This window comes from Microcebus murinus, chromosome 6 (assembly GCF_040939455.1).
Source record: "Microcebus murinus isolate Inina chromosome 6, M.murinus_Inina_mat1.0, whole genome shotgun sequence".
Lineage (NCBI taxonomy): Eukaryota > Metazoa > Chordata > Mammalia > Primates > Cheirogaleidae > Microcebus > Microcebus murinus.
The window spans coordinates 22,385,028-22,457,116 of NC_134109.1; the positions used below are offsets into that span (position 1 = coordinate 22,385,028).

Genomic DNA, 72,089 nt, shown 5'->3' on the forward strand with positions numbered 1-72,089 from the left:
CGCAAATAAATTGTGTTATAATGGCCTACAGTGTTCAGTACCATAGCTTAGGAGCATTAGGTTAGCCCGTATAGCCTAGGTGTGCAGTAGAATATATCATCTAGGTTTTTGTAAGTATGCTCTATATGTTCACACAACAGTGAAAACACCTAACAATGCATTTCTCAAAACATATCTGCTTCATTAAGTGATGCATGACTGTATATATAAGTGGAGTCTCAGAAAGAAAGCAGAAAGAGTATTAGACTTAAACAACAATTGAAGAGATAATAGGCAAGAATTTTCCAAAACAGATGAAAGATATTACCCCTGAGATGTAAAAAGTTCAGCAAACTCCAAGCAACATAAAGAAAAATGATGAAAAGCTGTCATTGAGAAGATCCTAAATGAAACGTAGGGAAAACAAAGAAAAACCACATTACATTCTGTCTCTTCTACTTAGTGAGATCAGGCTCTATTTTTCCTCCTTTGTATACTATGGCTTTGAAATTGCCTCTGAACACAAACTAGTACATGTGTGGGGCTTACCTTGTTTGTTTATTTTCTCTATATAGCCTTACATTGTCTGTTATTCAATATCTGAAAATCAATGTTCATATGTTTTGTTTGGCTTTCTATTTGTTTATTCTGCAATGAAAAATCTGGGTCTTCTTTCTCTATCTTGGGTAGAAACAGATTTGTTAGTTTCCTTTTGAAATATGCTGCTTGAGTTCATAAGCTATGATATTTACTTTAGTTTTGGAATGTTATTAGCTATTTATTTTTCTCGTTATTCTTGGAGTCTAGGAGATATGCTAGGCCTTCTTAATGTCTTTTCCAAGTCTCTTACTCTTTTTATTTTTCATGTTTTTAAAAATATGTGCTTTATTTTGAACATTCTTCTCCTACTCAGTTGTCTTCCAATTCACTAATTCTCTCTTCAACTGCTCTGGTATATAGGAAGAACAAAACTTTTTTATTTTGTTTTTAACTTTCACATACCACTTAACACAACATAATTCTGTGGCCTCTGGTCACCAAAATGTGTGAGGATTTCTCACCACCAGCAACAAATCTGCATCAGATTCTCCAGCAGACACTAGCTGGCTGTCCTCAATTCAATTCTGACACTATCTACCTGGAGATAGTGCCATATCCCGCAGGTTGAGGACTCAGTCCCTCAAGACCTCCTCCAGTGCAGATGCCAGTTGCAATAGTAGGTTGTGACCTAAGCATCTCACAACTGCCTGTAAATTGGGGGTTCCCATGATCCCTTCCTCAGGGAATCACTTCATTTACCTTTACTGGCTTATTGTAGAGATATTGCAAAGGATACAGATGAAGATCCCAATGGAAGAGATGCATAGGGCAAGGCATGTGGGAAGGGCTGTGGAACTTTGTACCCTTTCTGGTGCCCCACCCTTCTAGGAACTTCCATATGTTCAGCTATCTGGAAGCTTATCTAAACCCAGTCCTTTTAAATTTTTTATGAAGGGTTCATTATGTAGGCATGATTGCTTATATCTTTGGCCATTGGTGATCAGCTTAACCTTCAGACCCTCTTTTCTCCCTGGAGGTTTGGGGGTGGGACTGAAACTTTCAACTCTCAAAGTGGTTGTCTCCTGTGGCAACCAGCTGCCATTCCTGAGGCCATCCAAAAGCCCACCAACAGTTGCTCCATTAGAACAAAAGATGCTCGTATCACCCAGGAAATTCCAAGCCATTTAGGAACTCTGTGTCAGGAACCTAGGGTCAAAGACCAAATGTTAGAACAAAAGATTCTCTCAGCACCCCTGTCTACAAGGGTATTAGGAGCTCTTCTTGTGTAGGAATGAGGCAAAGACCAAACATTAGAAGAAAAGATTCTCCTAGGACTCCTATTGCTCAGGAAATTACAAGGGTTTTAGCAGCCAGGGATTTGGGGCAAAAACTAATATGTATATGTATTATTACACTGCTGTAACTTATCTGTTCTTAAATTTATCCATTGAATTCTTAATTTTGATAATAATATTTTTGCCTTTTGGAATTTTGATGTGATTCACTTCTTTTACAATTTCTAGTGGGTTTTTAAAAAAAATATTTCCAATCTTGAAGTTTATTTCATTGCACATATTTAGTATAGTTTTCAATAAGTCTGTTGTCTAGTTATTTGATTCAACAGTTATTTTTGATAACTTTATTATCTAGATATTTGATTGCTTTGTTTCTATTAACTATTTTCTCTCTTTCTCTCTTCCCCCCTTCTGCCTTTTCTCTCTCTCTCTCTCATCACAGGTTTTTTTGTCTCTGTTTTGTGGTGTCTACTTATTTTTGGTTGAGCACAAGGTATTGTATATAAACAATTATAGAAAAAATTTGTAAGCTAAGATAAATCTGTTTAAGTGGCTGGGGCACAAACAATCTGGGGTAAACTTAATCTAAATTCAGGGTTTGAGACTATTAGAAATGTTATCTTCATTCCCTTTTCCCTTTGGGGGTTGATATATTACTGATTTGTCCTTGCTCTTATAGTATAGCTTTTTGGGGTCCTAATATAAAGCATTGGAATCTTAGATTTTAAATTTTGTCCCTCTATCCTAAAAGTTATTCAAAAGCTCCACTTAGGTTCTTAACCTCTTGGTTGCACTTCCAGAATCTACAAATACAATTTAAGGGGCTCCAAATACTAGGCTTATCTTTCTAGATCCTTTTTTCCTAAATATTTACTTTATAATTTTCTCCTGCCTCCTTATTTCTGATAGCTTCAAGTAATCTTTTCAAAATTATTTTGTCTAAATTTTCTATTCATTATCAGTGGGAGGATTTGGTTGAATTAACCTATTTTGCCAATATCACCAAAAGATTTTTAAAATAACTATGTGTTGAGTTGAAGTTTGGATGCTTATAACAGAAAACGCAAATCAGGGATTTAAATGAGAGAGAGAGACAGAGAGACAGAGAGACAGAGAGACAGAGAGAGAGATTGAATTTTTTATCTACCTCACATTAAAAACGTCCAGAAAACTCTTCCAATGCATGTTTGGCATTTCTATGGTTATTAGAGACCCAGGACATTTTTGTATTCCTGGTCTACCATGCTTAGCACATGGTTTCCATCCTCAAGGTTGTCACAGGGTCTGAGATCAGAAACATAAATAGAAGAATAAAAAAAAAAAAGAAAATCTATCAGTTATCTGTCCTTTAATGGAATATTCTCAGAAGTTCTGTTCCATTAAATAAATACTGCTTATGTCTCATTGACCAGAATATAGTTTCTTGATCACCTAATTGTAATAGAAAATTGGTAAATGTAGTATTTTATCTGGGAAGTAGCTTCCAATAGAATTGGGGTTATATTGTTAAGGAAGAACAATATAATATATATTGATAAGGTAGGATGGATATTGGGCAAGTAACCTATAATCCCTGGTGTAGCTTCACAATATCTAATCTTATGATGGATTAGAAATTATTTATTTTTGCACATTCGTGTTTTTCCCTATGTTTTCCCATTATTGTAAGCATACTGTGATGAACCTTATGGTGTAACAATATGTATATATTCTTATGTCCTATTTATTTTAAAATATCTTTATTTATATTTATATATTTATTATACCTTAGGTATAGTTTTGTGACATTAAATATTCTTCAATAAATCCATGACTGCAAATTATTTCCTCACATATATGGACTATAATTTACCTTATTATTCCCAATTATTGGACATGTAGTTTTTATGTGTTATTTTGCCACTAGAAATAATGCTACTATGAATAGCATTCCGCTTACATTTTTTTACATCTCTAATTATTTCTTAGGATAATTTTTAAAGTAGAAGTATTTGTTCATATATATTAATACTTTTGACCTGGTTATTTTGGGGGGGCATGATATTTATACCAATTGACATTCCCATTAATGATATGTTAAAATTGCTCTTATAACATGTCCTCACAGGGACTAATTTGTCTTTAAAACAAAAGATAGTTATAATTGTATAAGTGAAAAATAATACCTCATTGGTTTAGTTTATATTTTCAATTACTATTTGTTTTAAATATGTATTCGTATATTTGTTTTGGTCATCATCTGTCTTTGGTGAATTATCTATTCATGTCTCTTGCCTATTTTTCTATTGGATTGATTGATCATTTCTTGACTAATTTAAATAGTTCTTTATATAGATATTATATTTACCTTCTATTTGTAAGAAATATATTGGACATTTTTCCCAGCTTATTTTTTGCCTTTCTATTTGGTTGATAATAATTTCTATGTAGTGTTGTACTTAATTGTGGTATATTTAAATCTATAGATATTCCTTTGTTGTTTCCTCTATTATGTGCTATAATTAACCTTCCTCAAAAAGAAGATCAGTTAAATATTCACAATCTTTTATAGCATTTTTCCTGATTTCATGCATTTTTATGTAAGAATATATTTCTTTTCTCATGTGTGAATTTGATTTCAAGATGAAGACCCCTCAAAGGGCAAAGTCCAGATTTCATATCTATAACACTGTATATAGTGGCTGGACCAACCAGGATATTTATTAGGTTATTAAGTATGAAATGTCTGATTTCTTTAATAAGTTTGACAATTGATATCTCTGGCATCACTTTGACACTTCTTGTTTTATTTATTTATTTATTTATTTATTTAGAGACAGAGTCTCACTTTGTTGCCCAGGCTAGAGTGAGTGCCGTGGCGTCAGCCTGGCTCACAGCAACATCAAACTCCTGGGCTCAAGCAATCCTCCTGCCTCAGCCTCCTGAGTAGCTGGGACTACAGGCATGCACCACCATGTCGGCTAATTTTTTCTATATATATTAGTTGGCCAATTAATTTCTTTCTATTTATAGTAGAGACGGGGTCTCGCTCTTGCTCAGGTTGGTTTCGAACTCCTGAGCTCAAACGATCCACCCACCTCAGCCTCCCAGAGAGCTAGGATTACAGGCGTGAGCCACCGCTCCTGGCCTTCTTGTTTTATTTTTATTGTGAAGGTACACCCTCAGTCTTGCAAATATACATTCTGGCTTGTGATTATCTTTTAAATTTTTTAGAGCATTTTCTGTGAAACCATGGATAAGTATAAAATTTGTGTTATTTTTGAATATGAGTTCCATCGTGGAACCAATGTGGCACAGACAGCTCGAAACATCAAGGAAGTGTTTGGGAAGGATGTGGCTAATGAACACATAGTATGTCAGTGGTTTGAAAAGTTTCATTCTGGTGATTTTCATCTTGAAAATGAGCCACATTGGCAACCTCAGACCAAGGTGGATAATAATGAGCTGAAAGCTATAATAGAAGCAAATCCATCTCAACCCAGACATGAATTAGCAACAAGGTTTGATGTTACTGTTCCAACAATATTGGACCATTTGAAACAAATCAGCAAGGTAAAGATTATAATTATCTTTTGTTTTAAAGAAAAAGTCCTGGTGAGGACATGTTACAAGAGCAATTTTAACATATCATTAATGGGAATTTCAATGGGTATAAATATCATGGCCCCCCAAAATAAAGAAGCTGGATAGATGGGTTCGGCATGCATTAAATGAGCATCAACAGAGAAATAGTCTCGATATTTTTTTGCTGTCATGATATAAAGGCAAATGATTTCTACACCGTATTGTTACATGTGATGAAGAACAGATTCTTTTTGACAATCGCAAGCATTCGGCAAATTGGTTGGATAAATATGAAGTGTCAAAACACAGTCCAAAACAGAATATTCATCAAAAAAAGCTAATGGTATCTTTTGGTAGTCCAGCGCTGGTATTATCCACTACAGCTTCATGAAAACTGGTCAATTACAGCAGATGTGTAATGCAACCAGCTAGACAAAATGATGAGGATGCTTGCAATGAAGCAGCTGAGATTGGTCAATAGAGATAGGCTAATCCTCTTGCAAGACAACGCTTGACCACATGTCACATAACCCTGCTCAGACTGCAGAAGCTGGACTTGGCAACTCTCTGTCATCTACCGTGTTCACCAGACCTTGCACCAACTGACTACCACTTCTTCCGGGCTTTGGACCACTTCTTGCAAGGAAAACTACTCAATTCTCAACAAGCTGTGGAAACTTCCTTTCTCAACTTCATTGCCACTTGCTCTCCAGGCTTCTTCGCTGTTGGCATTGTTAAGATGGCTATCGTTAACCATGCTATTGTTAAGATGGCAAAACTGTGTCGATAGTTTAGGTGCATACTTTGATTAATTATACTGCTTCAAGTTTGAGGTTAATAAAACTACACTTTTGTGTAGAAATCATACATTTCATATTTAATGCTCTATTACTATCTGTAGTTAAATCAATATGTACACAATTGAGTTGTCTTTGTGTACTTATTTCTCCAACTGTTCTTTATATGTCTTTGCTTTCCCCAAGATCCTGCGTGTTTGATGACCGCTTAGGTCCTCATAGTGTCTTCCTTTGACAATATAATCATTCTAGTATTAAAAATTTTCCTTGTAGAATCTATATAACTACCTTTCTTGCCAGTCACTTTATGGTAGAAGGACTTGGTAAGTATGGCAACAAATAACAGAGGGATGTGAGTGTTTGGACAGGGTGTACCGCCTTTGCCATCTTCCCTAATGCAGAGTTGCAATGATAACAAAGCTAATGTTCAGGTCTTTCACTGTGATATGTTCACCTATGTCATACATTTTTGCAAAATTCACAAAAGTGAGTTTTTTAAAACACAATTGATTGAAACATCTGTCTCTTTTCATCCTGACTTTTGCTTCTTCATACTTTTTGTGTTCAGTGTTGTGGGAGACCAGGAGATAGTAGAAAGGCATTTAGTTTAGACTTAATGGTATATATGGGATTTAGAATCACTATGCGCAGCTAACACAATGCTAACCATCCTGGCATAGTGATGCTTCTAGGAATACTGCCTTTCATGACAAATTGCCTGGTAAGTGACAGGAAGGTACAGAATCAGAAGACCAGGAAATGTGGGTGTGGAGGAGAAATATGATAGAAATGATTAAATCAGAATCTCATCATTGGAAAATCTAGACTTATGACTCTCATATGAAAGAAAATTTGACATCCATTCTAAAATCTTGCATTGCCTTTAATGGGTTGTAAAGCTGAAAGAAAATCTTCTAAATGACCAAGAGTAAGAAGAAATTTTATTCCTATTTGTAGATTTGCAGGAACTATCATCTTTTTATTGTTTCTCTAGAAAATTATATGACACTATTATTGTATTATGAAGAAGAATATACAGTGTTATTTTTCTGGATTTTGCGATGTTTGGATACTTCTTAAAATTTGTAATTTGTCATGATTTCTTTTCACATTCTGAATAATTATACAATTTTATACCTAATGTTTACATTTATAACTACGTATTCTTTTTCTTAAAGAGGGCTCCTCAAATTACAGAAGCTTTAGGCCTCATAAAACCTGGATTCACCCCTGCGTTCTTCTGTATACTACATTATTCACTAAGAGGAACTGGTGGAGGAATCTCCCAATTTGCAAGTCAAAGTCTTTGGATCTGCAAATTCAACAAAACTCAAAGCTCATGAAACTTCTATTTGCAGTAGCAGCAGTGCTACTCACTCCCTTTCTAGCCAGGGTGGGAGGAGGAGGAGGGATACCAGAGTTTGGGCAGGTGAAACTGCTTGCCTGATCCTTGCAATGACAAAGATTTCCAGCCTCTTAGGCTGGGACAGTCTCATCAATCAACCTGTGCTTGAACTATTAGCATTGTCAGCTTCCACTTAAGAGATGACAGTTCAAGGGTAGCTTTCCTCATCCACTGAAACTCTCTCAGTCAAAAGAACAAAACACTTCATCAGAAGGAGAGGCAAGAATGCATATCTCTGACAGAAGGAGCTGGCCCCATCTATGTTCAGTTCACACAACTGCTCAGGAAGTCAGTTTTGCTTGACTGTGGAGAAGATCCTCAGCAGAAACCCTTGACTTGCTGGTACAGGATTTGGGGCAGGGCTTGCGTCCTTTGCTTTAGATGGGAGTGGTTGCTATGCCAGGAATAGGAAGGTTACATCTTTGCCTGTATGATGATGTCTGATTAAAAGTAATAATAAACACATGCCCATATGTGTCTGCACAGGCATTATCTTTGTGGATGGGCAGCAATGAATTGCTGGCTGAGTGTATCAGAAAGGAAAGCCAGCCGTTAAGCTTTGCCCTCACTTGGCAACAGGAGGAAGGCTGTAACAGGCTATTGTTAGGGGTTGTTAGATCATTTAGATCTGAAATCAGGGTTGTAATTTTTTGACCCTAAAATAAATAGAATAGACATCTAGAGAATATTTTGTAGCCCCGGGTATTATTAAAAATATCAAGTATTTACATGATTTGAAGATAAATCACAGTACAAGTAGAAACTTCATTGAGTTCTAGTGAGCAAAAATCCATTCTATTGATAGATTTTTTTTTTTAAATTGTGTGCTTACATAGTTTTTACATTATTTTGAATATAAAAGACTGAAAATCTGTTTCCCAAGTTTCTATTTCTATGAAAGTTCATGATATCTTATCACAACTGGGAACCCCATGACCAATATCACTTAGTTTTATCTGCTGTTGAAAGAGTAGAGATCTATTTTGGGGGTGAAGACGGGGCAAAAGTTTCTGAGCTTGCCTTTTCCTAAGTCCTTTTCTCTTTACCTCCACTCCTAAATCATGCAGGGAATTAAAAATGTGCTTATTGGCCACTTAAATTAGTGAAACTGGTCATGTCTAATGCAAGAGTGTCGCTCTAGATACATATATGAATAGAACTGCTGTGTGTGCACAGCTGCCCTGAGTTTCAGGGTAATCCATGTAAATCAAGGATTGGCTTTAAAATTTTCATTTCCAGAAACCCAAGGTGAGAGCTGTTGAAGAGATAAGGAACATGGAACAAGCTGTCCTCTGGCCTAGAGATCAGTTTCAAAATTGGTCGATCAAAAATAAACTCTTAATTACTCTCAAAAACAAAGTCTGTCTGTTAAAAGGGGCCCTTGTTGGTGTACCTGATGACTTTATTATTTTTTTTAAAGCAAGACCAATGTAAAAGAGACCTTGGTTCCATGCTTTTTTTTTTTGTCTTATCCCCTTTTAGCTAATTTTTTGTTATACTACTTAGTATTAGTGAGTGCTCTAAAACAGTGGTTTTCAATTGGGGGGTAATTTTGTTCCCCAGGGGACATTTGACACTATTGGAGATATTTTTGATTGTTGTGTCTGGGTGTGGGGTGAGGTGGGGTGGTGCTCCTGGCATCTAGTGAATATAGACCAGGGACAGTGCTAGACATTCTATAGTGTACAGGACAGCCTCCCCCAGCAAAGAATTATCCAGCCCCAAATATCAACAGTGCTTAGTTTGAGAAACCCTAGCCTAAAATGGTGCACACAAAGTAGAAAGGGTGAAATCTTTTTGATGACGATGTGTTGAAAAGTTTTACAGGCAATTGAAAATATAGGCTTTCTACGATGGGCTCCCAGAGCTCTTGTTTCTGTCACTGTTAATTATGACAACATCAACTGGCTTGAGTAGAACACGTTCTGATTGCTGAACTCTACTTTCATGTTCACTTAGAGAAATGGGTTGGGGTGGACATACTCACCTCTGTTGGCCAACCTGTGATGGAGTAATCTAGTTACTCTTTCAGAGTAATCAGTCAGGTTGGTATAAAATCTGCCAGAGGTCAGAGAGAGTGAGTGTATTTGTCATTTTATAATTGTCATAAGTAGACTAGAGGTCATGGTGTCCCCTTATTTGTTGTTATGCAAAAGTCTTGTTTATGTTCAGTTAAGAAATATTTGTTATTCTAATACATTATATAACCATATAGGTTAAATTCTAAATATAGAAGTCATAGATGATATTATTTAACAATTTCTTGATAGGCTGTTTGGATGACTAAAAGCAACTTCATGAGCTTGCTAAGAATACACCTGGAATATGTAATGAGTGCTAATGTTAGAGGGATTTTGTCTGAATTAATCTAAGTATTTTTAATTTAAAGATCCAATATTTCAAAAATTACATAACCACACCCACCTCATTCAGTATGCATCTTAGTCTCTCCATTATATTATACTTAGATCTTTGGGGGAAAAAAATCTAGCTTATTTGAATCCTGGGACCATTTCTGAATTTCACAACTATAATGAGATATTAGAGGAAAACTAGAAAGATGATAGTAACACCAGAAATTGGTCCTCTAATAGAATGAGCATCATTCAGCCTATGAAATGTAACTGTGATATGAAATCACTTGGAATATGGAGACCTATCATAAGGGACAAAAAAATAAAGCTGATGTCTGTTTCTGAAGAAGGCAGGGCAAAAGGAAATAAATGATTTATTAATTAGAAGGGATATTTCCCAAGAGTGTAATGGTTAAATGTAGCGCATTACTAAGGGAAAAATCTAAACTCTCTTTTTTAGAGTTTTTACAAATAGGAACATTTATCTCTTGTCCAACAGTTTAAATATTCTTCTAATTGCTGCCCGGTATTAGTTTCCTGTGGTTGCTGTAACAGATTCCCGCAACCTTGTTGGTTTGAAACAATAAAAATGTATTCTTTCCCAGTTCTTGGGGGCCAGAGTCTGAATTCAGTATCACTGGGCCAAAATCAAGGTGTCTGTAGGGTCATGCTCCCTCCAGAGGCTGTAGCATAGAATGTGTCGCTGGCCTTTTTCAGCTTCTGGTGGCTGTTGGTATTCCTTGGCTTGTGACCATCTCACCTCATCACCTAAATTTTCAAAACCAGTATTTCAAATCTCATTCTGCTCCATCTTCTCATTGCTGTCTTGTGTGTGTGTGTGTGTGTGTGTGTGAGAGAGAGAGAGAGAGAGAGAGAGAGAGAGCACGCGCGAGAGAGATTGAAATATACCTCTCCCTCCATTTTATAAGGACTCATGAGATGGCATTTAGGGACCTCCAAATAATCCAGGATAATCTCCCCATCTCAAGATATTTAACGTAATCACATCTGCAAAGACCCTATTTTCAAATAAGGTAACATTTATGGGTTTCAGGAATTAGAACTCAATATCTTTTGTAGGGAGGGAGTAGAACTTTTTAGTCTGCCATACAAATTGAGGGATAAACCATTTGATTGCTTCATGGGCATTTTCAGCATTAGAATTCTATGATTCACCTTTTGCAATATGATTAACCCTTCCCTGAGTCTTGTTTTTATCTTTTATAAAATGGGCCTAATGATGGTATTTAGGCCATAAGATTGTTATAAAGGATTAGAGGACTCAATACTATTAAAGCATTTAGAAAAGTAATTGGTATATAATAAGTTCTCAGCAATCATTACTTGTTGGTGCTGTCCATGTTAATATCATTACTATAAAAGGAAGATTATGTGAGAAGGTAATTGAGTGCTTTCTTGGCTGCCTGTGATATAATCCATATTTCTTTACTATTACTTTATTTTGTTTTGATAAATGTAATTAAGGTGGGCTACAGAAGTAGTTAAAGTAGTGCCTTTGTATCGAAAGAATTTGTTTAATATGCTTTGTGAAGTTTATTTAATTTTATCTGTAATGGGGACAGACTAACCTAACCCTCGAATTAAACAGGCAACTTAGAAACCAAGTCTCACAAAAGATTCCCTGAATAACAATAGCTTTAGGAGTAGCAAGGATCTACAATTCACTCAGAGAAGAAATGAGAACTCTAAAAATTTTGATTCACCTTTCCAACTTTTTATAGATATAAGTAAAATATCAAACTTTTAGATTATAACAGAAGTCCTTTTCTGCTGAATTGAGTGCCATACCTGATATAACTGTAGTTGAGTCAGTCTCCATTTCAAGTCACTTTTCTATCTCTAAAATGTTAAATTGCTCCTCCCCCCCCCCATGCTATAGTATAAGCACATCTTATTTGTTAATAACAAAACAAAATATTGGCTACAAAAGCTTTTCCAGCCAAGGTTTTTACTAGATTTTATGGATATTGACATTCTATATTCTAACAAAATGATACAGTCCTTTTGAAGACACTATTGTGCCTTTCATACACACGGATTGGTAGGGTATGTAATTTCTTCCAGGGACTATGTCAGGCCTATTGTGATTGCGAAGTCATTGACGGGCCAGACTAAACATCGTGTTAATTGGTTTTTCATTATTGATATGATACAATTTTTAAAAATACAATTTTAAATAACAATGTCAAGGGCATACTTCCATTTTTCTCTGTGCATTTTACCAAGACATAACCATACATAGCTCAAGTCCGATGGCAATCTGTAGACCTTTTGTAATTTGAGACAGCAAATAGTTAAAACTTATGAAACTGCTGTTTTTGTAGTTAGAAGAGGTTGAATGCGGTGGTTTCATATGGTACAAGGTAAACAGACAGTACCCCTGTGAAGGAGCTCAATTTTTCAGAGCTATTAAATGCAAGTAGCTAGATGAAACATTCAAGGATATAGTATTTTTTTTTTGCATTTTCCACTTACTTATATTTCTTTCAATAAATATAAACTGAGTCTTGTTTCATATACTTTAATGTCAGTGATTATGGGAACATACATTATTAAAAGAAGGGAAATGAGAAAAAGAAATTCATAGTAGGGAAAGCTAGGTAAACAGAAAACAATGAAAAATGCAGATTGTTACAAACTTTGTAATCATTTCTGTTTGACAGTGTTTATCTCTTTAAATGCTTATTTTCTTACCCATTTTTATTTCATTTTTATGTGTCTCATAAAGTTGGATATCACTCAATGCTTAGTTCTTTGGTGTCTGATCATAGAAAGCAGATTGTCCTGACATTTTTATATATTGTATGGAAAGAAAGTCATTTCCATGTATTGAGATTTATTATTTGAATTTTTTCAATATAGCAAAGCACACCTAAAAAATTTAATGTACATGCATATGCAAGCGTGCTATACTACTATAGCATCAGGTAAACTTTTACACCTTCTGTTGGAGAAAAGGCAGAGAATCACATACATGCACACACTTCTCCCCTCCCACCCTCCACTTCTCCCTTAATGATTGGTGATATGGGGAAGGGTATAACATTTTCCATGAAAACCTCCATAACATCCATTCATTGTTCTTTGGGCTCAGTTCTTCTTGAGTGGTAAGTAGCTGAGAAGATGCCAGATCTCTAACAGAAGAGGTTATTTATTACCTGTGGGAAAAGTTCAATGACTCAAGGAAGGGAATGACTTTGGAGAATAAGGCACACAGGCCTATTAGTATGGGTCTCATTAAAAAGTTAAGTTTTATGTTGATAGGATATTTGTTTTATGGTAAATTACATGGCTTTCTTGTATCAATGAAGTTTTGCTATGAGAAATTTCACGTTAAGAAACACAGTAGCTTGATATTGATAACTTCTGTGGATTCTTATCATCTGCTTCTGTTTTATCAGACTTGTCAAAGTCTTCTGACCTAGTTGGCAGTTTCATGTCATACCTTCAGGGTGGGTGTAAATGAGTAAACTGAGACCACCTCATAATTTAAAAAGAAATCTTATCTGAGTCAGCATGTGTACTGCATACCATTAAAAATGAATGGGGGGAAAAAGAAAATGTCTGTGGTTCAATAATTTATGAAAAATGTTACAGTTTTATTATCTGTCTGTGCCTTTTTAAAAAACACCTATCACTGTAGCATGAAAGTACTCAGACGAAAGATTGGTCTCTAGCTCAGAAATGATGGAAAGGAATTTCTATTTTCTATTTATTTCTTAGCAGCTTGACAAATGACTGCCAGAGAGTGAGCAAAAAGGTAGATATAAGGGAATAAATCAATTAGCTAGCTAATTGATATGATGCTTTCTGTAGACCAAAAAAATTATAGATGTTTGGGAAAATCAAAAACTTCACTGGAACTTCCTTTAAAATTACATGGGAAGTGGGGAAGCATATGGGGTTAGTAGTGATGACACAAGATTGGTTATGAGCTAATATTTGTTGAAGCTGAGTGGCTCTCTATATACTTCCCACTGCTTTTGTACGGTTTGAATTTTTCCATAATACAAAGTTTTTTATAAGTCTCAGGATTTAACTGTTTCCCAGCAGGAATATATACTCTAAATACGGAAATAAGAATGTTTATTGTGCACATACACTACAGGCTCTGTGTTTTATAAATTTTTTCTGTTTTCATAAAATCATGACTTCTACATCTTTCTTAAGATGGTCCATACAGTTCCCCAACAAGTAACCATCCTCAACATTTCTAACCCAGCTTCCTATGCATTTGTGAGGTGATGCCATCAGGAGAGGACAATGGTAATAAGCATCACAATTAAAGAAGCAAGAGGGATACCCTGAGGCAGAGATCCTCAAACTTTTTAAACAGGGGGCCAGTTCACTGTCCCTTAGACTGTTAGAGGGCTGGACTATCGTTTAAAAAAAACTATGAACAAATTCCTTTGCACACTGCACATATCTTATTTTGAAGTGAAAAAACAAATGGGCAAAAACACCGGCATGTGGCCCGTGGGCCATAGTTTGAGGACGCCTGCCTGAGGTATAGACTGAGGAGTACTGGAAGAATGGAAATTTGAATTAAAGTCATTCTGAGTTAGTAGGCCCACCTTTTCCCTCATGGCAGCATAAATGTTCCAAAGACTACAATATTATCTAGTCACCAATTTTGATTCTCAATGTGGTTTATGAGCATGCCTTGGTGAGGTACCTGGACAATCCAAAAATGAAAAGAATGGCTCAAAATTATACAAATGTGCTTGTGGAGAACTAGAACTTGATCTGCTGCTATCGTTACTGCTGATGTAGTCTTTAACTAGAAGCAAACAGCATTGCCAGGAACTGCTTCCTCGTTTCCATGCCCATAACATTCAGATGCTGATACTGATTGAACTTGTATCTACTAATTTTCTGTCAATTCAGCAGGAAAGAAAGGTACCCAGGTCTCTGTTCCTTGCTGTTACTCACAGAGTCTGTCAAAAACAAAACTTGAAACAAGCATCTGTCATTTTGTTTATCTGTGACAACTTTATCCAGAGAAGGTTATCCATTCATAAATAACTTATGTTCTAAGGTCAAAAAATACTATGTAAGTTCCTCTAAGGAGATTTATGATAAAATGTTATAAACACGGATGTATACAAAACCTTTGCTTTAAACGTGTTCCATTATCAAATGACACATTAATGAATTTGACTTTGCAGTACTATATTTGGTTGGGCCTGTGAATTTTCTTCATTAACTCTTTCTTGATTGTTACTCCATACAAAATTGGCAGATTCTTTCTTTATACCATATTGTGTGCTGCAATTCTATTATAGCACCTTTAACAGCATGTTGCCTTTCTGAGTTTTTATGTCTGTTTCCCTCTCCTGGACTCTAAATTTTTTTTTGAGACCAGGGATCATTTCAATACCCAACACAATGACTGGCTCTTAGTAGGTTTCAATTAGTGTTTGTTGTAAGTGGATGGCTAACTGAATAAATGACTTATACTGGCTAATGCTTTGAGTGATTTTGAGCTGATTTTATAATGTAAGCAGATGTCTTTTGGCCTTTTCCTATTCCTTTTCTCACATATCCCATATCCTTTCACTGGGGCTACATATAGAAAAGAAAAATATTTTGCCTACTGACGTCCAATTTCATATCCTTTCATTGAACTAACCTCTGCATTCTTAAAGACTCTAAATCTGCCTTCTCAAAATGAAACCAATACACTTTATAATTTTTGCATCAGTTATGAGCTAAATGATACAGAAATCTAAGACCGACAGCTCCTCAGAGCAAATATCTCTATTGCTTTGAGTTGTTTCTCTACTTTTCTAAAATTTAGAATCTATTGTAATTGAGGCAACCAAATGCTGTTTATTATTGAACTGCCCTCCAAAATCCTTATTACATCCACTCTTCTAAATGCAGCCTTAACTTCCATCTTTATGCTTTGCCACTTCCCTTTCCACCAACCCACCCTCAGTTCCTGCTAACTCCTTCTAGAAGAATCATTCTTTCACATAAGGAGACGATCTTTGTAACTCTTTTGAGAATTACATAGATTTGAGGTCCCAGGATGGTAGGGAAACATTTCTATGTAGGATGATTTAAACTATTTTTTAAAGAGGATGCAGATTAATACCAAAAGTATTGGCAGGCATTAAATTTTGTCAAGGCTTTAATTTGTCATTATCCATTAAAACATCAGTGGTTTTCCTCCTTTGTTTTTTAAAAGTTTTTCTACTCCTTTCTTAGAAGAGCAATTATTTTCTAGAGTCAGGGATATTTGGGCAGCTTTTCTTTTTATTTCTCCCTAGAATTGTGGAAGATGGAGGGACTGTTAGGTGGTGAGTAATTTCAAGGCAAGAAACATGCCTTTCTGGAGGGCTCCCAATCAGGTTCAGTTCAGGGTTGAGTTTGAACAAACATTCAGGTTTATTATTATTACTCTTTAGGCAAAGAACCCGTTCCTAATATTTCCAATTCCAGGTAATCTTTCCTGTTTTCTACTACATTCAAAGTTTCCATCAAGTTAGGTAGAACAGGTTGGTAATTCATAATAAAAGTCATATCTGGCTTGTCTGCCAGGAACTTGCTTTGTTTTGCTTTTTGGTTTTTCTTTTTTCTTTTTTTTTGGACAAAGAAAGTTTTATTAGAAAGAATTTGTTGACTTAGGTAAGTCTGAATAAACTTTTCAGTCAAGATGGCTTTTTATATTGAGTATTTTTAGAACAAGGCTAAGTTACTTATAAACCTGAATGTAGTACTCATCAACATGGGATAAATATGAGAAAACATTTTTAGCTCCATTTAACAGGAAGAAAAATAAAGTCAGAGATTTGTTTCCAGTCATATGGGCCTATGTGGCCGTAGAAATAGATTTTGTGACTTATGACTGAAGTCTGCCAGAATGTGACATCTCTCGATAAAAGGTGAATATCAAATTGCTGAGTGGGTTGGTGGGTTGGTATTATTTAACATTTATCTGGAAGCAATAGAGATATTTGCTCTGAGGAGTTTGAGGTCTTAGATTTGTGTATCATTTAGCTCATTACTGATGCAAAAGTCATAAAGTGTGTCAGTTTTATTTTGGGAAGGCAGATTTAGAGTCTTTATAACATGATAGAGAATTCCCCTGAGAAAGCAGAGCATGACTATTCAGGAATTTGTTTATACATCTATTTTGAAAATAATCATTCGGCTAAGTGGTTGCATCTTGATAAAAGACTCCCAGTGTCCATCTAATAAATGAGACTGGATATAAAAATAGACTCGAATTTCATGCCTTATATATTTTGTCCTTGGAAGACACACTAATGCTTTGCTGTGTACCACCTCTTAGAAAAGCATAAGGACTCACTTAATCTGACAAAAAAATTGGTCTTCGAAATTGAAATGGAAACAAAACAATAATTTATGAACACTGTATTCTGCCCGTTGCCCAGTTGCCTGGTTTTACGTGCGTGTGTTATATAGTAACTTATTCTCAACCATTATCTTAATGGCACCACAGGTTTAAAAAGGTTTTGAGAGATTATCTTATTAGCCTTCCTCCCTACCTTGAGAACCAGTCTCTGATAACATTTTCATAATCTCTCTTGGTAACATACCTCATTGTACAATCATCCTCATTGCAGGTATTTTATCCTCACATCAGACATGAATTTTTCATGCTACAGTTAATTCTATTAGCCTCACCATTTCCACTGAGGTTGGAATAGAATATCTCCTTTATTTCCTCTGGGCATTCGTGTCTACTGATTCTTGAGAGAGGAGGCGTGGCATCCTTTGCTCTCAGTGGGAACAAACTACACCATTACCTCCGGAATGGCATGAGCCAGCATGCATCTTAATATATTTTGTCATACGCTGTGTTCGTGTACTGAGTTCCTGACTGAGGTGATGTATAAGTGTTTTTTTTTTTTTCAAAAGCTGCTGTAAAGCCATTTATAAAGAATGACCTATTTTATTTTAAAACTTAATATCATCTGGTGGTTTCCTATGAGGGGTGGAATGAAAGTCAAGGAAAAGTTGTTCCAAAGATGATGACTATTTTTGACCATTTTCCTTTGTTTCTTTTGGTCTATTGCATTGGGTCAAGGATTTAGGGAGAATGACAAGATTGAGTCATGGTTTTAGAAAAGAAAGGGTGAGTTCAGTTTCCTCCTTCTGAGGGTGTTTTTTTTCCTGAAGGAATCTACCACACATAACTTTACAGAATCTTCTTTTCCTCTATTCCCCTACCGCCTCTCTCCCCGCCACTGTCCTCAACGTTGGGTGTCTCTAGAGATTAATAAACTACTCTCAAAACTAAATAACACTCAGAGAGACTGAGGCACCTGGAGAGGTTTGGGCAGCTGCGGGTGGGGATTGGCTATCAAAGTAGATGGAGGCCAGGCCAATAGCAACAGCGGGCTGCAGCCCTGACAGCTGTTTTGTGGCCTCTGTGAAATGAGGGGATGGTGTTCAGTTCATCCAGTTTCTGGACAGCTGTCTTCCTCACAAAAAGCACTGCCACAGTTGGCATTCATTGGCTCCCTGGATGGGAGCCTCCACAGGCAATTCACGGAATCTTTTTTTTTCCCCCTTCCTTTTTCTCCTTTCTGCCATCTTATCTCCCTTTTCCTCTTCTTGTTGGCTTTTCCTTTCCTTCTTTTTCCCTTTTTCTCCTCTGTCTTACCAGTAGGTGGCCTGGGGGAAAAAAAAAAAGAGCAGCAACAGTTCCTGAGGGAAGATTGCATTAACACCTCAGAGTGTGTCCCTCCAGGGCCTGCAGGGGACCCAGGGAGGGCCCCTTGGGATAGAAAGCACACACCTTCCCTGCCTGGAGGCCTGAAGTTGTTTTGCTTAAGGTGCCTCAGAGTTTACCCTGGGATTGTGTATTTTATCCACTGAGCTTCTCCTTTCATCACAAGGCAGAGAGCACGGCTGCAGTTTGTAAAATGAATGGGCCCACAGGGAATTTTGAGTGATTCAGTAGTCCTGGTGTAAATCCTTCATCCTAACTCCCTCTCCAGCACCAGGAGCAAGAAGCAGAAGGCTGTATAGTTTGTGACTCCTTTCTCTGATAAAAGCTGCACTACTTTGGGGGGATTATGCATGTTAACCGTATTCCCAAATCCAAAATCAGCACATCTTTCCTTTCCAGACGTTTTTGGATTTATAATGGTATTCATTTGACACATTGTTAATAAAATAAAAATGAACCCCCTTTTTCTATTATGCATCTGACAAATCACTTAAATTAGAAAAGGTAAAATTCTGTGAAAACAAGGATAGCCTGAAAGTCTACAGTATGAACTGTTAACGTCATAGAGTGATCTGGATGCTCTTTTGCTCTTTTGGATATGAATAAGGAAATAGGAGTGGTAGCTGCCATGCTCCAGATTTCCAAGTCTGCTATCAGGTTATGCAACTTGGTTTTCTCAGTCTCAATTTAAGAGTCAAGAAGTGAACTAAAGGAAGACTTGTCACTCATATACTTGTCATTTTTCAAACCAGAAGGAGGCAATGATAGGACATGATGCTCTCTTACTATAGAAAGAGGAAAAAAAAGTTCAATAATTTTTCAGTGGTTCTGCACTAATTAAAAAACCCAATGTGTTTTGTCTAGACTGCCTCTCTTTGGAATTTAAAACCTGTTTGCAACATTGTACAGGGAATTTCAACCAACATGCCACACATTGGTTTGCATTTAACTCATTACATTGTTGATTGCTGAGAACACTTACATGACCTAGAAGTTGTCCAAACCTTTTAAAAGATCATACAGACTCTAAATCAGGAGCTCGAGTTGGGGTTAAATATTAAACAGATGTGAAATCCCAGCTATCCTTTGCAATTTAGAAGACAAAATTACAAATAAAACCACTTTTGACAAAAATTTTATTCTTAGAGTAATGACTAGGACTCATAAAATAGTTATTAAGGAAAAAAGTGAAATTTAGAGTTAGGGAAAATATCCCAACACTAGCTCTGACTCTACAACCTTGGTGATCCGCTTTCTCTCATCTGTATGTTGGGGAAAATCATACTCTGTCACCTTATGGTTATTTTGTTACTTACTGAGTATAAATTAATTGAAGATCAATGTGTTCTAACATATAATAACATAACATATATATTATTAATAATTAGAACAAGCAACTGTGAACCATACATAAAAAGAGAAAATAGTTTTGGAGAAATGTAATTTCTAGGATGGACACACAGATAGTCTATCTACTAGAGGAATGGTTTTCAGTTTTATGATTCATTTATCCGTTCATTTAGAAAAATGATAGAAGAAATCTGAACAATGACATGACTAAATTGGGGATGTGCCTATTTGTAATCTTTTTTTTTTTTTAATTAATTCTCCTCAAAGGCTTCTGACAAAAAAAAAAAAAGTAAAAACAAACAAAAAGCCCCCAACAGAGTCATAATTCCGATTTCTAACCATTTATAGTCTGGATGTGCTTTGAACTTTGCATTTAAAAAGACAGCATTGTCTGATGTTCTACCATTCCCTCTCCTTAGCTTGTCATTTCCAAACATACTTCCCTGCTTGAGAGCAAATGGCAAACAAGAGAGAATTGGTTTATAGCTGCCAAAGTCTCTACCTCATAGGAGTGCTGGTTTCATTCAAACAGGGTGAAATGAATGTCTGAGAAGGGGTGAGATTTTAAGGCTTGGGCAGTGAGTGGAAGCGTCATTTCCTGAGTCCACAGCTTCTTCTGTCATTGTTGGCGGAGACTTTGTCTGGTACTTTAGCTTTCCCATCTACACTAGTTAAAATACTATGTTGTCACCTCCCTCTCTTCGTCTGTTCTTTTCTCCCATAAGGACATGGAGAAGTATGAGAAGGTGAATGGAGTAAATTTACATTATATAATATATATATATATATATGAATAATACTATTTTGCTAACAATGAATACTAGTCATAGGGAAAATAGGATTTTTCTATCTGGTTTATATTCATTTTTCTAAGCTCTGAAGTCTTCTCTAAATATTTAGTCCATGGGATACAAATTCAAAACTCATCATGGGCCAAACTGATGATAAAAATGAAGGAATTAGGTTGTAGAGAGTGCTGAGGGCTGTGTCATTGGGGAGGGCAAAGGCACAAGGCCACCACACTTTACAATTCCACAGCAGCCCCCCATCCCATTCGCATTGTATTGTATGTGAATGGTGCCCCCTAGCGTGGAGCAGTGCAGAAGCCCTCTACATGCTCCATCCATTCATTCATTCAGAACATCCTCATTGAGCTCACTGTGTGCCAAGCATGGCTCCAAGTGCTGGGGATAGAGTAGTAAACAAAGTGGATAAGAATCCCTAGCCTTACAGATCCTACAGGCATTCTCCTTTGATTACTTTTTTTTTTTTAAGGCAAAAAAGCCCCCTGCCAACAAAACAAAAGCATTCATATGTAGAATTTAGTCCATGGGCCCACCAATTAATGACCCCTGCTCTAGGCTTTCAAATTATTTCTGTAATCATGCAGGTTTTAGCCACATGGACAAAATACAGCAATATGCTGAGGCTTGCACCCACTGCTTAGCTTATGCTTAACGAGAGCTCTGTGTACCTAGAAAACTCAGCTCATTAATTTTCAATTAAAAGTTTGCACCCCACCCCTGTATTTGCACTTGCCACTCCTTCTTCCAAGAAAACACAATTCCTCGAAGTGATCTGTTAGGTAAGAAAGGAAGGAAAGCTAGAGTGAGATGTAGGTCATGGCATTCTGCTGAAGCATTGCCTAGATACCTGTCCTAAGACTAAGGGAAGAGGCCAGCCACTGAGCAATGGTCACTATGGCAACTTGAATCATTTCAAAGTCTGCTCCCGATCACCCATAAATTTAGGGTTTTTTCCCCCAAACAAAAAGGAAGATTCCCTAAAGTGTCAGGTCTCTTAGGGGTTATGCTAACAGAAGCACATGAAGTACTGAATTTAAAGAGCTCTCCTATAAATAATTAATTTCTCAGCTTTATGGCATCTTAATGCCATTAAATGGAAAGTTTTAATTTTATCTACATAGAAGCAAGATGAAGCTAAAAGAATATTTAGTCACCATGTCTGGAGGAATTTCTTTCTTTTTTTTTTTTTTTTGCATTGGAAGCTTGAGTAAAACTGAAAAGAAAACTTGTATTAAATTTCTGCAAGAAGCTTTAGAGAAATATTGTGATGGTAAAAGTTTTCCACCTCACAGCTCACTTTGCATTTTCTTAAATAAGAGCACGACTCAAAAATATTTAAAGGACATAGGTTACAAATCTGATGAAGAAATAGAGTCATGGTATAAAGATCACATATAAACATTCACATCTTCCAAGAAGTACAGCAACAACCACCTGTAATTACTCTTCCTCTTTTCTACCTGTCTTCCAGGATCCTTTCTTTCCCAAACCGCTCATAAATTAATGATAATGATGATCAGAAGTGAGAGTGTTACCATATCAATCTACATGCTATATTAAATTACTTTTCCCAAAGTTTGGAAAGCATTTCCTGAGAGCTGTCAAAGGTATTAATTTCTCTCTTTCTCTCTCTCTCTCTTTAAATCACAAAGCAAAATTCCACTGTCTCTCCCCAACCCCTCCTAAAAAAAAAAAAGTTGTTGAGTTTTGCTTTTCTATTCACTGCAGTCCTGGCCAAAGTAAAGCCCTCTTTCTCAATGACGTCAAGATCTTTACCAAGATTAGGCTTTCATTTCTCTATTGCAGCAATTAGCCAGGGAACGTATAAAAGGCTTCAGGGAGACTCACTGGCTGCAGAGAGAGGCACTTTGCACCACAGATAGCAAGAAGGAAAAGCCAGAGGTAGTGAGGAAAAAAAGGAGTCAGCCGCTCCTGGAGGAGGGAGAGACAGACAGACTGGGAGAAGCAGCACAGAAAGTGTGTGTAAAACGGAGTAAAGAAAGAAAAAAAAAAAAAAAAAAAAACTACCCTTAAAGCACACTTTAAAAACTCTGGCAATTCAAGAAAGAAACAGGCTACGTTTAAAGAACACAGAGACAATGAAAAGCTAAAGAAAAATTTTGCAATCTCTGCCACGGTCTCATAGGTGCTTGGAAATGAAAGTAGAACTGCCTGTCTTTAACGGACTCTGACAGGGGTAACTGGATTAGGGACGGGTACGCCAGCTTTTTTTTTTTTTTTAAACATCTTAAAATCCTGAAAAAAAAAAAAAGGCAGCAGCTCCGAATTGAATGAATTGATGGGCACACTCCAACTGCTGGGCTGGAGAGACTGGACTTGGTCTTGCCATTTCTGCTTCTTTGAAAAAGGAGACAACTTGGGCTTCCTTTTAATTTAGTTTTTCTCCTTCTCCCCCCACCCCCCAACCTTCCCCCTTACCTCCCCCACCCCCTTTTAAATAAGAGGGTGAAGGGGAACCAGAGCGCACAAGGGAACTGACTCAGGAGGCAGAGAAGATGGGCATCCTCAGCGTAGACTTGCTGATCACACTGCAAATTCTGCCAGTTTTTTTCTCCAACTGCCTCTTCCTGGCGCTCTATGACTCGGTCATTCTGCTCAAGCACGTGGTGCTGCTGTTGAGCCGCTCCAAGTCCACTCGTGGAGAGTGGCGGCGCATGCTGACCTCAGAGGGACTGCGCTGCGTCTGGAAGAGCTTCCTCCTGGATGCCTACAAACAGGTGAGCGGCGGGGACACGGGCCTCCCTCTCCCTAGGTCTGCAGGGGCAGGGGCTCACATGCTGGGGGCACTGGCGGCCTTTGGGGGGCATTGGGGTGAGAGCTGCCTAGTGGCTATGCTCCAATGACCCCTGTACGTTTACTTTCCACACCTGTTGCACAGGTGAGAATGGGAGGTGACAGATAATAATAAGCCGTAATGACTCTGGGTGACCTAATAAAGAAATCTCTCTAACCAGGGTGATTAATATCTTGCTGCGGTTTTGGAGCGGAGGGCATTTGTGCCAGTAGAATAACTTTGGGAAAAAGTCAGTAGATGTTGGGGGAGGGGAGACAGCTGTGTGTATTCTGCTCTTGTCTTAAGCTGGAATTTTGGTGTTTTGCTTGATGGGAGGCTATGTGTGAGGGGTGCTAGGAAAGACAGCTTAAGGGGCAGGCACTGAAAAGCGAGAAAAGAGAAAATGCTACTAAAGTTCTCAGAGGGTTGACAAGACTTAACAGAATGGTCATAGCAAGTGTCACTGGGCATCCTAGCCACTGGGTTTGGGGTGAGGGTAGGAGTTAATAAAAGTGAGTGACTGTGTGCCACCTCTGTTACACTGATTCAGATTTGAACCCTTTGGAAGCAGTTTTCAGGCACTGAGATCTGTCTTAGCAGTTTAAAAAAAAAAAAGGATCTGAGAACTGGCCATCAGAAATCCAGACTTTGTAACAGACATCGCATTTACTTTGTGTCTCAAAAATAAAATAAGTTAAAAAAATAAAAATAAGTTGTCTTAGAAAGAGATGATGGGTCTGTGGTTCATTAAATCTCAAACATGTGCCCTGAGCATGACAGCAGTGGCCTCCCTTACCTGTAGATACTATGTATACTGTGTACCAAGGGCTGCTCACTCAAAACCAGAGTTGATGATTTTAGTTTCTAAGTGAAAAATGCTGTCGTCCTAGCCTTTTTGCCACTTGGAGATGTTGTAGAGCATTTTCAACTAAGATCTTAAGGGCAAAGAGGAATGTTTTGGTCCCAGTCCCTTGTCAATTTGCCCCTACCCCCTATGGCTGTATGACTCCTGAAGGTCCCCAGGCTTTAGAAGAATGAACTCATTTGGCAGAAGTTCCTGTCAAAGCAGACAATCTTGGTATTCCATAATAATATTGGAACACCTTGCCCAAGATGCCAGGAAAAGAAGTTTGAGAGGGATATGGAAGCCAGGTGTTCAGTGAAGGGGTGTACTTTAAACAGGCAGCACCTCAGAGCCAGAGATGAGAAACTAAGCATAATAGAAAGGAAAGGGAATTAATCCTCCATAAATAAACACTAGGAAAAGAAAGCTATGTACCAGGAAAAGAAAAGAGGTAACTTGTAGTCACAAAGAATCCAGGGCAGGGTTGTTCCACTGAAAATGAAATGTTCAAGAGGAAAATATCTATTGTGAACTAGGGAAGTTTTACTACAATACTTGTCTTTGTTATTGAGAGCAACCTGCAGAAAGTTTGCATTTATTGTCCTAAAGACACATGTGAATGGCAAGAACTCATATTAGTAAATGGAAATTCCTCTATGAGAATATGAATCGATGTTCAAAGTTCTAACAGTAGAAACTCATTTATAGTATGTATGTAGGGGTGAGTGGGAGATGAAGGCAAAGAGATATTAACATGATCATTTTATCTCCACAAGTGTATATATCGAATGTGAAATTTTTATGTTTTGTTTTGGGGGAAGGGAATTTAGAGAAGGATAGGGGAATACACAAGAATGTCAGGCATATTATTAATTAGGAAGTTCCCTCATCTATATCTATATTTTCTGTGTGTTAGCAGACACCATGCAAATGTCAGTGGTTCGATATCAATGTATTGAACTCTTACTTTTTTGAGTACAAAGACTTTTGCCTATAAAAGAAAAAAATCCCTTCTTGGGAGAATTTTACTTTTATGCATAGCTACCTTATATAAATGCCATCTCTCATTTAAAAAAGATGAAAAAAATGTCATCTCTCACAAAAACAATGGAGGCTGTAATGTTACCCACAAATATTAAGTGAAGTTGCTTCTCGTGTTAAGCAGCTTATTGAAGATAAAATGAAAAAGCAAACAAATGCCTCTTTAATAAACTTTACTATTTATTTTTTCACTAATGTATAGTGTTCCATTGTGTTGTAATATTTTATTACTCATATTCCCAGAAATTGGGAAGGATGAGTGATTTGTTTTTTCTTTTTGCTTATGGTTGATGTATTCTTCTTCTGTGTGTCTTTGTCTCTGCCTACTGAGTTGATTAGTGACCAAGTTCATGACTGATATTATTATGTTTGCTTTTCATGATTTACATAATAGCAACCATGTGCAGAAGCAACCCCAGGACTCAGATATCCAGAGACAAGACTGGGCTGGGTGTGTAATGGATGGAAAATTGCAAAAACAGCTTGAACAGAATCATGATCTCTTTCTGTCTTCAAATATGGCAACCGTGGTGGTTTCTGTGGAGGCAGCTGAGGGTCACTCAGAACCTCTCGATCAGGTTGAATCACTTCTCTCAAGGCTGTTGTCATCTGCACCAAAGTGTTTGGGTGTGGCCATTTCTAGAGCCACTAAAGAATGTTCTCTTTGAGATGGCATCACAGTATTTCATAATCCTGACTTGCATTATTTTGAGGCTGTCACCTCCAGAAGCAGTTTTCCAGGCTGAGGGGTGCGTGCACATGTGACTCAACTAGACATGTGATTTGTTATTTTTAATTCTCCTTATTGTTGAATGTCAGATACTTGGGAAAATATTTAGAGAATGGGGAGTAAGAAGTATTATCTCTAGATTCTGCCCCCACAAGATGCAACACAGAAAGAAAGAAAACAAAATAAAATTTTAAAAAACACCCTTACTCATTAAAATGTTGAAGGGAATTCAAAATTAACTTTATGGAGAAGCTTTTAAAGATAAGACAGGTTTGGTAGGAGGAGAGTTCTGTGGGCAATTTTGATTGAAAAGAGAGCCTATGGGAACTGGTGGTGCAAGATTCTGAGATGATGAACAGATATTTGGTATTTCGATTTCTTTAGTCAGTGTCATTGCATCTGAACAGTGTATCCTTGTGCTGGTGCTCAAAGCCTAAAAATGCAACCAATAAGCAAACTGGCCTGTCTGGGAGCCTGGCTCTTACCTAAATGAAGTGTAAAAGTAAACACACAGTATAGATGCTGACAGGCAGTTTAGCTTCTGCATGGTTAATATTGCAGTGGCACAGAAAACATATTCATTTGAACATATAATTTTGGTTTTGAAAGGGTCTCTTTAACATTCTCCTCCTCCTCTTCATTCACCTCAAGCCTTTGACACTAGTTTCTACAATGGAAAATGGCTCTTTTAAGAGAGAAACAGTCCCAAAAGAAAACAAAGCAGGCCGTACCCAGAGCTTGTCCATCACTTGGATAAAACATTGGGAAATGATAGGGCTTAGAGCTACATTTTTAAGGTACAAATTAAAAAGAGAATAGCCAAAAGAGAATTGAGCTAAGAGGAAGGAGTAGGTAGCCTATTCTTCAACTCTGATTTATTTGGCCAGTTTGAATGTAAATGGTTAAATCTCTGCTTAATGATTGTTTGGCCACGTTTCTAAGGACATTGATGTAGCTTGGTCGTTATGTCAAAGAATTTGAAACTTCCTGATGGTTAATAAAGCCATTTTCAGGGCTTTGGATAGCAAGAAGTATGTGCAAAAATTCTTCTACCAAACACTCATTCTTCATTTGTATCATTTACTTTACTGTCTATCATGAAATTATATGATATTTTGCCCAGAAGCCTTTCTTAGGCTGTAGAAAAGAAAAAACAAAAAACAAGGTTAGTAGTATATGCTCTATTTCCAGCTTCTACTTGATGAATGGTCCTTTTTTCCCCCTTGCCCTGCATTTCACAGTCCACATGCTAAAGCAGCATTATCCTTTCCCCCATGCACCGAACATCATCAAGGGAATCAAATTCTTATATGTGCTCTATGGTTATATTCATGCTCATATTTATAAATGGTCTATGGCAACATTTGAACTTGGCCCAGAGATGTGCCTTGTTGTAAAAATGCAAATCCTTTATTTACTTCCTTTGTTGGTGTTGTGTTGATGCTGCTTGCAAAAACATAAGAAAGGACAACTGTAATAGTGCAGATGAGAGAGATAAAAGTCAGTGATGACAATATTACATTTTACCAATGTCCTTTCTGATCCTTGCAGAATAAAGGGACCCTTTGGGAACATCGGAACTTCAAGACCAATTAGTGGAAATGATGCTTCTTGTGTTTGGGCATTAAATACTGGGCAGGGTTCTCTTTAGAGCGGCTAATGCTGGCAGGGAAAGAGGTACCGACCTAATTACTCTTCCGCAAGAGTAAAAAATGCCTTTTGAATGCCTCTTTGGCAAATATGTCTCATTAAGGACAAAAACCAAACACAAACCCTCTAAGAAGGAGAAATTAAGATGATAGGTAACTTGTGGCCAGGAGACTTTCTGTGCCACTGTGGGAAATTAAAACAAGGTTTGGAAGTACCAGGGGATAACTTGTTTTTGTTGAGCTTCTTTCCTGTAGCCTAAATGTTATTATGGGACCAACTTTATTTTTTTCATCATCTTGGCTGCGTGTCAAGGAATGCTTTGCTCCTGGGGAGAGTCAAGAATCTTCCATCATTGAGGACAATAGTGATTCTGCCATTCTATCTCAGTGGGGTACATAACCCAGCAAACCAAGAAAGTCTCTATTTAAAACACTGGTCTATTAAAAATTTAATTTTTATGATGACCAAATGGGGAGATGAGAATAAACAGTAATATCTTTTTTTAAAGATTTTTTTTTTTAGTTTAAAGAAACTTACATTGCTAAATAAAAGGTGGTTTTTTAAATTTATTTTAGCTAAATTATCCTCCATCAAGTTTTAGCAAAGATGGACAAATTTTATGGTTAGTGTGAAGCTCATAAAAGCAGAATACTGGTCTACTCACATTTGGACTTATGGGTGGTGGGTGTGTGTTTTTCCTTCTAAGTTTTAATAGCATTGATCTTATCTATGCATTTTCTCTTACCTGGCCACCTCGTGAATAAGGATATCCATTTATGACATTCTAGTCTGCAGTAGGGTCCCATGGCTGCTCAACAAAATAAAAAGAATTGGCCACATTGCAATGACCAACTGAGACAATCAAGGAAGACCAACAACAGTGAGTGTTGGTTACGGTGTCCAGGAGGGCTGCAGGATTCATATTTCTAAATGTGTCTGCCTCAGCGAGCTCCTCCATCACCCAGATATGGTTATATTCATTGCAGGTTAAGGTTATTATTAAGTGTAAAAAATCCTTCACTGACCTAGGATTATAAGAACTAGCATTCATTCAATAATTCATTCAACAAAATAAAGAAAATACTTCCCAGCCTAATAAAATGCTAACCCCACCTTCCCCAGCACACAAAGAGCATTATATGTTTGGTAATTTTCCTAATATTTAGTTTCAGAGTTACAAGGTTGTAATTATTGTGAATCTCCTAAGGATAACTAGTCAGTGTTTTAAAAAGAATTCTGTGGCTGAACTATACATCGTCTCTAAGAAGAAGAAGGTGCTTTAACTTTCCAAGAAAATTAACTGCAGGTAATGAGATTCACCTGTGTCTTAAGCATCAGATTAGATTACTCAGTTGACTAATCAGGAATAATGCAAGGATCAACACAATTGTTCATAGGTCTCAGGAATGATTCCAAAATCCAGACATATGTTTTTACCTACCAAGAAACTACAAGCCAGAGATTTTTTTTATAGTTCAGAGATTTTTCTTCCCTCCTGTGTACAGGTTGTTTACGTAACAAGAAGTCACTGCAACAAACTCATCTGAATGTATTTAGGTATCCTCATCACAGTATGTTGACAACACAGTATACAAAATTTTGTTAAAAGTAGCCCTCCTAGAATCATTACTATTACATTTTAAGTGAGAAAGATGTGTTGAGAAGGTGATGGGAATACTACCCACCACCTAGATCTATGAAGAAGTATAAAAAGAACCCATAGATTAAAAGGCTTATGATACCTTTAAAATATACATCTTTAAATCTGAAGTATATTTTAGTATACCTCGAAGACTAGTGTAGTTCATATGAAAGAATCCTGTTAAAAGTGGCTTATTAAATTTCTCCATCTACTTACACTTGCATATTAACCAAGAAAATTAATGTAAGTAAAATAACTTTCGCCCTGGTGGTGACTGAAAATAAATGTGCTTACTTAAATCACACCAACAGCTTCCTTTTCTAAGAAGGAAGACTATTACCAAAAGATTTCCTTTAGAAAACGAATAGTACGTGTTTCAAACCTATCCTGATAGGGTTTTTGAGAAGGGAGAGAAAGAACTTTAACTCTTGTTCTACAGTTAAAATGAGTTATGCATTAACATTACATAGAAGCTTCTGAATAAAAGCCCTTGAGTGTTTTATATCAGTTTGGGTTGTTACATCTTTAACAATTCACTTCTAAGTGACTTCAATTAACAGCAGTGTTATATGTGGCTATATTTATATGAGGGAAGTAAGTTGATCCAGTTGCAAGTGTTTTGTAATATTAAGATAGGGAATAAAAATCAATTGTACTGTCGTAAGTTGTCCCTAATGTTATTGGCTTTGATTAAACCATTCTAGGGGAAGATCCAATTGTATTAATTCAAACTGAAGTAATTGGCTCTTCTATTGTTGTCTGCTTTTTATTGTCAATTTGCAGACCCAAAGGCTGCAAACTTTCCTTCATTCTGTGTTCAGTTGTTTAAACCATGTGCAAAGGGGGTACACGGAACAATTTTTTGTCTATATCTCTTCTGCCTGCCTATTTTATAATTCTGAGGAGCTTAGTTAATAACTTGTGTGGTAGAAAAGTTCTTTTTGTGTGTGTGTGTGACTTCCTAGATAAAAAGAGGAAAACAAATGAACAAAAACACATGGAAAATGACAAATTAACTAAATGTAGAATTCCAGAATAACTGTATTTTTTTAATCTTTTTTTTAATGGAAATTGTGAGATTCTATTCATAAGAACCACAGTGTAAACAGTATCAGTAGAAACCTCTAGGGAGGATGCCATGCTAAGGAGAGTTCAAATCTTTGCTTGGGACTATATGTGTATGTTATATAATATATATATATATGTATATATATATATATACACACACACACACACACACATATATATACACGGAATTGCCTAGGTAAGATGGTATTTTTTTGTGGCATGGTGGGGGTGCATCTTATAATGGCAATGCATACCTATACAGAGATTTATAGTATACAAAGAGCTCTTTTCCTTATGTTATTCTCCAATAGCCATGTGAGAAAGACAGGCATCATTATCTGCAGTTTACATTTGTGAAAGCTGAAGCACTAAAGAGGTTAAGCAGAAATAACCCTTCTTATAAATGGTGGAGACCAGGTTTTCCATCTCTGGCTAAGAATAGAGCCCACTGGTATCACTGACCATTGGTGGAGAATAAATGATTTAGCACCATGCAAGAAAATAAAGGTCCTGCCTGAGTATTTTAGAATTCAGAAAGAGGCACTGTGTCCCAAGACCCTGATAATTTGTCTTGAAGTAGACCATTCACTTCTAACTTTCAAAATGAAGTCAATTAATCATCTGTTATATAATGCATGCTAAGCACCGACAGCAAAATAAGGATAGTAAAGAATACCAGCCTCAGCTTAATTATGAAGAGTTAACTGCAGTGCCTTCCATGATGAAAATAATTACCTTCAGTGAATAACCAGAATGAAAAGAGACTTTCATTCTCTTTGGGGCCATTCTTTACCTGCCATGAAGCCTCTTTAGTCAAATCAATAAATGTTTACCACATGCTCTGAAGGAAATACCACATTCTATTAGAGCCAATTTTATCTATTTAAAGTGAATCGAGGCGGCAATGTGTTTAATGTGGCATTCTCTCTCCCTCTTTTTTTTTTATTTTTTTTTATTTTTTAAACCATCAGGTGAAATTGGGCGAGGATGCCCCCAATTCCAGTGTGGTGCATGTCTCCAATCCCGAAGGAGGTGACAACAGCGGTGCCCCGGAGAAGACAGCGGACGGAGCTGAATGCCACCTCCTTGACTTTGCCAGCGCTGAGCGCCCACTGGTGGTCAACTTCGGCTCGGCCACCTGACCTCCTTTCACTAGCCAGCTGCCAGCCTTCCGCAAGCTGGTGGAGGAGTTCTCAGCAGTGGCTGACTTCCTGTTGGTCTACATCGACGAGGCTCATCCTTCAGATGGCTGGGCGGTGCCTGGGGACTCCTCTTTGGCCTTTGAGGTGAAGAGGCACCGCAGCCAGGAAGACCGATGCGCAGCGGCCCACCAGCTGCTGGAGCGGTTCTCCTTGCCGCCCCAGTGCCGGGTTGTGGCTGACCGCATGGACAATAATGCCAATGTAGCTTACGGGGTAGCCTTTGAACGGGTGTGCATTGTGCAGAGACAGAAAATTGCTTATCTGGGAGGAAAGGGCCCCTTCTTCTACAACCTTCAAGAAGTCCGGCATTGGCTGGAGAAGAATTTCAGCAAGAGATGAAATCTAGATTAGCTGGTTGAAGGTATGATTGTAATAGAGCTTATTGTGTTGTGTTTTGTTTTTTTTAATGATGTAAAGAAAAGGAAATTAAGGACTGAATTCATATTTCGACTGAGTCTCATTGCCTTACTGAAAGACAGGAATTTGCCTGTCAGAAAAACATAAACCCCTAACCTGACATCTCAGTACTTCTTTCACCACTCAAATGACATGGGGCTAAATAGTAGCCCTGTCACTTCTCTTCTTAGTGAAAAGCCCTAGTGGAAAGATCCTAAGATGGAGAGGAAGAAACCCTGACTCAGCATGTGTTCATTCTGCTTTGAGAAAGAAGTTGAACAGCCGATGCATGCTTTGGGACCAGAAGAAAAGACTTTACCTGAGTAATTACGATGTTAGGGAAGCTACTGTCTATGTTAAGATAAAGGGTATTGCCTTGGCTTTATTCAGCATGGATAGAGCCCAGCTGGAAAATCCGCAAATATTTACTTATAATGAGTCCTTGAATCCGGGCCCTGTGGTTAAAACCTTGGTGTTTAGTATGTTCTAGTGTCTAGCAATGCAGTGCTCTGTGTCAGTCCACATAGCCCAAAATTCACAGGTGTATTTGTAGATACCATGAATGATCCTTTAACCTGGAGAGTTACAGTAACCACCAGACATCTGAGGGTTATTTTCAAGGCAGGTGGAGAAAGCACTGGGAAAAAAAAATCAAATTAACAAGCTAGGAAAGAGGAGGCTGAAAGATTAGGAAAAATAATAGAATTTCGCCTTGAAGCTACAGAGAGTGGGATGAATTGGGTAGCCACAGAGGCATAGAAACATATACAGTCCAGAAAAATAGAAAGCCCAGCTAAAAGTAGCATAGAAAATGCACATATATAAACAATGTATTCATTATACACTCCTAGATTGAAGGGGAAATGGGGGATTGAAAGAAAAAACACTTAAATATTAATGTGTATTGGTGGAAATAATTGCTTTTTGAAACATGTATGTAGTGTGTATATTTTCAGTGGGTTAATCATACCCCATGATGACTATTAAAGGAAAAACCAGTGGGTCCGGTGGTGCTGGTCTGTTCCTCCCATTCCTAAATTATTATGTGACCCTGCTCATTCCTAATCTCAGTCTTTACAGCAGTATTTTCTCTGAATGCTGAGCTAAGGAGTAAAGATTATATATATATATATATATATATATATATATATATATATATATATATATATATTTCTCAGTTGCTGTGGGAGGCAGGTGCCCTAACCATTCAGCTACAGCCTTATTTTCCTCCCAAAGTAGGTGAACTATCATGAATGATAGGTGCAAACAAACAAGTTTTTTTCAGTTGAAAAATAGAAGAAGAGAAAATTAGTTTGAGATAATTCCCATCAATGATTTTGGAGGCTTTGATATAAAGAACCCCAGTGTCATAGAATTTTTATTGATATTTTAATTTTGATTTGGGTCATCTTTTTGTCCAATTAGCTGAGGTTTAATAATCTAAGGTCCTGATAGTACATTACTATAATATCCTTTTAATATATATACCATGATTCTTTTAAAAATAGATAGGATAGTTTTATCCATAAGTAATATATAAAGATCATAGCCCCCCAAAGAGTAAACCAGTTGATTTTGTATCATAATTTTTTTTTGTAAATTTGAGGATACTATCAAATCACAGTATATTTAAAAGTTATGTTTTATGGTTATATTTAAAAGTACAAGGATTATGTCCATTCCATTAATAACTGAAACATAAAACTAATAGAAAAAGTTAGTTTAAAGTTGAAAATAGCTTCTTAAACTAGTTGCTTGAAAGGAGAAAAATTGGGAATTGTGTGGACAAGAACCTAAGTAGATTTTTTTTAAAAAATGGGAGCAACATATCAGTCATACCAGTTGCTGAGTTGGTATTTTATATTGATATTAAAGCTCCATTGTGACTGACTTTATTAATGGTAAAATCTAAGCTTCCCAGTATTTTAAATTCTATTTAAAAATATCCTCAAAGAAAGTAAATTTTGAAAATGTAATGTTATCTAATGAATTATTGGCAAATCATATTGAGAATAAATTATGTCGGACTCCTCAATTGTTAAACACTACAGTCAAGGCTTATCAGTGGCTGCCATTGATTTTTATCTTCAAAACAGTGTTGAGATTTACATGGAACCCTAGAGCAGTAAAATAAAAAAAATCGATTGCAGCACACTCACACTGTTGTCCTTAAACCTCCCCTTTGTTCTACATGTATGATAATGGAACAGGATGTCAGAGAAGCTGGTGGGGGGATGAGATTTGGCCAAGGCAGTGCTAGTCGTCTAGGGAAAAGGATGATGGAAAAATCACCCAGTTGTGCTACATTTTTAAAGAAAGAGAAGGTTGTGTATGTGTGTGTGCAGACAATTCTTCTCCCTGAGGATAGTCCAGTGGAGAAATGAAGGAGAGGTAGGCTGACTACCAGGGAGAAAGATATGTTAAATAGAACATGCAAGAGTTTCTGGAAGAAAGACTATGGAAAGGCCAACGAAGAAAGAGAAGGTACAAAACCCAGGAATCCTACAATATGTAGAATGTCTTGGTGTTATCAGGGTTATGATAAGCCTATAATTGTGTAATCTATTTATCTCAACATAAGCTTTTATGATTTCTTGTGATTTATCTTTTATCAGATTAACAATAACTCATAATTTGAGATAGAAGAAAATCAACACTTAGCTGATGTGCTCAAAGAAATTATTAGATTGTCAATACCCACTCACCTATCATGTCTTTTATAAAATATGTTCCTTTGAATAATTATTATTCTTATTCTCACAAGGGAAATTATATATATATATATATATAATTGAGATGGTATATTATATTCTATATATGATATATATAGAATCTCAATCTCAATCATGTATAAAACTCTTAAGTTCTTATTCTTAGTCCCTAAACATGCTCCTTCCATAGGGTGTGTTTACATGGAGCTATCAGTTTAGCCTTTTAAGCCAAATTATTAAAATAGTTTCCAAGAAATTTTAGATATTATCATAGCATCTAAATCTATTCAAACATTTATTGTTTGAAAAACTATGTCTTGGAACTATTCAAAACTTACTTTATTGCTTAGGGAAAATATTAGTGGTATCAATGATGACTTTCTTGAATGAGCCTGAATGAAATGCCTGCACAGTAATGTAGAAATGTTTCATACAGCTATTAAAATGTAACTGACCTCTTTAGAGGCAGACTAATAACTGTTACTGCTTTGTATAGCTATGTGACAGCCTTTTAACTTACATGATTTTCTATATGCATATTTTGGATTTCTGGTTCTGTGTCCTCACCGTATTTATAGATATGTCCCTGATTTTTGGTAATATCAACTTTGAAGCGGTCTATTTAGTTAAATTCTTCCCCTACTAATCAGGAGGAAATGCTTATTCTCTCATATAGGAGGGAAGAAAAGCCTATTGTTTTTCATTTTGCATGAGTGTATTTTACTATTTGGGCTCTTGAATAAAAATTTTGAAATATGGTGAGGTCACACATGGGTGCTCACTTGTTGCATAAAATACCAGAGAGCAGGTTAAAGACAATATCTACACCTTTGGGAAAATTCCCAGGTAGATTACAAGGTGCCTTCGGCATGCCCTATGTGCTATGTCCATAGCAAGAAGAATTTATCGATGTACAGGACTTCCTATTGTGTAAATCATAAGGGGATGAACCTGGACATAAGTTCTACCCGACCTCTGACTGAATGGTTGGAAAATAAGCTTAATTAGAATCACGTGACCATTCCAAAGGGAAAAATGTAGACACTGACTTCTGTCTCACTGAAGGATTAACGAAAACCTTTACCAGCATTCAGAACTTTTCAGAACGTGCTCAATGTCGTGTCTCTTAGCAATGGAGATTGACACTGAGGCTTTTAATTTCAGGAGCTTTTTCTTAAAAAAAAGATATTGCCAAAAATCAGAGTTAAAGTATATTTAGATTCCAACTTCCTTCTTTACCTTAAAAATAGAAGCCAAACTCACTTTTCATAACTAGGTCCAGAATGAGGCGTAAGCCCGATCTCTGCTTGGTGATTGGCACTATCTTGGAGGTTTAACAAGGCTCTCTATGAAAGGAGGGTACTGAGGCTGGGAGTACTAGGAAGTTGCAAACCGGGAAGAACCAGGCCCTAAGGGCTCGGTCCACTGATTTGGAAAGACTTGAGAAAAAACTGTCTCTGAGTGTCATTGAGCAACTTTAGGATGAGCAAAACATTGGGCCACTTCCTAATGCCCTATGCTCCGTAGAGCACCAGAAGCCAGCTCTCCTACTTAACAGACCCAGCTCTGTTCCAAGGTGAGTCTGAACCAATAGAAAGCAAACAAGTGCAGATATCCAAACAAGACCGCTCATGCAAGTCGGGGCTTGCTGCCCGTCTTAGACAGCAGCACCAGAGCTCCAGGGAGTTTATTCAATATTTACTGAGACTTCGAAGATCCAGCAGATGTTTAATGAAGTCACTATTTTGGCTCAAACCCCTCATTTCTCCCGCCCCTCAAAAAGCAAACAGGTAAACACGTAAGTGAAAGAAGCCCACAGAAGGGGATGAGGAATAAATAAAATTCTCCCAAGACTTCTCCAGGTCATGTCACTGGTCAGTGTGGTTTTTATGTGTGTTAGGATTGGGGGATGTGAAGAAATAAGTATCCAGTACTTTATAACCAAAGCAATTAAAAGATATCGGGTAGGGAATGTTGGCCAGTTTCATTTAGTTTTGCATCACATTATTGCCGGACTCACTAGCCCCAGTAATCGGGCACCCGAAGAGGGATACTGGGATGTGCAGGGTTTATCAGTGTGCGAATGATAACCACTGACGAAAGAGTCATCGACTCAGTTAGTGGTTGGATGTAGTCACATTGGTTTGCCTCTCCCATCCTTGTCTTCCTAGCAAGGAGAATATTCGGGACATGACGCTAAGAGTACTGGATAAATGTGGTGAGAATGCATGTGTGTATATCTCTGCTTCTCAGTTGCAGAAAAAGAAAAGCTTTGGAGATTTATCAGTAGAAAGAGTGTTATTATATTGGTGCTGAGTGGTATGTGTGCTTTTACAATTTGTTCTTGTATTTTAATAAACTTTGAATAAAAGAATAAAGCTACTCTTTGGTTCTATTTGTTTATTTTTAAATGTCTCTCTAGACCTTGCCCCAGGCTGGAACACGTTCATGGTTGACAAGGGAAAGAGAATCCATCATTCTAATATTTATTCCTTGGTATTTGTGGGCAGAGTAGCCAGCAATGCCAGATTATTTTAATCTCATGCTGTGTGCCAGAGTCTTCAAGGAAATCAAGACAAGTTAAAAGAAAATATTCAGATACTTTCCATATTTATGAACAAGTTACACACAGAATTCATGGAAAGGGGCCTGTTTAAAAGACTGTGGAGCAAACTTTATACTTTGTTAGATTTGCATCTCAGGTTTTCTAAGTGCAATTAATAAACTTTGCAGGAGGTTGGTTAAAACAATACACTCACATACACGCACATGAAATATAGACACATATATTATTTTTTATATTATTGGCAAGGTATTAATGTCTAATGAAAAAAATCAACATTTGAACACATTTATTTCAAGCACTTTCCCCTAAGAGAAGGTATAAAGGATTCGAACGTTATGTGGAGGCAGTGGCCTATTAACGACAAGGCATATGTTTGCAACATGGTTAATTATGTGCATTTTGTTCCTGAAAACAGGCAACTTAACCAAAGTATTAGTATCTCTGAACTTGCTCACAGTTTTCTACACATAATAATTTTATTGGTATGTACCATGTCTTACATAATATTCCAGAATTTTATTGAAAACTTTAAAAATCATTACTTTGACAACTATTTATTGAGTTTCTGTTCTTTGCAAGGCTCTGTGCAAGGTACAATGCAATTCGTAAAAACAATATAATTAAACTCATAACTATGACTTCATGCGGTGGTTTGAATGTCCCCTCTAAAACTCATGTTGAAATTACATTGCAAATGTAACAGTCTTGGGAAGTTACATAAAGACCTAATCTTTAAGAGGCAATTAGGTCCTGAGGGCTCTCCTCTCATGAACGGATTAATGCTATTATTCTGGGAGTGGATTAGTTATCGAGAGAATAGGCTCCAGATATAAAGATGAACTTCGGCCTTCATTTCTTTCTTTGTCTCGGGTAATCTTGCCCCATCTTGCCATGTGATGCCTCCAGCCCCATGTTATGATGCAGCAAGAAGGCCCTCACCTCACCAGATGTAGCCCTTTGATCTTGGACTTCCCAGCTTCCAGAACTGTGAGCCAAAAAAAATCTTCTATTGTTTAGAAATTACCAAGTCTGTGGTATTCTCTTAGTGCAACAGGAAATGGACTAAAACACTCCCTTAAGGAGCTTGTCATGAATTCATCAAGACCCTGCGATTGACAAACACAAATGAACGATTGGAATAAAGCTCGCTTCAGGAACAACTGGACCTAGGGGCTTAGACACTTTCAGTGCTTGCTGGGTCCTTTGTCTCTGCTCTTTTCTGGGTTTCAGCTTTTTGGCCCAGACCAGTTTCACCTTATGTTGGATAACCTGCCTGGGGGAAGTTCCTGAATTATATTCTAACTATAAGATGATTCATATGGAGGTTGACTCTATTCATAGGGAAGGACTTGGATTGGACCAACTTGTGTGACATGCCCACTGTGTTACTATGGCCACACAGTCTGTTACCAGAATAATGAAAGCAAGAAAGGCTGGGAATATACAAAGGTATCAGAAGTTAACTCAGTGGCCTTTAAAAAAAATTATATATATATATATACACACACATATATATATATGTATATATATTTCTTTAGAGCAATTTTAGGTTCACAGCAATATTGAAAGGATGGTACAGAGATTTAAAATACACCCCCTGCCCACACATGTATAGCCTACCCCATTATCAATATCTCCCAGCAGAGTAGTATGTTTATTACAACTGATGAACCTACACTGACACATCACAATTGCCCAAAGTCCACAGTTTACATTAGGGTTCACTCTCCATTTTGTACATTCTGAGTTTTGACAAATGTGTAATGACATGTGTCCAACATTACAGAATCATCCAGAGTATTTTCACTTCCCTAAAAATCCTATATGCCATGCATATTCATCCCTCCTCACCCCAATCCCTGACAATCACTGGTCTTTCTACCGTCATATGTATGTAGCCTTTCAGATAGATTTCTTTCACTTAGCAATATACATTTCAGGGTCCTCCATGTCTTTCACAGCTTGATAGCTCATTTCTTTTTAATGCTGGATAATGTTACACTACCATAGTTTATTTATCCATTCACCTACTGAAGGACATCTTGGTTGCTTCCAAGTTTTGGCAATTATAAATGAAACTGCTGGCCGGGCGCGGTGGCTCACGCTTGTAATCCTAGCACTCTGGGAGGCCGAGGCGGGCGGATTGCTCAAGGTCAGGAGTTCAAAACCAGCCTGAGCGAGACCCCGTCTCTACTATAAAAATAGAAAGAAATTAATTGGCCAACTAATATATATATATAAAAAATTAGCCGGGCATGGTGGCTCATGCCTGTAGTCTCAGCAACTCGGGAGGCTGAGGCAGTAGGATTGCTTAAGCCCAGGAGTTTGAGGTTGCTGTGAGCTAGGCTGACGCCATGGCACTCACTCTAGCCTAGGCAAGAAAGCGAGACTCTGTCTCAAAAAAAAAAAAAAAAAAAAAAAAAAAAAAAAAAAAATAAATGAAACTGCTTATAAACATCTGTGTGCAGGTTTTTGTGTAGACATAAGTTTTCAACTCTTTTGGGTAAATACTGAAGAGAGCAATTGCCGAATTATATGGTGAGAGTATACAATTAGTATACTTAGTTTTATAAGAAATTGCCAAATTGTCTTTCAAACTGGCTGTATTGTTTTGCATTCCCAACAGTAATGAATGAGCATTCTTGATATTCCACATCCTCACCAACATTTGGTGTTGTCAATGTTCTAGATTTTGAACACTTTAAAAGGTGTGCAGTGTTATCTCATTGTTTTAAATTGCATTTCCTTTAAAATATGTGATATGGAGTATCTTTTCATATGCTTATTTTCCATCTGTGTATCTTTTTTGGTGAGGTGTCTTTAAGATCTTTGGCCCATTTTTAAATCAAGTTGCTTACCATCTTATTGTTAAGTTTTAAGTATTTGTTGTATATTTTGAATGACAGTCCTTTATCAGAAACTTCTTTGCAAATATCTCCTCCCCTTCTGTGGCTTTTCTCCTCTTTCTCTTGATGCTGCCTTTCACAGAGTAGAAGTTTTTAATTTTAATAAAGTCTAGCTTATCAATTATTTATTTCATAAATCAGGCTATTGCTATTGTATCTAAAAAGTCATTGCCATAACCAAAGTCATCTAGGTTTTCTTTTTTGCTATCTTCTAGGAATTTTATACCTTTGCATTTAGATCTGTGACCTATTTTGAGTTAATTTTTACAAAGTGTGTAAGGTCTGTGTCTAGATTTTTTTTTTTAGCACATATATATTCAGTTGTTTAAGCATGATTTGTTGAAAAGATTATCTTTTTTCCATTGTATCACCTTTGTGCCTTTATCAAAGATTAGTAGACTATATTTCTGTGGCTCTATTTCTGGGCTGTCTATTCTGTTCCATATATCTGTTTATTCTTTACCAGTACCACACTGTCTTGATTATCGTAGCTTTGTGGTAGATCTTGATGTTGGGTAATGTCAGTACTCTGTACTTCTACTTTGATATTGCGTTGGCTATTATGTGTCTTTTACCTTCTCATATAAACTTTAGAAACAGTTTTTCCATATCCACAAAATAATTTGCTGGGATTTTGATTGGGATTGCATTAAACCTATAGATCATATTGGGAAGAACTGACAATATTGAATCTTCCTATACATAAACATGAGACAGTCAATAATCTGCACACAAAACAGATTTATTTTTTCTTCTAAATATGTATACTTTATATTTTCTTCTTTTTTTTGGTCTCATCATATTAGTTAGAACATTCAGTACAATGTTATTAATAAAAAGGAGTAGCAAGTAGGGACATCCTTGCTTGCTTCCTAATTATATTGGGAAAGCTTCTCATCTAGTATGATGTTAGCTGTAAGATTTTTTTGTAGATGTTCTTTAACAGTCTGAGGAAGTTATCCTACATTCCCAGTGTACTGAGTGTTATTCACATAAATGGGTGTTGGAGTTTGTCAAATGCCTCTTTTGTAAGTATTGTTTATGTGATGAATTATATTAATTGATTTTTGAATTTTGAATCAGCCTCCAGCCTTGCATATGTGAGATAAACCCCAGTGAGAATGCTGTATAATTCTTTTTATATACTGTTGAATTCAATTTGCCAGTATTTTGTTGAGGATTTTTACATCTATATTTATGAGAGATATGGGTCTATAATTCTCTTTTCATCTAATATCTTTGGTTTGGGTATTAGAATAATGCTGGCCTCATAGAATGAGTTAAAAAGTCTTTCTTCTGCTTCTATCCTCTAAAAGAGACTACAAAGAATTGATATAATTTCTTCTTTCAGTGTTTGCTAAAATTCACTAGTGAACTCATATAATCCAGATGCTTTCTCTTTTGGAAGGTTATTAATTTTTGATCCAATTTCTTTAATAGATATAGGCCTATTCATATTGTCTATTACTGTTTGTTTGAATTTTGACAGAATATGTCTATCAAGGAATTGGTTCATTTCATGTAAGTTTTCACATATGTGGGCACAGAGTTGTTTGTAGTTTCCTTTATGAACCTTTTAGTGTTCATGGGATCTGTAGTGATGCCCCTTCTCTCATTTCTCATGTTAGTATTTTGTGTCCTCTTTCCTTTTTTTTTAATTGGTTAGCCTGGTTAGAGGCTTATCAATTTTATTGATTTTTTCAAAGAAACAGCTGTTCATTTTATTGATTTTCTCTTGATTTCCTGCTTTCAATTTTATTGATTTCTTATTATTTCTTTTCTTTTGCCTATTTTTTTTTTTTTTTTGCAATCACACAAGAGGAGGTTTATTTTCTGGCTGACCAGTGTCCAAGCCCCAGAGCACCAACACAGTGGCCACTCTCGCAGCTTTTGCCTATTTTGAATTCAACTTGTTCTTCTTTTTCTAGTTTTCTAAGGTGGAAATTTAGATTATTGATTTTAGATATTTGCTCTTTTCTATTGTGTGCATTCAATGCTACAAATTTTTCTGTAAATACTACTGTCACTATATCCCACAAATTTTTAATAAGACATGTTTTAATTTTCATCTAGTTAAAAATATTTTAAAATTTCTATTTAGATTTATTGTTTGACCCATGTGTTGCAGGGAAGTGTATTGTTTAACATCCATGTCTTTTGGGATTTTCTAGTTACTTTTCTGTTATTTATTTCCACTTTAATTTCATTGTGATGTGAAAACTGACATTGCATAATTTCTATGCTTTTAAATTTGTTAAGATGTGTCTTATGGCCCAGAATGTGTTCCATGTTGGTGACTATTTTATATGATCTTGATAAGAATGTGTATTCTGCCATTGTTGGATGAAGTAGTCTGTAGATATCAATTATATCCAGTTGAATGATGGTGGTGTCGAGTTCACCTATGCCCTATTGATTTTTTTGTCTGCTGAATCTGTTCATTTATGATAAAGGACTGCTGAAGTATCCAACTACAATAGTGGATTCATCTATTTCTCCTTGCCATTCTATCAGTTCTGCTTCATGTTTTTTGACACTGGTAGATGTGTACATATTAAACATTTTTATAACTTCCTTGAGAATTGACCTTTCAATCATTATATAATACCTTTCTTTTTCTCTGATAACTTTCTTTGCTTTGAAGTCTGTTTTGTCTGAAATTAATTTTTAGCTACCTCTGGTTTTTTCTGATTAGTGTTAGCATTGTATATTTTTCTTCATTCATTTGTTTTAACTGTGCCTTAATATTTAAATTAAGTCTCTTGTATAAAACATCTAGTTGGATCTTATTTTTTGATTCACTCTAACAATCTCTGTTTTTTAATTGGTATATTTACATCATTGATTTTTAAAGTGACTATTGATATATACTATTTGTTGCTCTTGTTTTTTGTTCCTATTTTGGTCTTTCACTCTATGCCTTTTGTGGTTTTAATTGAACATTTGCTATGATTTTATATGATTCAATTTTTTCTCTTAGCATATCAGTTATACTTCTTTTTCTTACTTTTTAAAGTGGTTGCTGTAGAGTTTGCAATATATAATTACAAATTATCCAACTCCACTGTCAAATAATACTCACTGCTTTACAGGTAGTTTGAGTACTTTAAAATAACAAAATAATTCTAATTTCTCTCTCCCATCTTTGTATTGTTTCTGTCATTCATTTCATTTATCATAAGTAGACATAAACATGCATGCACATAAGATATGTACATATGCATACATAATTGATACATTGTTGATATTATTTTGAACAAATTATTATCTGTTAGATTATTTAGATTAAGAGAAATTAAAAGTTTTTGTTTTACCTTATTCCTTCTTTAATGCTCTTCCATTCTTTATGTTGACATGAGTTTCTGATCTATGCTATTTTCTTTCTTTCTAAAGAACTTTTTAAACATTTCTTACACGGCAGGTCTACTGGAAACCAATTTCCTCAATTTTTGTTTGTCTGAGAAAGTCTTTATTTCTCCTTCACTCTTCAAGGACAATTTCACAGGCTATAGAGTTCTAAATTAGTAGTTTTTCCTCTCAACACTTTAAATATTTCACTCTACTCTCTCCTTGCTTGTGTAGTCTCTGATAAGTCAGATACAATTCTTATCTTTGCTCTTTTATAGGTAAGGTATTTTTTCCCCTTCTTGCTTCTTTCAGGATTTTTTCTTTATCTTTGGTTTTCTATAATTTGATAATAGTATGCCTATGTGCAATTGTTTTTTGTTTGCTTGTTTTGTTTGTTTTTTGGCCTTTATTCTGCTTGGTGTTCTCTGAGATTTCTGGATCTGAGGTTTGGTGTCTGACATTAATTTGGGGAAATTATGTCAATAATTTTTTCCCCTTTATCTCTTTCTTCTCCTTTTGATATTTCTATTACACATATGTTACACCTTTTATAGTTATCCCTAAGTCCTTGGATATTTTGGGTTTATTTTTCAGTCTTTATTCTCTTTTCATTTTAGTTTTAGAGTTTTCCATTGATACATCATTAAGCTCAGATATCGATTTTCTCAGCTATGTCCAGTCTACTAATAAGCCTATTAAAGGTATTCTTTATTTTTGTTACAGTGTTTTTTTTTTTTTATCTCTAGCATTTCTTTTTGGTTCTTTGTTAGGATTTCCATCTGTCTGTTTACACTGCCCATCTGCTCTTGTGTGTTGTCTACTATATCCATTAAGGGCCTTAATATAGTTATCACAGTTGTTTTAAAATCCTGGTCTGATAATTCCAAGGTCCCTGCCATGTTTGCTTCTGATGCTTATTCTGTCTTTTCAAATTGTGTTTTTTGCCTTTTAGTATGCCTTGTCATTTTTTTCTTGATAGCTGGACATAATGTACCAGATAAATGGAACTGCTATCAATAGGCCTTTAGTAAATGTGATATTTAGTTGTCAAGGGAGGGGAATTGCTCTCTATATAGTCCTATGATTAGTCTCAATATTTTAGTGAGCCTCTGCCTCCAGATTGAACCTCAGAAGTGTTTCTCAATTTCTTTCTCCTCCATTAGGTAGCACAGGATGGCTAGAATTGGGAGGAGTATTTCCCTTTTCCCAAGTGGAAGGCTAGAGCTGGCTGGAATTGGGTATTTATCTTTCTTGAGGTCATTTTGGCTCTGATAATGTTCCAGCAGGTTAGGTTCTGGTTAACTAGATTCTCTTGAGAACAGGCCTTGTTAAAGAACAGAACACTCTGGTGAGTTTCAACATGGTTCCTTTTCCCTTCCCCCCTGCAGGGAGCTGGAGGAGATTTTTCTCTGATATTTGCTGTGAGAATTTGGTCAAGTTTCTAGAGATAAAACCCACAAAAGTGTGGGAGTCTCCCAAATTGGGTCTTCCTGGAGTTTTTAATTCTCAGACTTGCTCATACTGAGCCTTCAGCAATTTACCAATTACAGTTGAGTTTTTCTTACTCTGGCAATTGTTCCTGCAGTGTTTTCTACTTGTGAGTCTTATTTTTGGTGAACTGTGGCTCCCTGTATTTGCCTGTCTGTCTCTCCAGTCTTAGGAACAGTGTTTCATTCTGTGTCCTAGCCTTTCTTATGGAGGTAAGAAGAGTTGTCGATTTTTCAGTTGGTTCTGCTTTTTATTTGTTGATAGGATGGAATGGTGACTTCCGACACCCTTGTATGCAGAATTGGAAAACAGAAGTCTCAGTGGCCATTATATTTAACTTTTCTAATAATAAATTTTAAATAAGAATACAGAAATACCTTGATTTGTTGTTAAATATATACAGTTAATAAGAACAAGCTCAGAGGAAGGAAGGGCCATATGGATAGAATTCTCAGAGGTGACTTTGTAGAGGGTTAAAGGGGCATGAATTAACCTAGAAGGATGGGAAAGATTTATATAGAGAAGAAGGGCTGTTTTCCATTTAGAAAGTTGGCATTTATTTACCAAGTATCCATTAGTTGTGGCTAAAGAGGCCAAATCAGTCAAAATCAAAGACACTAAAAGATGTCAATTATCCTTAGAAGGGAGAATTTAGTTCAGTAAAAGTTAATAGAACTAAGGATATAAGCTACATTTTACTTTTTTCTTTGTATTCCTCCCTCTTTGGGATGAGCAGATATTTAAATAACTGAATAGCTAAAATACAACCACAAATGAATGTTTTGAGTAACTATTCACAAATAAGCCACTTGTCATTATAAGGCACTACATTCAGTGGGTGTGTATACAAATGGTATAAAATAGCGTTTCCCACAATATAAGAGTTTACAGTCTAGTTAATAAATTACAAATCTAAACATGAAGATATCTAATGTACCAGATACAACCTCCTAATGTACTGAGCCTTAAAACCTTGAAGTTTTGCCATTTAGCTCCATCTAGCAGGACCTTCAGAAAACACTGAGGCAGAAACCTATAGAAAAGGGCATTTAGGAAATAAGGAGACTTCTGGTTAGCATGCAGCCCTTAAGATATTCCAGAAAATTATGCAATAAAATTCGTTAGCATAATGCATTGTATTGGGGCATTTTGTAAAGATATTCACAATCCATTTCCAGTTTCACATGGGTGAGGATTCACTGTGGCTTAGTCATCTTCGTTGACTATTATGGCCTTGATTTGTGGAATACCCAAAAGAAAAATAAGCTAGGGGAAGAGGTATAGAATAAATCACCACCATAGACTCGTCTAAAAAGTTAAAAACTTTCAGTAAGGAGAATGCAGTCCGTTCTTGTGAGGTTAATGAGATGTCCTGGTTAGCTGGCACATCTAGCCATTGAAGTTCAAGGGGCCTACCTGCAGGAGACAAGGCTGACCAGACCCCTTGGTTTGGCTCTACCTGGAGAACGTGCTGACATTTGTACCTTGTAGCTTAAATATTCAGGGTAAACAATTCTGGGTCCTATAGTTGCCTAGGTCTTCCAGAGTAGAAATTCTAGGCAACTCTTGATAAATTGTGGCCATTTTAACTGGTGCAAACCAAGGAGATTTGGCTGAAAGAATTCCATAGATCCGCAATCCTACTCCAGCATATTCCTGCTTCATAAAAGGAAGTTCAATTTCTGTTTTATCTATGGACTTTTCCCCTCCCCTATATATATATTCTGTCTCCCTCCAAAGGAAATAATTTTAGCTTAAATGTAGTGAGTAGGGAGGTGGGATGGCATGGAGTGAATTATATCGTTAATATAATCTATGTAATTCAGGCAAAATTCTCGACTTGTATACTTTAGACAGCATGCATGATGCAATTTAGTCAATTCATTAGCATGTGTGAATTCCACAGGCTTAGGCATCTTCATAGACCCCTCCCATAGAAGGCAGAATCCTCACTCAATGCAGCAGGATAGTTACTCATCAGGTGTTCCTGCTTCAGCCACCCGGTAGGTGTTCATTGCCTTTTGTGTTTCTGTTTGTGTATATCTCATAGACTACCTTAGTTACAATAACTATTTGAAGTTTAAGTGCTCTACCAATCTAATGGGAGAGGGAGTGCATTGTAAATGTTTGTAATAATAAAGTTTCTTTAAAAAGAAGAACATTCTAGGGGAAATTTTAGGAGTTCCCACCCTAGATAATTCCTAGGTAATAGGAAAAGCTAATTCCCCATTTCAAACAGAGTCATCATCCTATGGAGACAAACCTCCTCAGATTTTGTAATAGCTACACTCTCCTTCATCAAACCCAACATTAATTATTTCTTTTTGTCAACATTACTACTGAATCTACCAAATTAAGTGTGCTTCCAATTATACTTAAAGCATATATAAATATAGGCTATTAGATGTTGTAATGACTGAAATCCCCTAAATTTATTCTTTACCACTCTTTATTTCTTTATGTTCTTAGTTTGTGCAGACTTTTTCAAAAGCATCTCCCTTGAGTATGTCAAAGAATGCCTACTTGTAGTCTGAAAAGTGTAAAGTTTTGGCCTGCATCTACTTTTATGTCCCTTCTTCTGCCTGGTGCCCAGAACTTCTGTACAAATAAGCTGAGAATGATATATGGCCCACATTCTATTAATAGTTACACCTTTAGAAGATTTGTCAATTTCTATTACACATAAACACTTACATGCACATGCATAAATATATTGCTAGTAGTAGTCTTTGTAGTTTACTCCATGGCATGCAATGGTTACCTTTTAAATCTTAGAGAAAAAAAGATTCCTTCATCAAGCTAAAGAGAGAGTTAAGGTGAACCTCAATTGAATTAGCAGTCACCATTCTAGTGACCAGATAGAGTAGGTCAGACATGCTTCTATTGGATATGCCATGATTATGGAAAAGACATCAAGAAATTATACAGAACAACAGCTATTTCAGTTTCTTGATGATTCAGATACACCTACTTACACCTGTAGCCCAGAAATACTAAATGCATTTGTATGGTAGTTTTGTGTAGAGTTGGAAGCCTGCCACGTAATGTGTACATGGCAATATAATCCCATGGGTGTTGTGTTGTTTCATTGGCTTCTTAGTCACTCTTTGGAAACAGCTCTCTAAACTCACTGGTGACCTCTTTCTAGTCCAAACCAATCCAGGAGTAATTTTTTTTTCAGTCCTTACTCTCTATATTTTAACAGCATTTGGCGTTTCTAACTCTTACAGCTTCTTTTTTGTCTTTTATTGTTCTCTCTTCCCATTTAGTTTGTTAAGACTGGATGTTCCTATAGGGTTATTTCTATGCATTCTGTTTTTCTCTCTTGCAGTTCTTTTGAAATAAGGAGAGAAGAAATGTCATTGCAGATTGCACTAGTTAGCTTTAGGTTTGATTGTGAGGAACAGAGATTCAAAATAATGGTGGCTTAAACAAGACAAAACTTATTTTTTTCTCTCATGTGGAAGTCTTGTAGGCAATCTGGAGCAGGTATGTGAGTTCTTATCCATAATGTTTTGTGGGATCTAAGCTCCTTCAAACTTTCTGCTCTACCCTAATGTTGCCTTATTGCCCTTATAAACCTGTATCGTAGGCAGGAGTGTAGAAAAACGAAGAGAAGTGAAAAAAGGGGGAGGTGTGCAAAGTATCTGTGTACCAGCGGTCTTTAAAGGAGGTTCTTGGAAGCTGCTTTATGAACATTTCCACTTACATCCCATTGACCAGAACTTTGTCACTCAGTGACCCAACCTATCTGCAAGGTAGACCAGGAAATATAAATTTCTTGTAAATGAAAATTTTATTACTGTGGAAGAGGAGAACAGATGTTTGTGAACACATTCTCCTATCTTTTCTTTTAGCAGTTTTAATATTTGCTTTTTGTAAGTGTGTATTTTACCCACCTGGAGCTAATTTTGTCTATGGCATTAGGTAAGAAATCTAATTTGACTTTACTTTCTCATCAGGTAATTAATTATTAGAGCACCCTTTATTAATTTTTTCCAATGACTTATAAATGGCATTTCTGAGAAGTTTCCAAGTGTGCCTGGGTCCATCCCTGTGCTCTCTAGTCTACATTTTCCATGTCTATTGCCTTTTCTTATACCAATGCTACATAACATCTTTGTTATTAGGTTGAACTATGAGAAATTGCCAATATTTGGTTTTTGATTTATGTGATTTAAAACTATAGTTTCATAATTAGCTTTGTTGTAGCCAATTCCTTCCTCCACTTTCCTCATTTTGTTCCTAAGGAGCATCTTGATTATTGGTACTTTGCTCTTTTACACAAATTTTACAACCAGCTTTCCAAGTTCCAAGAAGAGAACACTTTTAGCATTTTAATTTGAATTTTGTTGATTTTATGGATTATTTTGTGGGATAATGGGCATCTATTTTGCATTACATCTTCCTATCTGTGAGCATGGTATATATTTTCATTAATTTAGGTATTCTGTAATGTTTTTAAATGAAGTTTTGTAATTTTCTCAATAAATATCTCCCACATCTACTGACAAGTTATTTTGGTGCAATATTTTAGTTCTATCTTTTTCAAATTACTATAATTATTTCTTATACTGTCATTATTTGTTTATATTAATTAACACATTTACCAATTTATTTGCTTACCATTTCTTCTTGAATGTCACACCTACCTTATGAGATAAGCTTATTTATTCCTGAAGTACATTCTTTAAGTTTTCCTTTGGTGATAGTATGTTGGTAGTAAACTTTTTCCTCTCTTTCACTGTATTTTTTTTATCTACAAATATCTGTATTTTACTCTTGTTCTTGAGTGAGAGTTTAGGCAAGGATATAATTGTAGATTGACCAGTATTTTTCCTGAGCCCTTTTTAGATATTACTATCCTAGTGTTTCCAAGGTTGCTGTCTGGAATCTGGTGACAGTCTGTTGCCTATTTGTACAAATATATTTTTCTCACTCTGGTTGAATTTTAGATTTCCACTTTGGCACTGGTGTTTTGACATTTACTACCTACCATGTACTAAAGTGTGGATTTCCTTTTATTTACTCTTATTGGTATTTGTTGTGCTTCCTGGATTGAAGATACATGTCTTTCATGGAGTCTGAAAAATTCAAAGCTATTATTTTTTGTATAATCAACTCTTCTCCACTTCTATGTTTTTTTCCCCTTTGTTAACTCCAAATAGATGTATCAATATATGTGTCCTTATCATTCTATCCTCCAAGGCTCTTATACATTTTATTTTCATTTTAAGGATATTGCAATGTTTTTAGTTTCATCAGATCTTTCTTATGAGTATTCCACTTCTCTCTTCAGCTGCATCTAATCTATTATTTAACCAATCCACTGAGGTTTGAAGTTCAAAATTTATATTATTCATTTATGAATGTCCTTTTGAGTTCACTTTCCAATGTTCCTCGTTAATTCTCGAAAGTACTTTATGTTTTGATTCATAATTTTTTATTTCATTTCCTCCAAAACATTTAAAACATACCTTTAGATAACTGGTATCTTATTCTTCCAATATCTGAAGACCTTGTATTATTTTTCTGGTGACTCATTTTCAGTACATTGCTTAATTGTGTTTTTGATAATTTTCTATTATATTTTTCCCTGTGGCTAATACTAATTTGTGGAGATCCTGAGGAATGTAGGATTTAAGGAAATGTTTCTCTAGACAAGATCTGTATTTTCTTCTACCAGGTGTCCTGGGCCACTAATAGCCTGGAAATCCTTGAAAATTAATTTTGCTTGCAATCTACTAGACTGCTAAGATAACAACTGTTGAAGTCCCCAATCCAGGTGAGGGCAGGCTTGTCATTATGAATTTCCAGGGGGAGCTCGTTTTTTTTTTTCCCTATCAAGGCTTAAGGTAAACTGGTTCCTCTGTTGCTTTCTTTCCAAGTGGATGACATTTTTTCCAATTTATGTTCTTACTGTTGGAATATCCCTTCAAGTAACTCGGCTTTCTGCAGGAGTCTCAGATTTGACTTACTTTGAGCCAGACTGGGGCTTTTTCACCTTCCCTGGTTGAAACCATTAAAACCTAAGCATCTAGATTCCTTCTGTCAGAAGATGGCCCTGGGCAGTCAGTGAATTCAGTACTTGCTTACACTAAATTTTAGGCTCTTTCAAGATTTTTATTTTTACCTGTGAATTTCTTTTACTTTCTTTGTTGCTCATCTATGCATTTTAAAGTTTGCTTTATTTTATCTAAAATTTCTTAGAGTTTATGGTAGAAGGTTTTTCCAGAATATGCAAATACTTGTATTGCTGAAAGTTGAACTTGCTGGTATTTATTCCTTTGAAATGTTATCCATTCTAATGATTATCATCATCAACTCTATGCTTGTGACAATGAATCCCAAAACCATACCTTCAAACCTAAACTTTCTTCTTCTGTCTATTTCCTATGGGCATTTGGTAATATGAACTAGCAACTTGGATATTTTATTAGCTGTTAAAGCTCAAGGTGTCCAAAGTAGAATTTATCTTTGTCCACAAATTGAGTATCCTATCAAACATTACTATTTTGTTATTATAACATGTCAACATTTTTCCTGGTTTTTAGCATGTAAACCTTGAAAATACTGGAAATGATTAATGTACTTTCATATCCTTCATATAATCTGTTACTGACTCCTCTCCTTGTCTCAATACTTCTAAATGATCATCTCTAATCTCTACCTAGAATACATGACCCTAACCATCTCACATAAGATCAGTTTCATATAATTTCAATGTACCTGTCTATGTTAATCATCTGTTTTCTGAAAGATAATATGCAAGCTGCTACAGATTATGCAAAAGAGATATTATTTGGCTTTTTCCTTGAAGTCCTTGGTTTCATAAGACTAATACAAAAGAGGTTATTTAGTAAATTCATATATTAACTCACTATTGATTAAGTATAATCAATTGCTTAAATGTCTGGTTCAAGTCATAAATGTATGGGTGAGGGCAAGACAGGAGAGATTTCAATGTTTGCTGGAGTTAGGGAAGGAGACTAAAGACAAGACAAAGGAAAGCAGAGCTGAGAGCTGAGAGATGGTTTCTGATGACATCATTTCAGTAGCTAGATCTAGGAAGGCTTGAATATAGTCTAGCTCTTGGAGTCAACAAATTCCCCTCCTCCAGTTATTTGATTGACTGATTGATTGATTTTAGTTTCTTCTTGCTAACTTATTTTTTTAACTTTTAAAATCAAATCCATTATTTTATGTTAGCCATCTAGCCATCTTCCCTTCCCCTTTGGAAATCTAGCTGAGGTTTAATATCTGTAATAAAAGAATCCTAGTTGTCCATCCCTGGTGAGGTTGTGATCTTGCAGTGCCCAGAGATACATACCCCCTTCATCTGTACTCATTACTGGTCCCTCAAGATTCATTGCCCCCTTGAAAAGCCTTTTGACTCCTCTCACTGTTTTCTTCCATTTTTTGATCTCTATTATATTTATTTTCTATTTTTTCAGAGCAAGATAGTAAAATAACATGTAACTAACCATTAACTACTTTCTACCTCTTTTAATTCCTGTTTTAATGAACTTTTAATAAAGGAAAGTAAATGTCTTGTAGTCATCTTTCCATTTTTCCAGTAATAAGCATAGTGTCTGATTCATCGTTGGTACTTAATATATGTTTATTAGAGTGAATTTTGTGGACAGAGGACTATTTCCTGGGAAATGAGAAAAGAAAAAGTTGCTCATACCTCCTACAGCTGTCACCAACTTTAGTAAAGTCTGATTCAGCATGCATATTTAGAAGATAATTTTTCTGAGATTTTATGGATGGCCAAGAATTTTTTTTTTTCAAATATAAATATTCTTGCATCAGAGCTATATTTTAAAATTAACCTTTAAACACACTAACTAATTCTTGTCTAGAAACATGGATCATTGAAAGTTAGCATTTTTACTTGGTTCCAGAGAATTTGTTCTATCATGTGATTCATTAGTTTATTGACTTTGAGTGTCTAATTTGCCACTAGTAACGTTGAATTTTTTAAAAGAATCATGGATTATGCATGCTATATTTGCTCTACTCTATGAACTATGAAGACATTTTGCTTTAGATCTAGAGGAACACGTGTTTAGATTACCCACTGTTGGAGATTCTGTTATAGATGGTACTGCTAATCTATGACTATGGGTCATCTTTGTGGTGTTCATTCTTTCTATCTTCAGTGAGTGCCCACTACAATTTCTTGAACAGGATAGGTGCTCAATAAATGTTTGATAAATAAGTGAACAAAATAATGTATATTTATAATATGGCTAATATAGGACCAACACTTTTGCTCATACAAGCTGGACTTTGTACAGTATATTATTCTCAGAATCCTATTGAGGTATAGTCATGCAAGTAAATTGGCATCCCTATCTCAGAGGATTTATCTGTTATTCAGTAAGGAAATGTGCTAATGCAAATAGAGAAATAGGGAAGGATCAAGGAAATGGGGAAAAATCAGACAGGTGTTTTAATAATACAGAGAGGTCCTTACTGCGTTATGAAGTTTGTCAACTAAAATGATGACCTGAGTGGTCAGAATGTCTAGTTTATTGTAGCTCTGCTGCTAACCACCTCTGTGACCCTGGGTGATGTCATATCACTTTCCTGGGCTAATTCCCTTATTCTAAAATGAAAGGACTAAGTTAATTTTTTATAGTTCCTTCTAGCCCTAATTTTATATATTTGATATTGACTTCACATTATGTTGCATGTTCCAAACTCACTGGTCTGGTCGTCATCCCTGCTGCCACTCAGCCTGGGTAGATAGTTTTCAGGCAGGAATGTAAGCCCAGTGTGATCAGAGCTTCATATTCTTAAAAAAGAAGCCAGAAATCTGGATTTTTGTGTGAATTTTCAACTTTTAAATATTGGCTATAAAGTCAAATAGCTTTAAAACACTGTTCAATCCAAACAAAACACAACGGCAAGTTGGGCTTGGCCCATGGGCTTTCGGTTTATACTTTAAAGTTTTTTCTCCCCTTAGCATCTTTAATTCCTCCTCCATCTTTAATTCCTGCTAAGGGGAGAGTTTTTTCTCCCCTTAGCATTTTTAATTAGCATCTAAAATTCTCCCACTGACCATCTTTAATCTGTCAGTGAACAACAGTTGCTGCACATTGTTTTTCTGCTACTTCAGCAAAGGATTGCACAGCCGGATCACAATCTGTGTAGGTTTAGTGTTCTAGGGTGACACGGTAGTTATGACATGAAGGAAACATAGTCTTGATCAAATTTGTTTTCATATTTTTACGGTATAATATAGCTAAGTTATTTTACATATGTTCTGGTCAGAGAATTGTCACATTATTTAGGAGATTAGATACCTATAAATAAATGGCCTCAGAAGTACTACACCCGCAATTCGGTAGAAATCTTCAGGTCTATTTCCCATTTTTAATCAAACAGAGGGAACATAAAATGGTCTCAGTGAGGGAGGAATGCTGTTTCATGTCTAACTCCATTATATCCCTTCTACAAATTATGTGCCTGGTGAGGTCATCTCAACTTAATTAAAATTTAATTGAATCAGAATGGTGTGGCAGAGAATCACATGGACATTGGAGTCAGACTTGGGTGTGAGTTAAATTTCAGTCACTAACTGGATGACCTTAAAGTTATTAATCTTGTCTGTGTCTGAGATACCTCTTTTACAAAGAGAGATAATAACAACCAACTTTGAGGTTTGTTGCTGGAATAGAAATAACACATGTACTGATATTGTACATATTAATCTAATAAATGATAGCCAAACTTAAACTAAATTTAACATGCTTATTTTTAGAGCCCCTGCTATGTAAAAATTCCTGTTTGTGCCCCATAGAGGAAATAAACATGAACAAAGCATTATTCCTGCTCTCAAGGATTGAATGCTCTATTTGGGGAAATCCAGTATAACCATGAATGGCTATCAGTCATGGTAGATGCTAATGTATATTAACAAACAGCATGAAAACACACACAAGAGAAAGTTGTATCTTACTTCCTTCAGTGAATACTTTTTTCATACCTCTAGTTGAAAATTGCTTGAGTCTTGGTTATGGCAATAGGAAGAGGTAGGTTTAGAAAAGATGCTAGGAAAGATCTTCCAAGAGAAAAAAGCAGCATGAGAAAATGCATATTTTCCAGAAAGCATAGGATATACAATGAAGACATTGATGGAAAAGATTGGAAAGAAAGATTTTGGAAAGATGGTGGCATTAGCAGAAGGGTACAACTTCTCCATCACCAGATTCCAATGGTTAAGGTCATGCAAAAATGTGGTAAAACTAGAAATTGTGAAATCTACCCTCTAAAAACATCAAGAAATTTCAGCTAAAGTTCAAAATAGGGAAGATTAAATAAAGTAACCTAAAACTTGCCCTCCTATGAAGAACAGGTACTCTGTGCTTGGAAAAGTAGAAATTAGAGGAGATTTTGGCAGGGCACATTGATGGGACTCTAATTCAGAGGAATGGCAGGCCTGGGTGAGAAGACACAAGAAGTAAAAACCTGAAGATCCAATCAATGTTTTTATCCTAGAGGAATGGAAGAAGTCTTTCCTTGTTTAATTTCTACTGTTCTAGCAAAGACCAATTATGACTGACTTTATTTCTTCACCTATGAGGGCATATAAATAGGGACATATCACCAAACACATACAAGAAAAAAATACTGTAATTCAAAAGGATAAGACTATCTTTTCTTGGGTGGAAGAAGAAACATTTAGAAGTATTCTCACTCCTATTGTTGACATGATTCAAGAAGTTACCACAGGTATAAAAATTAAGGTAGCAGTTGTGAAAGAGAATATTCTGAAATCAAGAAAGATTTCATAGGAATTTTTAAAAATGCTGAGTTAAAAAGAGGCAGTGAAAAGTTTATTGGATATTTTGAAAACTGAGTAATGATGTTTGAAACTGTGAAAATTTCTCCAAGAACCAAGGGAATAAAAAAATAAATAAAATTCTTGAGAGAGGAAAAAAAGAGAAAATTGAAGACATATTTAGGAAAAAAAGACACTTGAAGAATGAAATTCTGTAAGGAACAGAGTGGCAGAACAGAAAGAATAAGAAAAGAAATAAAAGAAGAAATTGTTCTGACCTAAAGAAAGACCCAAGTGTTTGACTGAGAGGTCTCACCAATTATTCAGATAAATTTAATAGAAATATACCAATACCTAGTTATAGCTAGTTGAAATTTTTAAACTCAAAGATGAAGACTTAAAAGCATAGAAGCTAATTGAAACAGGTTGGGTAAAAATATCTAAGATGAGACTAGCATGATACTTCTCCAATTACCAAAGATAATAAGAACAGAGAATGAGCAAAATTTTGAATTTTAAAAGATTGTTACATAAGACTTCTATATGCAACAAAATTGTCATAAATATGTTTGAGCAAGGGAAAAATATTTCAGATTTGCAGGGGCTAGGAGGGTATGTCATGAATGCACACTTCCTGAAGAAAAGAAGTTATTTGAATATACATTCTGGGAAGGCAATGGAGAGTTATGACAAAATCATGAACTCAAGAATAAGAAAGTCATAGTTATATTAAAAAAATATTTCACGTTGAGCAATAAAACTATTTGAATATCAGTAATTTGGGGGCGATAAAACATTTTACATATAAAATAATCTTTAAAATAAAAGATACATGGGGAGAAATTGATAATAGTTTGATCTAAAAACTCAACTCAGATTATATCAACAAAAACTGGAAAATTGATGAGAAAATGGAAGAGTGATAAAATCATATCATACACTGGGTGAATAATTGGATATTGATTCTTGATTCTATTAACTAGAGAAACTAGGCTCCAATATATTTTTAAGATAGAAGTTAATTAGACCATCATTGCTAGAAAGAAAGCATGATGTAAACCATTTAAATCATGAGAGAAAAAGAGAGAAGATAACTTCAGATAAATGTCATGATATAATAATTAAATAAAATTAATAACTGTTTACTAAAATGTCAACAATGGTTAGTTCTATGTTACCTAAGTATGGAATATTTACATATTTATTTATTTATGCTTGTTTATATCATATTTTTATAATAAACAGATTAATTATATAAGAACAGATAATTTACATTCTTGAGTCAGTGCAGCAAATGACATAAAACAAGTAAAAATTATTTTTTTTCCTTTTTATTTATTTGTATTTATTTATTTTTTTATTTTAGCATATTATGGGGGTACAAGTGTTAAGGTTACTTATATTGCCCATGCCTCCCTCCCCCCTCCAATAAGAGCTTCAAGCATGTCCATCCCCCAAACGTTGCACATCTTACTCCATTTTACTTGTTGTGTTTGTATACACCCATCTCCTTCTCCCTCCTCCCACCCTCCCAACACCCGATAAATGTTACTCCTATATGTCCACTTAGGTGTTGATCCGTTAATACCAATTTGCTGGTGAGTACATGTGGTGCTTGTTTTTCCATTCTTGAGATACTTCACTTAGTAGAATGGTTCCAGCTTTATCCAGGAATATACAAGAGGTGCTATATCACCGTTGTTTCTTAAAGCTGAGTAGTACTCCATGGTATACATATACCACATTTTATTAATCCACTCATGAATTGATGGACACTTGGGTTGTTTCCATAGCTTTGCAATTGTGAATTGTGCTACTATAAACATTTGAGTGCAGGTGTCTTTTTCATAAAGTGACTTTTGATCTTTTGGGTAGATGCCCAGTAGTGGAATTGCTGGATCAAATGGTAGATCTACTTGTATCGCTTTGAGGTATCTCCACATTGCTTTCCACAGAGGTTGAACTAGTTTGCAGTCCCACCAGCAGTGTAGGAGTGTTCCTATTTCTCTGCATCCACGCCAGCATTTGTTGTTAGGGGACTTTTTGATAAACGCCATTCTCACTGGAGTTAAATGATATCTCATTGTGGTTTTGATTTGCATTTCCCTGATGATTAGAGATGTTGAACATTTTTTAATATGCTTGTTGGCCATTATTCTGTCTTCTTGTACAGAAAAATGCTACTGATATGATATCAAAAGGGGAAAAAAGATGTTTCACTTTTGTAAATAAGGACATATGTAGATACACTTAAATATCTTTTTATGGTGAAAACAGGATTAAGATTTGTATTATTTATCTTTTATGGTTTTCTGCACAAATTTCTTTCAATTGCCTGGAATTATTTAAAAAATAACAACAACAACAAAAACCGAATGACAAACAAATGCCAGGGAGTGAGCTTGGCTGTTGCAGTTTAAAGGGCTTGAATATCAGATTAAGGGGTTTGGAGGCATTCTTTAGTCAATGGGGAGCCACTGAAGCTTTTAAGATTAGGACAGAAGTATTGTTATTGTTTAGGTTGGATTCAAGTTGAAAATTGACTGGAATTTATTGTAACGGTCTAGACAGGAAGTCATAAGGGCCAAAGCTCCAGCTCAGCAGAAGGGATAGGAAAGAGGAGAGACATTTGATGCAAGAGAAAGGAACAGCAAAGAGACCTGGTGGCGGTGTTCAATGTCAGAGAGTGCAGGAAAGAGAAGCCCAAGGAAGGTGGGTCAGAATTACTGGGGTAAATTGGTACTCTTAGTAGGGATAGAATAGTGAAGGGAGGCAGGAAGAGGAAAAGGTTTAGGAAAAATGGTGATGACATTGATTTTGAATGTAAGTTTCCAGTGCTGAAGAGATATCTCATATTTGGAGTTTTTATGGGATAATGGCTACAAATCAGTACCTTATGCTTTAACTAAATTCCATCTAGAAAGTCCTCTTTTGGACATGTAATGGTCTCATTGAATCATCCTAATCCTTCTTGATGGTACATGAGCAGAAAACACAGAAACTCCTCAGACCTGTAAGGCCAATGACCCACACAGTGCCTGCTTCCTTCCCTGCCAAGAGATGGGAAGCATAGCCCTGACTCTAGTGCCAAAGACCCCACCTAGGTCAAAGAGTCCCTAGGTAATTTCTGACATTCCCAGCCAGACGACACTTAGACCCTACCAACTAAGGTCCCAATGCTGGGCTTGGCACTTTAGAGGGCTGGCATCTCCCATAGGGTGTGAGGAGTCTGCAGAGCACAGGGGGTGCTATCCAGAACTACCCCTGCTTGTATACTGCTCTGGGAACCTAAGATGCTGAAGGCAGTTCTCAGGGCTTGCTCAGCCCTCTTTTTCAATGCGTCCTCCCAAAAGTGAGTTGTGCTGTTGCTGTGTTTCTCTTGGCTCACAAAGGTGGTCAAGAGGTGATTGTTTTGGAAGAGAAATTTGGGTCGAGGTAGTTTTTGGTGTCTACTCCCTGGGCCTCAGGCTCTTTGTGGTGAAAGATGGAGGCAGGTATGGGGCAGAAAAAAGATGGGTGGGCCACTGTATGGGGTCTTTATTATACCCTTGCTATGAGTCATGCCATCCCACAGGGGCTGTGCAATCCCGCAGAGGGCAAGCAGAGGCAATGAGCAGGGCAACTAAGGGAACTTGAAATCTAGGCGTATTTTAATATTTTGGTTACTGGTGCTAATATACTGAGCATACTGACTGGTAAGGCAAAAATTAGGCACAGATTTTTAGCAAGGCTTTCTCCCAAACCACAATTAGAGGCTCACTTAAGGAAACTTCCTATCCCTTTGTGACTCACAGCAGACTGAAATCACCATTTCCTTTGGCAGCTTGTTGATGAGAAACACAAAAGGGAGGAGATGTATCACACTTTGGTCTACCCTGGTTTTCTGCTTTATTGGCATGGATCCTAAATAAAGAAGACCATTGTCCCCATGCTCCTCCTCAATCCATGCCTCCTTCCACATCCTCAGCACCACTCATCCGCTCAGACAGCTCTCAAAGGGTAGATTTAACCTTTTAAAGTGACTTTTGTTCCTCTGTCTCTGCACAGAGCCCTGTTTCCCTCTTTTATGCCATGGCCCTATGTTTAGTGGCCATCACAGATTGGATCAATGTTTCCAGGCACTAGAAAGTAGCAATGGTGTGTTGCCTAAGATGCCATGTGGGACCGATGGCGACCAAAGGAGGCCAATCAAGACACAGAGGAGACAGAGAGAGGCCAAGCTGCAGATGGCCACAGTGCTTAAGAGAAATAAGAGTTGCCCTCCTCCTGGACTTTCCAGTTCCAGTTCTGGTCTTTGCGTGGTCCTGCTCCTTTTCTTCTCTCAGCTGTCTGTGACATTTCCCATGCTTTCTTATAGAACAAATCTTCTGTATAAGCTAGCTAGGTTTCTGTTCCTTGTAATGAATAATCACAAAGACACTTAGGTCAACTTACACTTGGGAGAACTCAATCTTTTATCCTTAAGATTCAATGATTGACTCTACTGGATTTGGGTCATGTTGACCTTTCATCTCACATACAAAGAAGCTGGGGCATGACAGGTTGTATACCTTACCAAGGTCACTCAGACAGCATATGCCAGAGTCGGGTGAGGGATCTTGGCTTGCTTTTCTTTCTTTGGTTATCCTCATACTATGTTCTTTTCTACAACCGAGTGCCAAACTCATAAATACTGATAACCTAACTAGGATCAACAGTAACTTATCAACAATATCCATAAGTCGCTTGGTACAAGGTGCAAATTCAATTTTTCCTGGTTAACTAATTTTTCTTCTCCTTTCTTTCTTCAGCCAGTCCTTCCTAACTCATTCTAAATGTCATGTTGAATTAAGAGGGCAGTGAACAAAGATTCTGTATGCATCTCTTTCACCCTTCTTATTGCACGTCACTTGAATAGCTTTCCTGACTTTGCTAGAAACCGCTCCCTGAGAAAGCGAGATAAAAATCTTAACACCATACTCAACCCAGTCATCTGGCACAGCCATTAAAACATTTGATCAGTACATCAGAGCTCTTCCACTGACCTCTGGTCTCAAAATTCAGTCCTTATTCACAGGTGATGAGAGGCATGGAACCATCTCCTTTAGGCAGTGCCTGCTCCTCTGTTGCTCTGATACCCAGGGACCTCTGGGCTGCGCTACCTGGATTGCTCAGTAGAAATTCTCTGCATATCAATAATGGATTATATGAAGTCCACTTTGGAATTGTATTTAGCACAGTATATGGTTGGCAGGCTCTTTCCAATTGCTTCCCATATAATTTTGGCTCATGTGCCTAGATGTTGCATTATATTAATATTTAAACCCTCATAGCAACTATGTAGGTAAAATGGAAAAGGATTCACATTATAGCTTACAGTTTTATAATGTTTCAATTCCAAAATGATTTCACACCTTACTTGACCTCGAAAACTCTATGGAATAGATTTGATTATCTCCATTTTACAATTGAGTACACAAGCCTCAGAAAAGTTAATGACTTTGATAAATGGCAGAACTAGAACTTGATCTCCAAGTCAACGATATTTTGCTACCATTCATTCCTTCATTCATTCACTCAACAAATATTTCTACAACTACCTATGTGGTTAGGTCGTTATGCTGTAAACCAGGCATGCAGATGAAATTTCTTTTTCCATCTAGAAGACTTCCCAATAGGAGTGATGTCCAAGCTGAGAAGGGAAGAAGTGGTAGATGTTATTCAAGCAAAGTGGGAGGTCTGGGAGCATTCCATGCAGACCAAATTTTTTATCTTCAAGCTATTCCAGTGGATCTGAAAAATAGAAATTAGGCAAGGAAGCTAAGAATTAAAGTTCAACAATTGTGCAATCTCATATTTAAAAGATGAAGATATGCGTCAATTAGATTTTCTTTTTTAAGAGTCATATTAAATGTCTTGTTACTAGCTTCTCAAGACCAAAGAAAGTTTGATACTTTTCAAAATGGCCTTTGGTTTGTTTGTACTCACTTAATGATAACTGTTTGGCAATCTATTTTATTTTTACTATCTCAACTAATAATCAAAGGAGTTTTGACTATGTCTCTTTTACAAAAACCCTGAGGTTGCCTCCTCTTCTGAGGCCACCCTTTACAAAGGCTGGAACTTACTTTTTCAAAACCCAAGTGGTATGGGCTGCTTATCCAGCAGCCCTTAGAAAGAGGGATGCTGAGTTCTATGGAAAGGACTGTGTCTGCTATTCCGTGGGATGTTTATGCAGAAGGGAAATGCCTCCAACCAACTAAGCAAGGTCCTAACTTCTGTCACTACATACAGAATATCTCTTGACATAACAGAGACCAAAAGACAACCTGTTTTAGATGTATTAGAAGGTTGACTTTGTCGGCTCTCAGGTTGGCAGTTATCAGAAAACAGGAAAGGATATAATCCTTCTTAAGTATTTAGAGCATAGTTTCATCATCTTCTTGATGAATCCCATATCCTACTGGCTTTGAGGAGAGTCAACACCCAAACAATGTAATAAACATTGCATTTGGAAGCAGGAACATGTCCACAGGGGTGAGGTAAGGTGATAATTTACAACAGAACCTTGAGAGCAGCACTAGAAAGAAAAAGCAGGAACAGTGCAAGAATGGGAGAAAAAAACCAGCCTAGATTGCATTACATGTAACAGGTACAAGGAGAGATAAACTGAGGGCACTGACGTAGGCAGGAGAGTCGAGTGCATTGTTAAAACTCTGTCTTTAATTATCATTGTGTTAGTTATTTCCAGGTTAATTCACTGGAAGTAGCTGAGTTGGCAATGCATGAGGGGAACTATCACTCCAGTGTCCATAATCGTGGGCTAGTTGAGTAGGGATGTGGGCAGAATCCTGCTTGTGATGGAGTAGCACAGAAAGCTGTATATCAGGCTGAATTAATTACTTTATAAAGGGATAATTAATTAAGGCATAAGAAAATATTTTAGTATAACAATTACAGCATTACTGTTATTAAAATTAATAAGACTCAGTTCTTTGAAGGAGTTCACAGCTTAGATGAGGAGACATGTAAATGAAGGTACATTAGGGTATGAGTTAGAGCGCTCTGGTAGAGATTTAAGTGGAGTGCTGAGACAGTACAAAAGGGAGTAACTATCTCTGCCTGGGAGAGTTAGGGAAAGCCTCCCCGTAGAGGGGGCATTTGACCTGGGTCATGATGGATGAATAAGAGTTTGCCAGAACGAAGAAGAAGAGAGTATATTCCAGGTTAAGGGAACCTGTTTTCCCATATACCTCTCCCCACTGACTCTTGTTAAAATCAAATATGTTATTTGAGAATATTCACCCTTGTCAGTGTCAAGGATAAGTCGGTATATTGGAAATAAGAGTCCTGAGGATAGAGAACAGTGTAGTCCAATAGAAATATAATGTGAGCCACAAATGCAAGCCATAGATGTAATTTTAAAATTTATAGTAACCACATTTTTCAAAAAGTAAAGAGAAACAGCAGAAATTAATTTTAATAATATATTTTATTTAACCTAATATATCCAAAATATTTTCATTTCAACCTGTAATCAATATAAAAACATTTTAGTGTGGTATTTTACATTCTTGTACTAAATCTTTGAAATCTGTTATATATTTTACATTTACAGCACATTCCAGTTTGGGCCAGCAACATTTTAAGTGCTCAGTAGACACATGTGGCTAGTGGCTACTGTGTTGAACAGCTTAGAAAACCAGCTGTTAATTTAGGGTAGTGGGAATAGGCATGGGATGGGACACTCCCAGGGAGCACAAACCTAGAATTGGTAGACAGGGGAGACCTAGGGTAGCACAGGGACTTACGGTACTTAGCAAGAGCTCAAATGATGAGCTTCGCTTGTTTCCTGATTTTATCCAAAGCTAGACAGCAGGGTTAGTGCTGGTGTCTGCTGCTCCACCCGCAGAAAGTATGTCCAAGTCAAGTTTTCCTGGGAAAATTCTCATTTCGCTCTCTCTTTATTATTTTATTTTAAAAGCCCACAGGCTACTCTTCTCAACACCTAATAATGTCTTTCCCAGCTCTCTTAGGAAACAAGGCCTTGAAATTTCCCTCACATACTAGCCCCAGTGGACCCTGTCTCCATTCCAGAGAAACATTGCCCAGAAATGAGCTCACAGACCTTCTCATCATGGCCAGAGGCAAGTAGTACTGTCTGGGACACTAGGAGCAGAGGTCACAAGCAAGCTCAACTTCCCTGAAATAATGTGCGGATATTTCCACTGGTAGCGACCCAGTCATAGGTGGTGTCTAAAACTGACTCAGCTCTGGCTGAGGCATGAAAAAGAATGGGTCCTTGAAACCCTTTAACCTCATTGTCTAGAATGGCCAAGGAAGCCAGTCATTGTGGACTTTCCCTCTTGTGTCCAGGCCTCCTGCTCCTATCTGACCCTATGGGTTCTACCCAGACTTCTGGGCCTCATGCCCTACCAATACTTAAAATGAAACAGTAGATAGGATGCCATTACACTTGACCTTGCAGGAGTAAGATTATAACTAGAAAATTCCCAGTTATAGTTTAGATGTATTAGAAGGTTGACTTTGTCAGCCCTCAGCCCTCAGGTTGGCAGTTATCAGAAAATAGGAAAGGGTATAATCCTTGATAAGTCATTAAGATCCCAGATAGGTGCTTTTGGTTTGCTCTTTCCTTGCAGTGGTAAAACTATAATTGGAAAATTATCAATTATAGTTTTACACCTACAAGTTCAGGGGAATCTACTCAAGACATGGCTGTGGCTGCTGGATATGTAATTGAGACAGTAGGGATCAGGAGACATTAATCAGTAAAGGAGGTGCCATTTGGTCTGAGTCCTGGGCTAGTCCTTACTGCTTATGGGAGTTGCCGGCGTTGTGCATGGATGCTAAAGGGCCATTTGAAGGAAATTAGCCATTTCTCATTATCCTTTCTGGCAATAGATAGATAACTCAGTGTCACTGTGAAACTTGCTGGGAATGATTAAAACACAGACACATTCTCTACGAAGATGGCATATACTTTTTGATGAAAAGCCAAGGCAGATCAGAATGAATGTACCAAATAACTTTTGTTTACATTGCATCATCATCATCACCATCATCATCATGTATTACTATTAGCATCATCATCTCCATTTTTGCACCTTTCTTGAGTTTTATATATTTTGATTATTTAATCAAAGAGAATGTGCTTACATTCTCTTAAAGGCTTTTAGGCAGCCTAATCCACCAGAAGACAATGTGTGTATGTGTGTGTGTGCATCTGTGTGTGTGTGCATATATATGCAAGCTCAGTCTTTCTTTGAGCACAGGTAAATAGCTAAGACTACTTAGTCATTACTGAAATCATTATGGCCTGGGTCATTACCCATAATACCATCTGCTGGTACTTTATCAAGCCTCTTTCTATTAAAGAACCATTAAATTACTTCTTGTAGGAAGCTTATAAATCAGCCCATTTGACAGACAAATAGGACACCAAGTAACTTTTTTTAAAATTTTCTCTGCCACCATCCAGTGTCATTCAGTCTATTTATTCATTGATAGCACTTTAATTAAAGATACCCTGAACCTGGTCTTGGCAGTGGATTTGGGAAAAAAGTAGAACTGCAATACTGGAATGGGGGATGAATTCCCATACAGTTCAGTTCTATTTCTACAAGGCAATTCATAGCATGATTTAAAATATATACCTCCCTCTAGTGAAAAGTGGTTTAAATTAGCTCCTCATTGTTAATTTGAAGAAGTAAACAGAAGTAGAGAGGGTTTTGTATTTACATTTGCTTATGAGATGTTACTTATAGACTTTCACTTGAAACCCACCTAACACATTTTCCCTCATGGTAAGGGACTTGTGTTGTTCTTTGTATGTACCAATGCATATTGTATATGTGTAGTTTAATTCTATTTGCTGTCCCAGTCTTCCCCAGGCCCCACCATTTGGTATGAGTCCTGTGCTAGTTATTATTGCTTGTGGGAGCTGCCTGTGTCGTGGGTGGATGCCTTGAGTGCAGTTTGGGCTGTATTGCGGGAGCTAGACAGGTGTTCTCATCTGAGACATGAGATGCTGAGGCCAGGGCAGCTGGCTCAGTGAAAATTAGTAAGAATACAGCCAATGACCAAATTTCAAGTGGAAATGAAAACAAAATCTAGATCTGGAGGGGCCAAAGGTGGGGACTAATGTTGAAAGTACAGAGTTGAGTCTGGAACCAGACAGATGCTATCAAGCCACCCAACTAGCAAGTGCAAGATCTGGAAACCAAACTCTTGTTTAACACGACTTCAGAATTGTTTGTATAACACCATACTTCCTCTTCTTCTATTAATAACTAATTCTTAGGCTTTGGTCAAGTCATTGAACCTCCTGTTTCATAGGTGAAAACACCACCTCACAGGGTGGTTTTACTTGTGAAGGAGTTCTGAAAGCATTGTACAGATGTAAATCATTATCATCAGATAATTAGTCACTCCTCTGGAATACTCAGAACTGCACTAAGTAGGAAAAGAAGAAAAAAAAACCTTGTGTCTTTGCATGGCCTACATAGCCATATGAATAGATAAAAATCTAAGATATTAGTGAGTAACTTCATTTTCATATTACCAAATTTTGATGGAATGTTTTTCATGGAATCAAATTGTTAATTGATGAAATTGACTGGTTGTTAATTAAATCAAAGCAGCTGAACCAACTCTGCATAGACACATCAGAAACATTCCTTTCTGATGATCCTGATTCCTCCAGGGTTTTAGGGCTTGCAGCAGGGAAAATATTGAAAATCAAGTTTGCTTTGGCTCTCTGTGGGTGAGCGATTGATGTGTCATGAAGAAGTTCACCAAAGAGGCTGTAATGGTTCTACCGATTGGGCAGCTTCTGTGGTTTTGCTTATCTTCTGTGGCTGCAATAAGAAAACATATAAAAGTCCACTGGTAAGGACACGGTTTCAATATTTAAAATGTAGTTAATACATTTCTTCTACTGTTGGGTGCAGGCTAAATTTTCCTTCCCATGAAAAATCAGTATAATTTCTTCTCATAGATATTAAGAATTGTGTAACTCATTGTGTTTCTAGTTTTGCTTTAATTTCTAGGGTGTTCTGAGGCAAAATATTGGCTAACATAAACTGATTATGTTATGTATCTATGTTTGCATGCTTATGTATTTTTCAACTCCTCCCTATTTCTTTAATGCTTTTTTCATTTGTAGTTTTTTTTTAACTGGTTTTAGTTTCTTAAAATATTACATTGTACTTTTAAAAAACTTAATCTATTCCTTAAAAGCTGGCTCAAGTCCTATGTGGTAAATAGACATTTAAACAAACAATTAGTAAAATTGTATAATATTCGAACTGTATACATAAGATCCTAGTACATCTATGTGAAAAATAGAATGTTTCAGTCATGTAGTGTTTTATTTTGTCAGCTGGATTTTAGAAACATCAAAATAAAAATAATTTTTTCCCCTTTCCTCTCTGGTTAACAGAATCCTACTTGTCCTTCACGACCCAGCTCAAGTTCTGCTTTCTTCATGAAGTCTTCTTGGCTGTTCTAACCAAATGCCTCTCTTCTTGGAATTTCCATAGCACTTTGAGCTCACAGTGCACAGTTTAGCATTTAGTTCTGCTGCCTTGGATTTTTCCTTCATTGTTTCTGCTCTAGCCACACTGGGACTGCTTACTATGCCTTGACTCTACTTGGTGCCTTCCCAACTGTAACTTTCTTCTTGCAGCTTCCACTTAATCTGAAATGGCCTCTCCTACCCTCTTCTTATCAGATTTGACCAGGTTCTGGTAAAACAATTTTGCTCCTTGAAAGCCTGCAGAGCTTAGTTCAACCAGGGACATCTCTAAATTCATAGTGCCTACCATCTATCTTAGGGAAACTATTCTCACAGATATTTTTGGTTATATTTCATATGGTCCTTATAAATATTTTCATCATTTAGTCTTTTAATTATTTAAATTATGCATTTAACTTAAGGAACCAGGGGAAATATGTGGTTATTGCAAAGATAAGGTTCCCATTTATTACTACATCCTATGACAGTAGTTCTCCAAATTAGCTGTGCGTCAGAATCACCTGAGGTGTTAAATAAATACAGATGCACAGGCCCTAACCTAGACCAATGATTGATTATCTCTGGGGGTTTGGCCTGGGTATTCATGTTTTAAATTAGCTCCTCATTTTGATGCATGGCCAAATATAAGAATCATTGATGTATGAAGAGACTTAATGGAGAATAATTTGGAAGACTTTATAAAACCCCTGAAGTGCCTATGTTTAGACTTTGCTAGAAAGTTATAAAGAAATCAGTCACCCCATAAGATGGAATTGCATGTTGGTGGTTAAAGAAAAAGTTTAACTCTTTAAAATGCAGATGCTTAAGATTTTGCTGGATATTGTGACCCTTTTCATTGCATGTTTACCATCTCTTTCACCTCTTCATGTTCTGAATCCTTTTTCTCATTTTTTACAACAACAACAACAACAAAAAAGAAATCTATACTACAATTACCTGAATGCTCACCTAAGGGCTTAGGACTTGTTCATAGCCAAACCTGTATGATTATATCTAAGACTTATATCAGTCTGACCCTTGGTTGAAAGTGATAGTGTACTGAATGAAATGAGTTTAAACAAAAATAAGAATCTTTTATTATTTTTTATTTTTTTAGAATATTACAGAGATACAAATGTTTAGGTTACACATATTGCCTTTTCCCCACCCAAGTCAGAGCTACAAGCATGTCCATCCCCCAAACAGTGCATACCACACCCATTAGGTGTGAATATGCCCCTTCCCCCTCCCCCACACCTGATGAATATTACTACCACATGTGCACATAAGGGTTGATCAATTAGTACCAATTTGATGGTGAGAACACGTGGTGGTTGTTTTTCCATTCTTGTGATACTTAGCAGAGAATCTTTTATATAGGAGTTTATGGGTTATGGTAAAGATAGGCTGACTATTCACTAAACCATGGCTCCTTTCTTCTGGGCACTCAGTCATACTCATTTCCCAGGTTCCCTGCAATTGGGTGTGACAAAATGACTGGGTTCTGCCAATGGAATGTGGGCAACAGTGATATGTACCACTGGCACATATCACTGAGTGGCTCATGAACCCCTCTCGTGGACAATACTTCATTTTCTTTTTCCATTTGGTCCCTGAATAGAGAAGGCACCAAAGACCAAGAAAAAGAGGAGCCACAAGACGGAAGAAATCTGTGTCCCTGAATCTCTGCTCAATAAAAAGCCACCTGAAGGAGCTGCACAACCAGTATGGAAATTGTGAGTAGGATAAAAGATATAATGTGTTAAGCCACTAAAAGTTTGGAAGGGTATCAACCATTTGAATACACCTGGGCATCTCATATACTAGAAAGAAAAAATAAGAAAAACTAAATTGTGATACAGGTTGTTATGCAGTTGGGCTTCATCAGAAACAACTGGAACCACATTAAAATGTTTTTACCAATAGTACTTATATTTCTAGAGAGTTATTATTAAATCAGTTTCTCCTAATTGGTGGAGAGAACAAGAAAGATCATGGGCCATAATTTCTACTCAGAGGAGAGAGATTTATTGGGATTTAGATGCAAGTAGGAAAGAACACAGAGAGACTCTAGAAGCCCTGGGTGTAGGACACAAGGGGCCATAATGAGGTTTGGTGAATTATCTGTTGGACCGAGTTAAGGAACATTTTTCTACCTTCGTTGAAAGGAAGGGATAATACATCTCTATTAATACTTTGATAGACCTTTGGACCCTGGACATCTGCCTTAAGTCCACTAAAACAATGCAAACTGTTCCAGTGACTTTTAGACATCCAGATCAAAAGGATTTGTTTTTCAAATTATTTGTTTTTCAAATTATTAGTTTTTTGCTTATGTGTGTCTTGTCTGTCATACAGAATATTAGGTGCCTTGTGGACTTTCTATAATTCTTGTTTTTGATTCTCCCATATCATTTCAATAAATGCCTAATATGCTTTCTCAATGATAGCTTATTGGCTATCACTTCTTTCTCCCTTTAAGTTTTATTTGGATATATAAATTCGGGTTGAACATTCCATTAAATTACCAAGAGAAGTACATCATTGATTTAGAGCATGTCTAAATTAGGAATGCTTCTCTTTTCTGGACTAGATTGTGCTTTGCTTCTTTGGATTGTATTAAGATAGTAATTTTAAAATACTGATAATCATATATATTCATCAAAGTACAAATATCCTTCACTCCCTATACTTTACAATTTTGAGGAATACTAGAATATTACCTGCTCTGCTCCTAGCTCTTTGTTGAAGGTGGGATCCTTTGATAGTCAAAAGATTTCCCTTTCCTAGAACTCAAAATGGAATATAAACACAATAGCAAATGAACTTCAGTATATTACAAAAAAACCATGTAACCACAATAAAGGGGGTGGAGAAGAAAAGAACTAATTTTCCTAACTTGGAAAACAGTATTTCAACTGGATACTGAAAGGTTAAAGATTAAATAAGAACTGCACACAAATACTGTGCTCTAGTTAGTAAACTTGATTTTCACAGAGGTATGGATTAGCAATTCTAAAATTTCTTTGTATTATAGGATTGAATAAATAAGTGAATATATTATAAATAATGATGGTAAAGTCTAGTTTCTTATTTGAGAAAGAACTTGCAAATAAATAAAAGAAGGCTAAAGAGAACCTTATGCTGTTAGATTGGAATCAGAGCTATAGTATAACACATGGTTTTTAATATACATGAAAATAGATATGGATGTATATGTATGCATGAGTTAGCATATATTTTCTAGCTCAGCTGCTGAGTGAGCCTAGAAGTAATGACATCCCTGTAAAAGAAAGAACACCTGGTTCCCAGATCTTGGTTTCTAAATACCATTCACCAATTTAAAGGATCCAGACTTTTTCAGAGAAATGTCTGATTCAAGGGCGGTGGTCAGCGAAGTACAAGATGAGCCCTAGAACATTTTATGATGCCAGAAAGTAAGAAAGTACTCAAAAAATGATGGGAACATGTCAAGGAACCAACTGGAGGGAGTTCCCAAATAACACATCTGAGTCAATTTGTGTAATAAAATAGATTCTGATGCTAATGGCTTAAAACGCAGAGAATAAAATAAATATCCATGAGTCCACACAGACATAACTAATTAAATAAGTGTTGGAAAAGGATAGGTTCTTAAGTTGAATTCCAACTTATAAATGAGGGAGGAGTGGTAGAAATGTTTAATAGATGTCTGAGAAAATGTCACCAGCTAAGAGGAGCCTATGGAGACAAAGCATCTAAATGTACCCTGGGTGGGATACTGGGACAGTAAAGGACATTCGGTAGAACTAAGGAAATCTGAATAAACCATGGATTTCAGTTAATAACAATGTATTGTTTGTTAATTATAACAAATAATAGAAGATGTTAGCAATAGAGGAAACTACTTGTAGGGCATATGTGTACTTTAAAACTGTTCTAAAAACACTCTATTAAAATTTTTGAAAAATCACCATTTGGCAAATACCATAGTAATAATTGTTGCAGTCAAGTATCATCTATGGATGTTAAAATTGGTGGGCAAAAATATTGTGTATGGTACATCAGCATAAGATGCTTCCTAATTACAAAGAGAAAATAAGTTATCTATAGTGGAGAAACCTGGCAGACATCACCTTAACAAAAAAAATCCCCTGAACCATTTTACCAGTAATAAAATATATTGGCATCCTGTGCCTCCTACTAAGATGCAATGTCCATATAGGCAGTACTTCTTAAGTTTTAATATTTATATAATCACCTAGGGATCTTGTTAAACATGAAGGCTCTGATTGAGGAGGGTTGGGGTCAGAGATTCTGAATTTCTGACAAGATCCATGGGGAATCTGATACTGTTGCCAGGTGGACCACACGCTGCAAATCAAGGCCGGTAGGAAAACCCTGCAACTTTTTAGCAGGGGTGAGGTCTGGCAAGAAGATATTCACATCATTTTTATGACCTTCCTCCAGATTTTCCTTTACTTACTTGGGAGACCAAGGGATGCTTTTCTTTCTCCAATGCTTTTCTAGCATTATAAATATCCAAAGCTCAAATAAGTAGTATTTCCAAGCAAAAGGCTTTTAGTAAGGGATTTGTAG

General features: G+C 36.5%; 1 protein-coding gene across 1 annotated transcript; it reads left to right on the plus strand.

The window, feature by feature from the left end:
- The first annotated feature begins 22,529 nt into the window (after positions 1–22,529).
- DIO2 (iodothyronine deiodinase 2) lies at positions 22,530–32,231 on the plus strand. The gene is given in 3 exon segments (XM_076003813.1): positions 22,530–23,556; positions 31,559–32,123; positions 32,126–32,231. Coding segments are annotated over 3 exon segments (810 nt in total). The 5' UTR covers positions 22,530–23,334; the 3' UTR covers positions 32,149–32,231.
- The last annotated feature ends 39,858 nt before the right edge of the window (positions 32,232–72,089 follow it).